This window comes from Eurypyga helias, unplaced genomic scaffold, assembly GCF_000690775.1.
Source record: "Eurypyga helias isolate BGI_N326 unplaced genomic scaffold, ASM69077v1 scaffold13447, whole genome shotgun sequence".
Taxonomy (NCBI): domain Eukaryota; kingdom Metazoa; phylum Chordata; class Aves; order Eurypygiformes; family Eurypygidae; genus Eurypyga; species Eurypyga helias.
Genome location: NW_010259897.1, coordinates 95,074 through 162,847, shown reverse-complemented (window position 1 = coordinate 162,847; position 67,774 = coordinate 95,074). Strand labels below are relative to the sequence as shown.

The 67,774-nt window shown below is 41.0% G+C and overlaps 2 protein-coding genes across 3 annotated transcripts in view; one reads left to right on the top strand and one right to left on the bottom strand.

Moving 5' to 3' along the window:
* The first annotated feature begins 7,168 nt into the window (after positions 1–7,168).
* Positions 7,169–44,319, top strand: USP13 (ubiquitin specific peptidase 13 (isopeptidase T-3)). The gene is made up of 20 exons (XM_010154826.1): positions 7,169–7,267; positions 10,739–10,796; positions 18,749–18,870; positions 19,293–19,435; positions 19,635–19,819; positions 23,946–24,040; positions 26,377–26,564; positions 28,192–28,263; positions 28,535–28,628; positions 33,157–33,282; positions 34,605–34,758; positions 35,531–35,705; positions 37,736–37,824; positions 38,197–38,319; positions 39,172–39,198; positions 39,935–40,078; positions 41,046–41,212; positions 41,723–41,885; positions 43,437–43,521; positions 44,168–44,319. Exons 1-20 carry the CDS (start codon positions 7,169–7,171, stop codon positions 44,259–44,261), a joined length of 2,403 nt encoding a protein of 800 aa, XP_010153128.1. The 3' UTR covers positions 44,262–44,319.
* Positions 44,320–56,142: 11,823 nt separating this feature from the next.
* The window catches only part of PEX5L (peroxisomal biogenesis factor 5-like), a 38,807-nt gene continuing 27,175 nt past the window's right edge, over positions 56,143–67,774 (bottom strand). For both annotated transcript variants that reach the window (XM_010154824.1, XM_010154825.1), the window contains 7 exons: positions 62,421–62,537; positions 61,354–61,497; positions 60,443–60,513; positions 59,065–59,262; positions 57,599–57,764; positions 57,070–57,227; positions 56,143–56,347 (listed from right to left, as the gene is read on the bottom strand). In XM_010154824.1, the coding sequence (XP_010153126.1) occupies positions 56,143–56,347; positions 57,070–57,227; positions 57,599–57,764; positions 59,065–59,262; positions 60,443–60,513; positions 61,354–61,497; positions 62,421–62,537 (1,059 nt within the window). The remainder of the gene's footprint in view (positions 56,348–57,069; positions 57,228–57,598; positions 57,765–59,064; positions 59,263–60,442; positions 60,514–61,353; positions 61,498–62,420; positions 62,538–67,774) is intronic.

Below are 67,774 nucleotides of genomic sequence, written 5' to 3'. Positions count from 1 at the left end.
CGGTGTGAAGCGCTGGCTTGGACACGGCGATTTGCGGTTTCGGGGGGAACTGCCCTGCCTGGTGGGAAATGGGCTGCGGCTGTCCGAGCTCTGCCCGCCGCCCCCGAGCCCTCGTTTTCACTCTCACGCTGGGGTAGCGAAAGGAGAGTAGCTGGCGTGCTTGTTGGCGTACTTTGGCTGGCCTGATGCCGGTCCTGCTGATTCTTTACCGTCTCGTTCTCCTTTTTAAAATCTTCAGCGGCCGCTTAGAAAGTAAGGGCTTAACCCGAAAATCATTGTGAAAGTCCTCCTGAAACACTTTCTCTCCCCGGGTTTCAGTTACATCGCTGGACTTCAGCGAAGCTGTAGTCTTTCCGCGCTAGTTTGCTGTTAAATGACTGTTCGGTGTACAGCAACCTTTCTGTGGCATCGTAGCTCTCTTCCAAAACATCCACAAGCCCCACAGACTGTTCAGTGGCAGATTTGGGGCCCAACTCCTCTTTAACTTTGCTGATAACACTTGGAAGCCTTCATAGATGGTAACAGCTGGTGCTGTGTGAGAAACAGGTGCTTAGAAATTACACTTTTAAATGAAGTTGGAAGTTCAATAGAAGTTGCTTCTCTACACGAAGCTGAGGTTTCCCAGGGGTGAAGGAGTACTCTATATTTGATGTTGAAGTCAGTGGCAGCAATCAAAAGGAAGCTCGGGGTTTACATTACGAAATATTCAGTGGAAGGTACGTTTCAAATGTGTTTTAGTCCTTTATCCCCCTCTCTTTGATAATTCCTTCCAATACAGAAAATCGAAATTGGTTTTAAAGGTGACTCAGCTGTCTGGTGTTCATCATGTCTCGTTGAACAGAGGTTATTTTTACCCACACTCTTCGTATCTCAAGTGTCACCCAGCAGCCCTGACTGTACTGGGAGGCAGTCTGGTGAACACTGCCAAATCAGACTCTGCTGCAGAGGCGCTAAGTGCGTTATGTACTTAAGAAGGTCTTGGGGGTGGGGGGGACTCAATGGACCATGATCATTCCTTCAGATTTCTGCTCGGATGAACACATGGTTGATGTTTCTAGTAACACTTCCGGGCTTCTTCAACATCGTGGTTTATAAAAAGTTTCTGTTAACAAGAGGAAGGGATATTAAATATTGCTATAGATTAAAAAACAACCAATCACCCCCACCCCCAACCAGCCTCAAGTAAAACAGTATGTTTGAACAGAACATAAAACGTTTGAGCAAAGTTTAAATTAACAGAAACTGTGTATAAACGTATCAAAAGGAGTTGGGATCACCATGGTTTCAGTTTCTATTGTTTTCCATGGCTTTTCAGCCCATACCACTCCTCAGTTCAGTTGAGCAAAAGACTTGTCTTGGGTTTTACTTTTTATTCCCATATAATCTAACACGTACATGGATATTGATTCTAGGATGACAATTCTAAAGGACAAATATGTGCGTTCTTGGGCAAACAGTGTCATTTGCAAATTGAAAATGGCAAATCTGTATTTTTACAATCTTTCATTCAGAAGAAAAGTGAATGAGTACAGACAGGTCTTGGCTAAAGTGAGATGCTTTGGTTTAGGTTGGTTTAGTGACTTATTTTCTTAGGTTAGCTCTGTATAACCTAAGCACGCCTCTTCCTATTGAGGTGTCTACCTCTTTTTGAAAGAAGATACACTGTTTGTTTTGTTACAATATTAAAGCAAATGATAAATGTTTAAAACCCCCATGCTCTTGGGTTTATTATCCATGGTAAAATTTCAGATTACTTTTTTTTTTTTTAATGGGGGAACAGTTTTCTTTTGTAAGCTTATCTCACAGTATTTCCTCACATCGTCTCATTTTGCCATTTTGAATATGCTCCTTGTTACAGTTTAACTTCATCATGTATCTATTTGGAGACAACTCAATGCAGGATGTCTTGTTCTGTCAGTTTTCTTCAATACTAGATCTTATTTCAGTAGTTTCCTTTATTAACACCCTAAGACTGTCTTTTAAGCTTTACCTTTTTTTTTTTTTTTAATCTCCAAATAGATTAGGAAATTTTCCTTTTTATGACTTCATTTCTAATTACTTTTATGTCTTCTTGGTGGCTTCTAGAAAAGGTGTGTTTCCCTGATGAGAGCTCCTCCTCCAGTTACCCATTGATTCTCTACAAGGGAATGGGGAAGGGAAGGAAGGCTGCTTACAAAACACAAGCGTGGCCTCTTGTTGAGTATCGCTCCCTCTGGTGACTGGCCTAGCAGCTATAAGGGCCTGCCACTTCCCTGCCACTTCATGGGTGAAATCCTGTACCTCATTTTTCACATGTGATGTGCAGCCCCTCCTGGTGACTGTTTTTTCTTTATCTGTGCCACTGTGGTGGAGGTTTCTGCTGTCCTATTTTGTCTGCTGTGACCTTTCTCTTTCAGTGGATGAATTTTTCTGCTTTCCTTTTGTCACCATTGCTGCCTTCTCACCTTTGGATGTCAGAGGATGGTTGTCTAAAAGGCAAACTTGCACCAGCATTCATACCCCATGTTCCCCTTGAATGCGACTAGATATGTGCCTGGCCTGTAGCACACATTTCTGGGGTTGATTCCCACCCTCTCTTTTCTCCCCACCCAAGGAAGTTAGTGTATTCATTTCACTGGAAACTTGAAAACGAACTTTTTGTTTTTGCTGGAGCCATCTCCATGTGCTGTTGTGTTCGGTTGGTTGGCTGTGGTTTGTTTTGGTTTTTTTTTTTCCCTTGTTTCACTGTAGGTAGTACTGGTGCATGACAGAGACAGCCTTTCTTTTTATTCCTCCTTGTAAATTACTATCTACTCTTCAGAAGGATATTAAGTGTATTCTTTCTAAGCCTGTCCTGAAATAAAATGTCTATCATTTAGTTACACTTCTGCGGGATTCAATGCAATATGTGTATGTTAAGGATGGTCCTGTAATTTTTCCAAATATATTGAATACTGTATTGTAGTTATACAAGAATTTTGTGACCACATCCGGATTAATTATGGACAGACACTCTAAATATAGCCTGTAACAGTTCACTATGGATGTGGGTTTCGTAGAGAAACACTCGCATGGAAACCATGGCAGAACGCACGGAAGGGCCAGTGACCCTCTTGTCATAACTGGCATTTTTTATTCTATATGTGATAGGGTGAACAAACTTTTCATTCTTTATATTTGGGTACGGAGACTTGTGAAGACTCAAGGTGCCATTTTACTCTCTTCTCCAATATCTGTATCAGCAAGTTTTGCTACTGTTCTAGTGGATCTAAAGCAAACACCTGCATAGTAGACATTGTGCCCAAGTCTATAACAGTTTGCCATCTCAGTAGATCACTACAGCAATTGTGTTTGTATAAATCGTTATTGTCTGAGCCACCTCTGGAATTGAAATTGCTAAACCCTAGATGTCCCCAAGGGTTCTAAATGGTTTGTGGGGGTTGGTAATGGGATACAGGCCATTAGTTCAAATCCTGATCAGGTTAGTGGTGTTTGAAAGCTATTAGTGTCCGGTGTGATGAGTGTGTGTGAAGTGAGGTGGTGATCTCTGTTTCCTTATGGACTGGCATTTTTTTTGGCAGACCTCTTATCCACCAGCTTCCTTGCTCTGTGTTTCAAGTCTGAGAGGGAGTAACTGTTGCATTTTAACTATCTTCCACTGTGGATTCCCTGTCCCTTTCCTTCCCCATCTCACCTCTGCAAAACTTAAATTATTACCTAAATAAGTGAGAAGAGCTATATATTTTTTTTTAAATACTTTTTTTCTCCCTGGTGTGGACCTGTGTCTTCCCCTCTATCAATAAAGCACCTGGCATACTGTGACCATCTCATCAGCAAAGAACAGGAAGAAATACAATGAAGAGCTATCACTTTTCCTTCTGCTTAGAGGGTAAGAAGACCAGTCTACTCCTGAGTAGCCTTCTAGGTAGTGATCCAAGCCTGAGCTGCTACAAGCTTCTGCCCAAACCCTGACTTCATATTGGAGTAATAAGGGAAGACAATGTAAAGACAACATTACTTTATCCTAAACTTCACACTACATGCCCACTGAGGCAAGAAAAAGAAAACCAGCTAAAATTTTTGGCTTTGTCTCTTAGGACAAGCTGTAATTTTCTGGTGTAAGATAGTGTCTTCAGTATTTTAAATATATTGCCTTCTTCCAGCATTCATAAACCTTCACACATATCCAAAACTGATGTTGATTACAAAGATTTACATGCCACAGCCGATGTAAAATATCATTCCTTCCAGAACTGGTTGTGGGCTCAGTCGGGTTAAATTCACCAGCACAAAGCCTGTCTTAGATCACATATGAGTGTTCTGTGAGCACCAAACAGGGGCCTAATCCTTTATACAGCCTTCTGCAGCGGTGGCTTTTTCACATGTGCTCCTGTTTTGCTGTGACCTTTTAGACTTTTGAACAGCCTGTCCACTTCTTTCTAAGTTTCATGAGAGAATAGACTGCCTGCGTTCTCCAGGAGAAATGACTGTTTTGTTAGTAACCACAACCAACTTACTCAGTGTCTACATTTAGCTCATATACTGAAAGTGTCAGGTTGTTGTCACAGGCTGCTTATCAGAAATGGTTCAGTGGGCTCTTGGATTCCCTCCAGAAAAAGAAAGAATGGTCTCCAAGAAAACAAAATTGTAAGCAAACCTCCTGAGACCCTAGAGTGACTACTTGATATATTTTTATTTAGCCTGGGTACCTATACAATTCTCTTCTAGAGGTCACATCCATGACTTTCTCACAGAAGGAGATAATGCAAAAGGATTTGGAATACGGGATATAAGAGCAGACAGGAAAGGTATAATGGACCTTAACGTAAATAGGTCTGTGAAAGACTAGTGGAAATTAAAATAAAGGTAATACATTTAAAATACAGTTGTATTATGAATATTTTTTATACCATATTTGGAGTTTTCTTTTAACCACTTTATTACTTTTTGAGCGCAATTGTAGATATTGTCCCTGTTCTCAAGGCTGTGAAAATTTCAAATTCAAAGCAACAGTGTTGGGTTTCTCCTTTTTTTTAATAGAATCTCAGATAGGGATTATGTGGATCAGAAATGAGATGGCTAAATAGTTTACTATTTACTCTGCAGAGGTAATCATTGTGATATCTAGATGCTGAAAGACTGACTTAATGGTGTATGTTAAGTGAGAATGGCAGATAGTCTAAACCCTTGCTTCAGGTTGCATATTGAATCCTGGAATGCTCAGTGCAATTTTTTCTCCTTTAGAGGTAAGTGAAGCAGCAGCTGTACAGTTCATTACATGTTCATCTTTCAGCTAAATCTGAAAAGCTGAAGCTTGTATGTGTTGGTTCACATTAAGAAGAGCAGAAGAGATGGGTGTTTTCTCAAGTCTTGGGGTAAAACATCATTCTCTGGTCTCTCCATGTTCTGCTGACCTCTGTGGAAGTAACAGTATGTATTGGTGTCAGGCAGTTCTTCAGTTCTGGCTTTAGCTGTATTGATACAAATGAGCATGTTTGAAAGAGTAGCATGCAGTTATGGATGAGGGCTGTAGGTAAGCTGGGAGTTTCGATTCCTTCAGGTCCTACAGAAATAGTGCCATCTTTGAAACAGGTTGGGAAGAATGAACTGGGTTTAGAGTGGCACACTGAAGCCTGGTTTTGGCAGTGGTTGGGAGGGGAGTGACGTGTCAGGCCCTACCTAGTCTGTGCCATGCATCACATGAGCATCGACTGCTCAACACTATTAGCCCTTGAGCTTCCTTTTCTGGAAGAGAGTAAGGTGTATTAATCTGGTGCTGGTCAGGAAAGTACTGGAGATCAGCTATGGTCTCAGTCAGACTTGCCTTTTCCACAGGACGGGAGAGAGCCTACCTCGTGCCATGGGTGGCGTGGTGGGATGGGCAGCTTTGTGCTCACTCTGAGGGGGGCCTGGCTGGGCTCAGAGACAGAGCAGAGGTTCCTGCTTGGCAGAGCCTTGGAGAGAGGTCGGTCAGGCAGGAAAGAATGTCTTGCTTTTCTGCACTGAGCGTGTTTCAGGTGTGGCACTATCAGGTGGTACCCTGTCAGAGCAATTCTCTATATATGATTATGTGCATGTATGCACCTAATGTGACTTTTTTCTGGAGATAATTATTTTTATTTAAATTTTTGTTTAATTTCGTTCTTAGGTGCCTAGTTTCATTTATGTTGTTCTTTGAGGAATTTAACGAGATGTTCTGTACTATCCAATAGCACAAACACGTTCACAATAGAAGGAAGGTCGCAGTGCTTCTGAAAGGGTCAATCTTTGTTATGCACCACCTATTCAAAACCATACATGTTAGAGAGGGCTTAAAAAATTGATCCACCACCAGTTAACTAGATGGCTGAAAGTCTTTCTGGCAGTGTGAATGATGTGGGAGAGACCTGGGAGCAGAGTTAAAATGGAACAAGACCCTGATAACAGCCAGCATCAACACCCAACTTTTGGGAGAGCAAAAAGTGATGGGAATCCTGCCAGGTTGTGTTACTGAAATGTCAGTATTTGCAATCCGTACCAGGAATAGATATCTTTGTATTTCCTCTTTAGTGCTCTTGTCTCCAAGCACTCTAATTGCGTGAATAGAGAGAATCCCTGAAAAATACTGAAGAATGTTCAGAAAACACTTGTCGATTTTCTTCTTAGCCAGTTCTAAGAGCAGTAAGATCACTTGAGATCTATTTTTCTCAGACGTGATTGTGATCAGGAGTAGAAGTGTGGCTGAATCCCTGGACCATCAGCTCTGCTGCACTTCTGATTTGGAATGTTGTGCCTGCAATCAAATGGCCAAAAAGAGTTCTATTTCAAACAAGTGTCTGTGCTTCATTATTTCTATGCTTTCTGTATATTTCTGCACCTACAAATCTCTGTGGATTGGGCACTCAAGTGGAATTTTTCAAGACTAACTTCTAGACCTCCAATTTGGACATGGAATAGTCTGTAGTTGTAAAGTAACCCATTTCATGAGTTTCTATAGGCTATTATATGGAAGGTTCTTAGAGGATTGATAATGTAAACACCATAATGTCCTATGAAAGGGATGTTTAAGTGCTTGCCTGATAACAGAAAGGGTCCACAATTCTTTGGGTTTTTCTGTTTGCTGAGTCCTTTCTGTCCTGTTCAGTTCCTTCCGTGCTGTAACTATTTGTGTCATTCCTTTTAGGATTCAGAAGGAGGTCTCTATGTGTGCATGAACACGTTTCTGGGATTTGGAAGGGAACACATTGAAAGGCATTACCGGAAAACAGGACAGTGTGTATATTTGCATCTGAAACGACGTGTGATAGAGGTGAGACTTGTGGCTTCCCAACTAACACCCCGGCAGTTCTTGGGACTCCTGTGCTCGTTTAGGGAATGCATTTCAGACATAAACCAAATCTTGAATGACAGAAAAAAACATATTCAGATTTGGGGCTGGATATCAAATTCTGGTACTTGCATCCCAACCAATCCTGTAGCTCCACTTCTGAGATGAATCAAAAGCCCTAAAGAGTCAGATCTTAAATGTAGCTTGTTGCCTGACTTCCACGGATCTTTTTCACTACACACCTCTGCATATCACATACATATTGTCAGCATATTATGTGCATACAGTAGGTAACTAAATACTTTTCTGAAACCTGCCTTTGAAGTGTAGAATTACTGGGTTTGGCTCAGGTTTGGCTGGAAGCTTCTGAGGTTGGTGTTTTTTTTTTTAATATGAGGCTTCATCTCAGGGTGACAGGACTTCTTTTCATCCAAGGATTTGTGTACAGTTGGATCATGAGCCTTAATCCTGACCTGGCCTGGGATCTAAAGCTTAGCTTAAATTATTGCTGGATTCTAGAGCCACGCACTGCCCTCATTCAGCCTTACACTCCCCTACACAGGGTTGTAGACATACGAACTTCATGTTCATTGTTCTTCCATAATATCATTGCATATCAACAGCAACTTACAATCTGTGCTTCATAACAGCTGTTTGTGTGTGATTTGTCTGGCATCTTTAAAGGGCTGTTAATGACTTCTGACCTGAGCTATCTGGAAGGCACTGGGTTTTCTTATAGCTCACTCTCCTGTAAGCTCAGTCTCTTCTGGCAAGTTAGAGGGCCTAAAATAGCTGCTTGGAGCAGGATAGAATACTTCATGTTTCTCATTCTACAGCAATGGTTGATGAAGGTCCCGAGTTATGTAAAGTGCCCTCACCACTTATTTTATTTCCAGTAGCTGACTGTCATATTTTATCAGAATTATAGTGAGGTGAGTTGCATGTCTCCTAGGCTGAGATTGTTAGTGAGGTTTGTTATGCTTTAGAATTGTCTTTCCTTGTAAGGATGATAGCAACATCTTCCTTCACACTGTTAACTGTTGAGTTTTTGGAGAGCCTAGTCTTGTTTTAGCAACAGTTCTTCTGAGTGGATTTAACACTCCTGAAAGATGATATCTAGGACTAGAGACAGGTGGGCAGAAATCCTGTCAGCTTTCCTTTTATATAACTTTCTTCCAGCATGTGACCTGGGAATTTTCAATATTGAGGTAAACTGGGATTAAAATGAGGCCTCAAAAATTCCTTTAATCGATAAAGGTTAGGCTGAAGAACTCCAAAAGGGAGAAACAAATATACCGACTGGTGTTGGCGTTGCGAACCCCTTCAATTGAACTTGTGCAGTGGTTCCTATTTTTCTCCTGGTGAATCATGGTGTAGCAGCAGGTCTGGCATCTACTTTTGGAGGTGGTGACGCACTGCTCACGTGGTAGGAAGCAGTGTTGGACTATACAATACAGGTGAAGATTGTGCCATCTACCATGGTCAGAGGTAGGATTCCTCATACATTAGCTGTGGATTCTGTTTACCATGACTGTTGGTTTCTTACATGCTATCTGTGTTTTCCTTTGAGTGATGTGAAACATCAGGCCTTCACTGGAAGTTTTATGAAGTGTCTGGCACATTCTGCATTGTGGTTTTGGTTTTTTAAGCCAAGCTTTTGATGGTGTGGTATACAGTAAAGCCAAAGGCATTGGATGTGCTATCTTAGGATTCTTCTAGTGAGGCTGCTGTTCTTGCCTGTGATTCCCCTGGCATCATTCTTGCAGAATGTGCTGCACTGCTGCAGAAATCCCTGTTTGCTTCCAAAGGTGTTTGGAATAAATATCACCTATGTATCTTGTCACAATTCAATTAGAAAATAAGGGTAGAGCTAGAATATCTGCCAGTGGTAGAGCAGCACAGGAAGCAGCTGCTGGGTCATCAGAAATGTGTGCAAGCGCAAGTTATGGAGCACCCCGGTAAAATTCTTTGCTAGGTCATGAAGATTGATTTTTTTTTTTCTTCCTTTTTCCCAGAATTCCACTCTTCAGAATTTTTAAATCAGCCCCTTTCCTGTAGTGTATGACTTGTGTACAACTGCCTGGGTAGTGTTCAGCCCCAGGCTGAATAGTTTGGTGATATAACGATACCCCAGCCCTGTTGAAAACACTGGGCAGAGAAGAACGAAGCTTCCTACAGTGGTGGGTTCCTGGATATTTTAAATGCTGGAATTGCAACCCTGACTGCCATTCCCTAGGGCTCATATATGGATAGTAGGTTCTGTTGTTACGTTCAGCCAAGGAGTAAGTGTTAATTGGCATCTGCTCTTTCTAAGAATGGAAACTTTCCTATGATGTATAGGACCTCACTGATGATTCAAGCAAACTGCTTTGGCCAAAGCTTTATTTACATGGTGAAGGGAACCACCCAAAATATGTGACCCTTTCACCTACGAAGGAGCAGAGGCAAACATGAACTTTCCCTAGGCTGACAGGTTCTTGGCTGCTTTCAGTCCACCTGTTGTATCCCAATATTATTTTAAAAAAAAGTTGCCTACCAACCTTGCAAGTTACACTAACATTATAGGCTACCTAATGCATCACGTTGGCATCATAGCCAGAAGCTTATTTGATTCCATTTGATTTGATTGAATCGTGCCTGTTAATAAACAGGTTAAGAAGCAAGTGCATTGACTTATATTCCCTCAGCTAAGAGCATTTTCCCTAGTACTTGGAGCTATGTTGAACTGGGAGAGTAGTGCTTGAAACTGAATGTCACTTGGAAGTTACTATTCTCTGCTGTGGAGCTTAAGTTAAAAAGTAAAATAAAATCCCCCAATAACAATTGCTTGATTCTGGACAGGTTTCCTCCATACTTTCTAATATTAAGAAAGCATAGTGGTAACTTGGATTGATCTTAATGGAAGCAGGCATGGATCCTGACAGAAGGGGCATTTTTATCTGGATAGAAGGAAGCGAGTTGAACTAAGAGATCACACAGCAAAGTGGTCAGGCTGGAATTGGTTATGAAGTAAATTAGTTATGAAGGATTGAATTTTTTAGGCAAATAGTCTTTTCTTCCCCTCTCTAATTCAGCTTTAGTCATTAGGAAACACTGTAGGGGATCTAGACGTGAGAGGTCTGAGTGATGCTAGATATCCCTGTCTTGTTGGCAGAACAGTGGTCACCCATGGTGACCTTGAGACATGCTCTATTTATCTGCTAACAGAGCAAAGTATGAAGGATAAAGGTGGTGGCTGTCTCACTCCATGAGGGTGGTAAGCAACCATGAGTTGAGTCCCATTGTCAGCGGTGAACGAAGGGGATTTACATCCTTGCTCAGCAAGGAATGCGATTTAATAGGAGCATGAACAGATAGATGTGTGTCAGAAATGGTGATGGTATAGGGCTATTGCTGATTTACTGTTGTCTCGCCTGTTGGATTTTTAATTGTTTATTTCTCTCTTTCCAGAAGGTACCAGGGGCATCGGGTGGAGCTTTACCAAAAAGGAGGAATGCAAAGCTATTTTTAGGTATTATGAACAGCTGCTTTCACATAGTACTTTTCTGACCCTGTCTGCATGGTTTGGGTTCTGTCCACCATTGTGTCTGGCTTTGGGGCTCCTTGTGGGTTTTCTTTTTCTGTTGAGTTATTTTTTAACTTTTGTTTCTAGTTTTAAAGTTGGTCCAGACAAATAAGTAATTCTTAACAATTTTGGTGCATATTGACAGATGTGTATATGTTGTATACATGAAGCATTTTAATCTAAAGTAGGGCTCAACTATTCTCAAAAACCCTAGGGTTTGATAGAGCATTTTTTGACTAATTCTGTCCCTTCTGTCTCTCTGGGATGTCCACAAAACACACTTTTATTAAAATGTTTATCTATACTTAATGTTTAGATATAACATGGCCTCAGCGTGGCACTGTTCTGCTCAGCCGCTGGTTATAGGAAGGGCTGTTATCATTTCAAAGTTGTTGCACAGGTAAATGTTCTTAACTGATGCTGTGGTCTCTCCTGTAACGAATGCAACAGTACATATATCACGAGCATCTCTTACCAATTCTTATTCTGTTACGTCCACAGTTACATCCTCTTGCTTCATGGGAAGCAGTTGTCTTAGCATGTCCATTTCATCCATTTTCCATTGATTCAGGTTACCCAGAAAACTTGAGGGCTTCATAAATATGGATGAGGGGAATGTGATGCAAAGTCTATATTCTCCTTCCTCCCACCACTTGTGGTACTTCTCCGATTCATTTATTATTTATTCTCTATGTATTGATAGTGAATAGTGAATTTTTCTTCTGGTAATGAAGAGGTTAAATGTTTTCTTTACAATTGCCAGCTCTTATGGCTAAAGGGAAACAATAGCATGGCCTCTTTTGGAATTGCTTTGATCTGTGGAATGTGTCCATAAGAGGCCTTTGCAGATTGTAATTGATTAAATTGTTGTTGTTAATGTCTAGAGTAAGTTTTGCAAGGAGGGCTTAGAGAGAAAAAAAGTCTTAAGATCAGTCAAAAAGAAATGAAACTTTTTTGTAGGAGGAGACTGTTAAGTCAGAGATGCTGGTCTAAATGCCATTTACTGTCAGTTTACATGGAATGTAATGTTTTTCACTTGATGCTTTTAAAGTAACTGGTTCAGAAACAAAGCTGGCTACAATGCAGCAATGGTTGTACAGTGGTAGTAATGTGAGTGTAAACAAGAAGTATGAAAGCACCGTCAGATTTTATTCTTGCTCATCTGGTGCACACAGTTTGAGGCTCCTGTCACTGTGGTATGCCAGCACACAGTGTACGTGGCATAGTGTCTCTGATGTGCCATGTCGGAGTCCTCAAATTCCGTCCTTGCACATGAGCATTTTGTTCCCACTGAGCAGCTCTGGTGAAGCAGTTCCAAGTGTCCCAGTCCCAGTGAGCTTCTGCAGGTGGTGCAGTTTCACTGGGCTGGATTTAGCACATGGAACTCTCACCATTTAATCCAGCACTTCTGGAATCTAAAGCACTTTAAAAAATGTATCTCATCTGGTCTGTTCTACTGCCGTCCTCTTTGCAACCCCTATGGGCTGGGAGTAAAATGGTATCAACACTTTGCTCTGATCCTTGAGACAGTACTTCCATGCACCCAAATGCTTTGGATACACTTCTTTGACTAAGCAGATTTTATTATTTTTTTGGCCATGCTTAAAGAAAATAACAAAGAATTACTCCTGTCCTTGTTCATATGAAATGAAAATAGGAAGTGAAATGAAATAGGAAATGAAAATACAGAGAGGTCAGCTGATTTCATCACTTTGCATGTGTTGGCAGCAGATATGGTTAGCAAAATTTGGCATTTTATTGCTTAATCCGATAGATTCTTCATTGGTTCAAAGCTGGTGGACTTCTCAACAAGGTGGTTTACTTCTGTCTTTCTCATTGTGACCTTGGGCATCTATTGTAGAGCTTTGCACCAAACGGGCTATTATCAGTCCATATATGTAGCCTGCCAGTTAGGGCTTACCCTGTCAGACAAGCATAGACAATGTCCAGTGGGTAACTCTTACATCACTGTGTTTCTAGATGTCTTTGAATAATCCCATGAAGGCCCGGGGATTTAAGCTTTGTGTACAAAGTCAATCCAGTTCGGGCATTTGTTAACATTACTTCTTACAATCCTCTTTGATGTAAAGCTATTAAAGTTACTAAACCCTTTTCAATCTCCTTAGTATTAGGAAAACAGCTTTTTGATGTTCACTGGTTACTTTCTAGAACTGCAGCTATCCGTCAAACGCAGTAGAAACACAGACTGGTTGGGTCATTTCCCTAAACTTTAAAAGATCCATAGCAAAGTGTGTGCACCGGTGCATTATGTTTTGAGCTCATTTTGTTTTTATTTCGGAGAAGGCTGGAGGGTGTTGGCTGTGAGTGTTCTATGTAATCAGGAAGCTTAATAACATTGTGCATGGAAGTGTATGAACTGCCTGTAATCTAGCTCGTTGAGGTGTGGCTATGGGAACTTCAGCTCGGACTGTGCAAGCGTGATTTGGGTGATATTTAAAGCCGACTGTCTGCATCACAATGCATGGAGTAGTATCCTCACTGCATTGTTACCTTGGCTAGCAAGTTTTAAGATGCTTTGTGCTTGTTAGTGTGTGGTTATCACACAAAGAGGATTTAGATCCAGTCTGTAAACTGGAAAGACATTAATTGGTGGGACAAGGTGATAGCTCGCCATGACTTCACAAGGCTCTGAGATAAGAAACAGCTGAACTGTTGTCTTCAACAACAGTATGGTAAATGTGATACCACTTTTGGAAAAAAAAAGACATGATGGGATGAGGAAAAGTATCACTAAATTTAATTGTCATATTAGCCCATCTGGGAGAAAAAGAATGGATCAGAATTGATAGAAAGTTGTATATATATGACAGAACAGAAAAGAACCATTGTGGATTTTCCAAAGTGAAGTAGTAGTTCTGGTTCTGCCAGAATACTCTGGGACTGTGTGTAGTAGTGCCCCTACATATTCAGTGACTATGTGAATAAGAGCAATTTGATTAACAGGATGTGCTATGATCTTCCTTACAAGAGTCTGGCCAAAACAGGTAGTAGAGTAAGAGGGAAGATCCTTTTATTGAAGGGGTTAGAGGCCCAGTTCTTACAGTAGAAAGTTACCAGCAGCGTCCCCCTGGGCCTGTTACTCCCAGGAGTTATCAGCAGAGTCCTTAATAATGTTCTAATTATAAAAAATTAATGCGATCGTAAATGGTCTGGAAACGGACTGAAAAATAAGAAAATAGAGTGTGCTGGTTGATTTAGTATTATCTAAGGTATTAAATCTAAAATTGATTTTTAATGTCTTGATAAGTAACTAAGCAATAGATGAAGTAAATGTTGAAAAATGCAAAGAAAACAAAAGTGCTTTAACCGTGTGTACACAGTGATGTGGTCTATATTGGCTATCTCCGTTCAGAGGTAGTACTGAGAGTGCGAATGTTCTCTGAAAATGTCAGCTCAGTTGTCAGATAGCTATCTGGAAGCTAGGAGGTATACACTGAGGGAGGAATCGTCACATTTTTGCCTTGTTCTGGTACCCTCTTCCCAGGCATCTGTTGGTCCCTGCCAGAGCCTGGACTCTAGGCTAAACAGAGCCGGCAGGGTGCCTGTCATAAGACTTATCCATGGGTAGATGTCCTCTTCCAGATCAGTTACCATAGCAGTATCTGCCGGTGCAGCAAGTTGTGAGCTCTGTTTTGAGCAAAGTCAGGGCTAACTTAGACCATCAATTAAAAGTGTTTTGAAGTACTTGGATGAACAGCTTTGTCAGCAGATTGGTGAGGGGTGTAATTGCTGGTGAGAGGAGTGTCAGTGAGGAGCAGTATCCATGACACGCAGCTGGCCTCAGAGAAGGCCTCGGAAAGGAAGAAGAAAGCCTCCACTTAGAGAGTCTGGGAGAACGTGTAAACTTGCTGAGCTTTTCCTGGATGGCACCTGCCTGCCTGAAGCAGCGAATGCACTTACGGGTACCGTTTCCAAGCGTAAAGACCATTCATAAGAGGGACCATACTGGATCTGACCACAGCTCCATTTAGCTCTCCTAGATCTCATAGCAGCCGGTAGCAGAATGCTGGTCAGTAAGGATGTTTGTTTGCTAAGCTTCTGAGGAGGACTTTGACCATGACTGGTTCAAGTGATTTAAGTTTATATTTATGTAAGTAAGCACATACAGAGTATATGTCTATGAATGGAAATGTTGTGATTCAGGAGGATATGAGTGTTTCCTGGCAATATTTTAAAATTTTAGACCAGTTAAGTTGTTCATGCTCCCCAGCCATAGTAGTGGAACTGATTAGACCATGAGTCTATCTGTTGTGTTCTGGCTTTGCCATCTAAGATTGAGTTGATTATAGAATGGTGAGCAGATGCCTCACACTAATTGAATCTTAATAGTTTGCTGGTTTAGGTAGAAATTAGGCTAGATTAACAAAGCCTAATACTGCTAGCAAAATAGTTAAGAATTTGAATTATGATGGTTTAGCTTGGTTTAACTCATGACTGTGCCAGAGACCTAAGGTTGAGGTCTATATTTAGCAGTAAGAAGAGCATACTAACACTTTGGAGGTGTAGCAAGCAATTTGAATGTTATTTTACAAGTAGAGAATGATCAAAGTTTCCTAGTAGAAAGTTTTGTTTTTCCTTTTGCCATGAAGGAGAACATTGTGACTGTAAAGTGACTCTTTGTGTTTTTTTTTAATTATTCTTTTTTTTATAGGTTATTTGATGAGGCCAGTGTTTTGGACGTTCCTGAAGACAAATGAACTGAACAGCTTATAGTTGGCAAAGTGCGGCTGCTGCAATTACTATTATTTAGAGGCTTCAGGAAGAAATTATTTGATTTAAAGGTGTAGTCCTGCACTTCTGAGTCAATACAAACTTGCTGATTACTTTCAGTGAGAGCAGGATCAAGCCCAGAATCCTAAGATTTCTTTCTAGTGTTTCAGAATTAGTGATAGGCTCACTAGTCAACATCCTCATGCAATTTAAATGTTTGTATTCCCTTTCATACGCACACAGGCACGTCCATATGCACAGGAAATCCTGTTTGGGGGTCCTGCCTAGAGACTCCTTATGTCACTATTATTAGTGTAGTCAGTTGGTAACTTGTCTAAACCTGATCTGGGCACATTGACTCCTCTGCTTCCCCTCTGGTGGGTTGGTTTACAGTACTCTGGCTTCCACTTCAGCTGCTGTTTTCAGTCAGTTCAGCAGCAATGCATTTCTCACCGTCACTAAAGTGATGCCTGTGAGCTGGAGAAATTTACTCTGCTGACTGCTTGCCCAAAATAACAACATCAGTTGAGCCTCTGTTTTAATGTGTGTTATTTTGCTTTGCCCGTCATCCCGGCCTCCCAACACAACACTTATGTCCTACGGACACTTTGTGTTAGTGTTTAATTGGGGCCTCTGAGGAGGCACCATAAAGCTGTTAGTCCACTAGAAGTGGAACACTGTCACGTGGACATTCACCACCAAGTTGTCAGCTCTTTATAAAGATAACCAACTGGTTGTCTGTATTATGGCTCAGTCTTAGAACTGAGCAAACCCTTATTTTGCCCAGACATTCTTCAACTCGCAGTGCACTTTGGAAGAACATCCTTCTCAAAGAAACAGCTTTGTATGAAGTATAGTGCTTGAAAGTTTGTATTTTTCTGTGCTTTGGTGTTAATTTTTCATTAAATATGCTCCACTTTCATTTGTTTTCTGCCTGCTCCTCTTGCTATAGTTACTCTTGTTCCTCTCTCAAGTTCCACTTTAGTTTTAAAATATGAGTTTGAAACTGCCTGCAGACTGCACAGGATGCCCAGTGGCTACAGGGTCAGCCTCTGCCCCATTTACTGTGGGCTCCATTGTCTTCTGAAGTCGTCTGGTTTTATTATATCTATGCGTATGCTATCTTAGCCATGTTGACCCTTGCACAGGCATAGAAGATGTAATGCAGGTAGAATTTCTTGCTGAACTGGGCAAGTATGGCTCTCAGTGCATACAACACGATTTTAAAACATGAGTAGTAATAATTTGGGGGTTTTCAAGTAGACATCATTAAGGGGCCAGTCAGCAAAAAGGGATTAGTTTATATGGTCATCTGCTGTACCGAGGGATTTCAGTCAGTGACCTTAGAAGTCCTTTCCATTCCTGTCCTGGATCTGAACCCTGCAAAACTGTCTTTTGAGTGATAATTGCCAAAAAGCACTGACAGTCCTTATAATTCTTATTCTGAGGGAGTAGGTAAAAAGGTACTTTTCTCCCCTACCCATTACACACAAAAGACCGATGCTCCTAAGTGTGTGAAGTCCTTAGATGGCAATGGGTAATTGCTAATAGGATACTCGGTCTTTCATCCTTGGATCACTGGTTCAAACGCAGGTCAGCAGTGAAGTCGGGACTGTTGTTGTCTGGCTTGAGATGAGCTGAAGTGTGTGTCTGAATTTTGAACCCAGGCAACCGTATCATTGCTGTTTCTATATAACAGATTGTAAATACTATAAACCTGATGTTGGTATCATAAGGAAATGAAGATACCAGCAGATCTATACATGGCTACAGATAACCCGCGGCTGGTGTGAGCTGGCCTCAGGTTCCCTCTGGTGGCTGAGTGACATGTGTGATGGCAAGCCCTGGAAGGCGCATTTGCTGCTTTTAAACCTGTCTAAACACACACGGAGTTTTTGTCGTCTCTGAGGAACCTCTGTCATATTTAGGAGATGGTCAGTACTTTGGGTTTTGCTGTGCTGGCCACGGTCGAATTTCTGGGCATTATGTGTAATTCTCTGTGACACATGCCGCATGTATCATCAGCTTGGACATACTCAGTTTCTTTGCTTCACAGAGCAAGAGCGCTAAGTGTTGCAGACTCCATCTGCTGCGATTCACTCCTTTATCAAAACACAGGATTGTAATACAAGCTGGGAAAAAGGCCTGAGTAAAGCGAGGTTGCTGGTTATCTATCTGATGCTGCAGTAAGGGAAGGGGTCAATATAAAAATAGTGTGATTGAGGGAGTTTAGTAATGAACAAATACTTTTCTCTACAGATGTCATGCTTTCAGTATAAACAAAAGTTCTTGCATTTTGGGTCTGTATTCAGCCATGAGAAAGGGATTTTGTTGGTTGCTGCTGAGAAAGGTCATGCTGCTGGAAATCACTGACGGGGGTTGTTGTCAACCCTCAGGACTGAGTGGTGCAGCAGGTGAGCCAAGAATTGAATGGAAGCTGATTGTTTTCTTCTCAAGAGGTGGTTCTTTCAGGTCAAGTTGAAATATCTTTTGACACTTTTTTTATCACTTAGGATGTTCAGGTTGTTACTGCACACTGGGTGAATAAAGCTTAGTTTTCTGAATCTGGCTTCTGTCATATTTACCTCTCTCAAATATACATTTGAGATTTCAGGCATTCCCAGAGTGTGGTGGTTGCTGCCAATGCTCATTTAGTATTGAGTGACTTGTTAAGCATATGCATTACTTGGACTGAAAATAAGAACCAGCTGTAGCTACTGTTAATGCATCTTCTTTCCTGGTTAAACCTTTTTCTGTCTGTGTTTGTCTCGTACACTGGAATATAGTAGATGTTCTCCAGCATCTCCAGATGGGAGAAGGATCCAGAAGATCCCATCCTTGCTCAGGCTGTTCTTGCAATGGAATCTTGTGAAATGTGTGACATAACATGCACATGTTTGGCCATAACTTTTTAAGGTGTCCTGGAAAGAACTGAGCAAGATCTTAGCTCAGTCTTGTCACTGTAGGATAATTGTATTTGTGATGAAGCTAGAGCTATAGACACTAGCCATTTGGTTACTTATATACCCTCCTGGCTTCTGTCTGGGTCTGCTTATTTCTGGACAGGCTGATGCCAGGCAAGCAATGCTTCGCAGTGGTACCCTTGCCATAATTTAGGAACCTTGATCTTGGGACAATCTCCTAATATTCCCCATCTTGTTTTCCAGATCTAGAGACAAATGGTGATGTCAACAGTGATGACTTTGAGTATGAAGATGAAGCAAAACTTGTTATATTTCCCGATCACTATGAAATCTCGTTACCCAATATAGAAGAGTTACCAGCATTGGTCAGTGAGCATGTGCAAGTGGTGATAGAAATTGTCTCCTGCTTATGTTTTTATCATGATGATGCTTTGTTTTCTTATGTGTGCTGTGTGTTTTTACATAAAGCTCATTCTTAACGAGCTATAGTAGTCACTCATTTTTAAAAGGCTGCTTTGTCCTTGTTTCTTGGGTTTCCTTTTACCTCCTGTATTCCTTCCTTTATCATGATGCCAGCTTGTCCCAGGGAAGCTCACATAGTACATGTTGTACTTACTTTCCTGATAAAATAATAACAACTGCAATCTGGAAGAATACATGCATATTTTAGTATATAAATAGTCTTGCTGATACCCAGTTCTGCATGTGGTTAGCAATGGGCTGGATGCCAAGTTCTGCCCAGTCACTGCATTGTGTTTTGATTGACTGCCATACGTTTGTCTTCTAGGTGACGATAGCTTGTGATGCACTCCTCAGCGCAAAATCGCCCTACAGGAAGCCGGACCCTGACTCCTGGGAAGAAGAGCTACAGGCATCTAAACATGCCAAAGCACTTGTACAGTTAGACAATGGTGTTAGAATTCCCCCTAGGTGAGGGTGCTAGGGTTTGTTCATTGTAGGCTCTCTAGTACAGTCCAGAGTAACTGGGCGAAAGCCAGCAGCTCAGCCAGCAATTCTCTTAGCTGACTGGGCTGGGGGTGTGTGGTTGGTTACACTTACCATAATTGGAAATACAGGACTGTTTCCTGCCTTACTTATTTCTGTCATTTCGTCCTGGTTTTGCTTGCAGTGGTTGGAAATGCTCAAAATGTGACCTGCGGGAGAATCTCTGGCTAAACCTGACGGATGGTTCGGTACTGTGTGGGAAGTGGTTCTTCGATGGCAGTGGGGGGAACGGACATGCAGTGGAGCACTACAAGGAGACGGGCTACCCCCTGGCAGTGAAGTTGGGAACCATCACTCCTGATGGAGCAGGTCAGCCACCTGACAGGTTCTGAGATGGGGGATCTTTTGTGCATGAGGCTCTCAGTGTGTATCTATTAAATGTTTTAGACTGAGAGGGAAAGAAAACCCTGTGAGTCTGATTCTTGATCAAGGTTGAGGGGAATAATACACCCTCTGTTTGGAGAAAGCCATTTTTATCTGCTCTTCTTCTGTTTTATATTTAGTTTTTTGGGCTTTGTCTAACAGTAGATTGTAAGAGAAGATTGGTATTATTTTGCAGCCCAATCAGAGAAGCAGTAATTTTCAGTTTTACTACATGTGCTAGGGCAAATGGTTCAATCTTATGTAACATAGAAACAATAACGGTAATTATTGTTAAAGTCAGAAAAGTCCATTGTTATCAGCATGTGTGGTGTTTATCATACTGGAAACAGTGCTGGTTTTCCTTATTGCATTGGTAGTGTTTTGTTTAGTCTAATGAACGCTCATCTTCATGGGGCTGCTGTGACGCTCATCTGTAAAACGCCTGATGATCCTGAGAGGGAGAAAAAGCTATAGATGTATCCTTGTTTGCATATTCTCAGTGTGATGTTCTGCGGTGTTGCTGTGGAGAGGATTATGGTGTGTTAGGATTAGATGGAGTGAAAATGTGAGGAGCTGAAAAAGTCATAAGCAAACAGATCCATTGCTGCAGCTGTACAGAGAAATAAAAAACAGAAGAACACATAGCATGATATATTTCGGTTTTAGTGCTTATGACAATATGGATGAAAAATAGCTGTTTAGAGCAGCTCCTCTTTTGAACACACATCAGTTAGGAGTTTTTCATCTTTTAAGTCCTATTCAGTGTCAGGGGAAGGAGAGTGTACTCAGATTCACCAGCTGTGCCACAGAAATGAAATTAATTCTTTTCTCTCCCAGATGCAATATTGTTTCCTTGCATGAGCCTAGTCTTGGGTGATTTCTATCCAAATGTCTGAGTTATTGAAGGTGTTTAAGATTTGCCCAGCTGTAGGTTTCAACTGCATCTACAAAATAAACTGAATATTCTTAAGTGGCTTTTTAAATTTATTTTTTGTCCCCCCTACCCTGAATGAGGAGCAGTAGCTGTTCTCCACAGACCTTTGTTCTTCTGGATGACATTTGCTCGGTTTCCCATAGCAAAGACTTCCCAAACCCTCCTCTTTTCTTTTCAGTAATTGTTCTCTCTCTGATCTATATTGCAGTGGTAATCATAACCTCTTGATAGGGCTGGATGACAGATGAGCTTCAGGAAAGAAGTGGCTGTGACGCAATGTCTGTCTGGTTCTGTTGCCCTGGGCTGGAGGTGAAGAGGTGATGGTGGAGAAGTAATAAGCATTAGTCCTTCTGCTGGCATAACTTCTTTTTCACCCCAGTAAGAAGGAGAAAGAGGTGGTACCAGCATTCCACTTATACTTACCCTACATGTACGTGGAGGAAGCTCCTTGTCTTTTGTTGAGAAATCTGTGCTGTATGCATTATGAAAGATTTCTGGGGCATGAGCCCTATTTTGTAGTTTTCTGAAAAAACCGGATCTCGGATCAGGGCAGAAATTGAACCAAACTGTCTTCTACTCTTGGATGCATGGTAGACTCTCTACCAGGTGCATGAGAGAGTCTGGAAAGTTCCTTGCTTCAACAGGTTGACTACTACTCTGCAGACTGTGTTACCTGCTACCTCTCTCGACAATGCCATTAGATGTCATTTCAAGTCATCGTGAGGTTTTGTGTTTGAAACTGGTTTGAGGAATGGAATGGGGGTTTGTGTCACCATTGTTACATTGTCCTGTTGTAACAGGAGCTCCCTGTTAGGGAGGAGTGATGTCTACACAGCCAAGACAGGTAGTCTTGAGCTATGGAAGAAAAGGAAGTACAGGTAGCACTGTCATTTTTCTTTTCTTACCGTAATATGAATAATAATGATTATTCTCTGTTTAATCATATTCTGTGTTGTCTGCCTCAGATTTTTCTTGGGTTTTCTGTGGTTTTTTTCTCCCTTCTTCCTCTTTCTCACGGTAATGATACCAGCTTTTTTGTGTCACGTTTGCTGACTTGTCGACATTCCTTATCTACCAGAGTCTCTGTGGCAACACTACAGACTTGTGCTTGGGGGCTCTCATCATCTTTCTTTGTTTTGCTGCTCCTTGATTTTTTTTTTTTTAAATAAGTGAATTCTGTCTCTCTCCCATGAATTTAAGTTGGCTACCCTGCAGAAAGTACTAAAGTATATGACACAGGAGCTAGGCTTGAGCAAAGATTGATGTGTTTTGTGTTCCATTTTTTCACCTCTGGATCAGAAGTCACAGATGGCTGCTCTCTCTTCAGTTGCCAGAGCCGAGGAAAAACAAAATCAAAGCTTTCATATTGACAGTAGTCACCCAAGATCGGTTGATGTGTAACCTCATTCCATGAAGTGTTTGAACTTTACAGGATCTTTTGGCTGTGCTGTGACCTCACCAGAAGACTATGGGAATGTTGTGATCCCTTGTGTGTGGATGAACACTGATGTCTTCTGGGCATGCTTGCTACCACGGAGTGGAATTCCAGCAGATGGTCAGCTACAGCCACGTGCATGCTGGAGAGGTCTTTAGGACCAAAGTTAATAGAGGGTCTGATGGCTAATCAGCAGCTGGCAGCACGACGTAAAAGCACAATTCCCTGATTTGAGAGAGTTAATGTTTTTCATAGGGCTGGTGAATTTTAGAAGTTGTGTTATGTCTTTGAGATCTTGGCTATCCTTCAACCCATCATTTCAGTGTGCGCTTGGTACTAGCAGACTTCAAGGAGACTCTGGTTTACTAAAGCCTTGCATAGGTGATGGACTGAGTCAGAGTCAGGGTCTGTGGTTGCCAGGAGAGGGCAGGGTAAGGACTCTTCAGAAGTGGTCTTTGTGCTGTGGACAGCCTTCGTCTGGGTTCCTGCTCTTTTCTCCTGAGTTTGTTTAACCTTTCTCCTGGCTAAGATTTCTCTGTCAGCCTAGATCTGGTCACACAGTGCAAGGTCACTGTGAGAAACTGCTGGGCATGAAGGAAACTTGGCTGAGCGAAGTGCAGGTGGACTGGCAGAGGGATTTGGGATTTTGTATGAGTAGAGACCAAAGTAGGGAAGTAGTTGTTCACTACAGAGGAACAGGCTAGGTAAGAGAAAAGATGTAAGGCCTGTTCAAGTCTTACTAGTGCATGTCTTGTCACTAACACCCTTTTATGATGCTTGCAGCTTTACTGTTATTTGCTGAAGTAGGTGAAACCTGTTCTGGACTCAGCTTTGTTACAGGACTTGCTTGGTAAACCCTAAAAATGAGGAGGTTTTCTCTTTCAACCATTTTGTCCTTCTGAAACTTGGTTTCATAATGAAAATATCATCACTAGACATATTGCTTCCCTCCATAGTTGGAACTTTACCCTGTCAAAAGGTTTATGTGCTTTTACTTACTCTGTAAGGACCTATCATAGATACAGAACTGATATCTTGATCTCCTATGCAATAAAGACACCTTAGTCAGAGGACTTGCCTTCCTTCCTAACCACAAGGTTAATCTTCCAAGTCCAATCCCATGGTGTCCAAACCAATAAAAACCTCTATTTCTAATAAAGAATTTCTCAGTTCTCCCTGTATTTCTGGGGGGAAAAGGCATAAGTGGATTCCTTAAACTGTATTAGAAATTAGAATACCATTGGCAGTCAGTTGGCCCCATATACTCACAGTTTGAATGTGGCTGCCTGTATCTAGTAGCACCACAAAAATTCAGAATCTCTTGTTGCCATATTCAAAATGTGGGCTGGCCACATATCTGAGAATTTTGCATGCCTCATTCCTTGTTTTCCTTATGAATTTCTTATTGGGGGGGGAATATAAATCACTATAAATATTCTTACATTTTAATAGTGTGATGGTATATAATTTCTTGTGAGGAGAGTAGTTAAGGTGATTGTGTTGAGAACATTTAAGATTGTTCCTGATCTATGTGAATGTCTGCATTTTTCTGCTGGTCATAACCCAACTTGGAGAGTATAAATAAAGCATCTTGTATAGGCAGTCCTGTACCAAGAATGCAGTGTTGGTAAACACAGAGAAGGGATAACATTTAATAACTACAGGGATAACTACAGCTCATTTGTTTCTCTCTGCTTTTGTAGATGTCTATTCCTTTGATGAAGAGGAGCCTGTTTTAGATCCGCATATAGCAAAACATTTGGCACACTTTGGAATTGATATGCTGCAGATGCAAGTGGTAGGAAATCCATCTTTTATTTTGTTTGTTGTTTACTTGTTTGTTTAGTTGGGAAAGGGAGAGAAACAGGAGAAGAGTGATACTTGTAGCTTATATTTGTGTGATTCCTTCAGACCGTTATGGTAGTATTTAGTTTTGGACAGCCAGCCAGTTCATGTTTTTAATTTCTGAGGTATGAGATGAGTGAATCATGACTCTCAAGTCTGAAAATTGCTGTTGGAGAGAGTTCCTTTGTAGTCTTCGGTTTACATGTTTCACTTCTCACATGTTATGTACCTTTTTCCTTCAAGACAAAAAACCTCATTCAATTAGAGAAGAATATCTAGAATAATTAGAGTGAGGGAAGGAAAGCCTATTGTATGTGTAAACAGAAGCAAATCTTAAGCAAAAATAAGCTAAGCAATGGATAAGTAAAAAAGCAGTTGAAAGGTTCTTTATGCAAAGTTATAAATTTTAGCTCGCCTCATGTTAATAAATATGTTCTAAAATTAAAAAATATATTATCTCAAGTCTAGGAAACAGCATGGTCTGTGATGTGGTACACTAGAAAGTGGCTGGGGCAAACTGAGTCCTGTTCCTGAACTCGTTTCTGGTCTGTAATAGTAGAGAGGCACTTCTAATAACTTGTGTCTTAGTGGATATTAATTCCAATTCTGTTTAAATTATTTAAGAAGTTTGCATGGAATATAGTTATAAAGGCAGGTGTCGTTTTGGCTGATTTTGTTGGTTGGTTTGTTTGAGTTTTGTGTTTTTTTGGTTTTTTTTTTTTTTTTTCTCTGAAGCACAAGGCCTAGTATTGCGCACTACCTGAGAACTGGAACATGAAACCTGTTAAAAATCATCACAGAACTGCAGAATGGTTGGGGTTGGATATGACCTTAAAGACCATCTAGTTCCAACCCCCCTGCCATGGGCTGGGACACCTTCCACTAGACCAGGTTGCTCAAAGCCTCGTCCAGCCTGGCCTTGAACACTTCCAGGCATGGAGCATCCAACAGCTTCTCTGGGCAACCTGTTCCTGTGCCTCACCACCCTCTCTAGGAAGAATTTTTTTCCTGATATCTAAATCTACCCACTTTCAGTTTAAACCCATTACCCCTTGTTCTATCACTACAGGCCCTTGCAAAAAGTCCTCCCCCAGCTTCCTTGTAGCCCCTTCAGGCACTGGAAGGTGCTATAAGGTCTCCCTGAAGCTTTCTCTTCTCCAGGCTGAACAAGCCCAACTCAGCCCATCCCCATAGCAGAGATGCTCCAGCCCTAGGAGCATCTTCGTGGCCTCCTCTGGACTCACTTCAACCAGTCAATATTCTCCTTATGTTGAGGGCTTCAGAGCTGGATGCAGAACTCCAGGTCAGGTCTCCCCAGAGCGGAGCAGGGAGGGAGAATCCCCTCCCTCGACATGCTGGCCACGTTTCTCTGGAAACAGCCCAGGATACGGTTGGCTTTCTGGGCTGCCAGCGCACACTGCCGGCTCATGTCCAGCTTTTCATCCACCAGTACCCCTAACTCCTCCTCCTCAGGGCTGCTGAATGAGCAAACCTGATACTGGTTTAGTGTATTTCATTGTCCAGGTGGAGATAGAACTAATCACTCTAAAATTATAGAGAATAGTTAAACTGCAGTTTCAAAAGCCCTCATAGTACTAATAATATTTTTGGTATACTAATATCCTTGCCAATATCATGAATAAAAAGGCTCTCTTATCGAGTGGTCTTTCTGGAAAACCTGTTAACTTAGTCTTGGCTGTTTCACTGGTGTTGTCTCTGGTCTCCAGACCAGAAGTGGTGGAGTAGTGCTTGGCAGTAAATGGTACTGTAGTGACCTGTACCTACGAGCTGTGAACCAGACATGTACCTACAAGCTGAAAGCTGAGCCATAAAGGGGAGAATCTACAGCATCACAAATTTTGGCTTTTCCCATTTGAAAGAAGAGTTACTGGATCTGCAGCTTTTTCATCTGGTTTATTTGCTTGGACCAGCCTCTACAGGAGCTGTTACATTCCTGGCTGTTACAAATGGAATATCAAACCTGAAAAAATGTAGTGTTTTGATACTGAGGCTTGAGGTCACAGCCCTGAGAAGTGATGCTCCAGCTGGGGTTCAAGTCACAACGAGGAACACTCAAAGAGCCAGTTGTCCATGGTAAAGAGCTAAGACATATATTGGAAGAGCAAGCTTCTAACCTTCTGACCCTGATCTCCCCTAGATGCAGGATTTACCTCTTTGCCCATTGGTTTGGCTCTTCTTTTCTAGAGTACAGATCACAAGGTTGGTGGTGATAGCAGTGGCATAATTGTTGCAGAAGTTAAACAGATTAAAATATCTTGTTGCTTTCAGACAGAGAACGGGCTGAGACATAATGATATAAAACCAAGAGTCTCTGAATGGGAAGTGATTCAGGAAGCTGGCGTGAAACTTAAGCCCATGTATGGCCCAGGATACACAGGCATGAAGAACCTGGGAAATAGCTGCTACCTCAGTGCTGTCATGCAAGCCATTTTCAGCATCCCAGAGTTCCAGCGAGCGTAAGTAGCTTCAAAGCAGTTCTCGTCTCTAGCTGCTTCATGCATCCATCTCGTGTTTTTCTAAGAAAAATGGTATTTTAATTTTTGTCTCACCTGCAAACAGATCTTTTTCAGTCAGTTCTGTGGCCACTTAAAGCATTTGATGACTCTGTTGTTCTGTTCTGGAAAAGGCTGAAGCACAAAATCCAATCTGCCTTTGAAATCAGAACTTAATCACAGATTCAGTGGTGAGAAATCATGTGCCACCTTGTAAACTTGATCACTCTGTCTGCTTTTTATGTACGTACGTACATGCCTCTTGTTCTCTCTGTATCATCAGTATCACATTAGGTTTTTTGTACTGGCACATGCCTTGGGATTGCTGCAGGAATTATTCTATTGCTCCAGTGTCATTTGGGTGAAAAACTGGACTGGCATAAGCATGTCAATATTGACCCGTGCTAGTGAAAAGCAACACACTTTTTGCATGCAGGTATGGCTAAGAGGGAAACTGTCAGAGGCATTTTTTTTAATTGAAGTTCTTATTAAGAAAAATCTCATCTCATGAAAAGGGCAGTGTGAGCATATTCCTCCACTGCATAATTAGGAGAGTAAAAGGACAAAAGCACAACAGAAGAAGGTGAAATATTCCTGACTGATCAAAACTGAACACATCACTCCAAGGAGTGAAACGTTTTTATGAAGGACAGTCTGTGGTTTGCAATAAAATTCAGCATACTCTTTCATTCCACAGCAGTAGTAGTGTGTGTGCTGGAAGTAAGACTTCTAGATTTGGGAAAGCCTCCCAAGTTTTCCTGTAGCAATTGCCTTCTGGAGAAGAAGAGGGAGAAAACTTGTGTGTGTTTATTGTTAGCCGTATGGAGTACAGTCTGCAGCTTCATTAAGTGGCAGCTTTTCTACCTCCGTTTTTGAAAAATGTCAAAATGGACTTTACTGAGGGAGGTTGTTTTCCACAGCATGGAGCTTGGAGTTACTTGGAGCACTTTGGATCAACAAAGTAGCGGAGAACTTTGTTGGAAGAGGGAGGAGGCAGAGAATAGATGTATTCTTTCAGTGTGGCCATAGCTACCTAGCCTTTTTATATCTTATGCTCAAGGGAATCAGTGCTCAGGTAGTGTGCTGCTAACCCTTCACAGCAAACTAACTAGAACAGTGTATACAATGTTTATTAGTCAGGAGTGAGCCTTTGTTTCTCTGAAGAAACTTAATAGATACATTCTTTTTACATGTTTTGGTCCTGATACAAACTGGCAATGTTGGTTAGAAGTAGAAGCTGCGGTGGTTCTCAAGCCAGCTGTGTGCTTTTGAGCACCACCATCCTGCAGCTATTTCAAGATGAAGAAATAGAATGTGAATTCCAGATGAACAACAGCACCATATCCTTTATAGCTGGAAGCTTCTAAGCAACACTTAAGCGTCCATTTCCTAATTTCTTTACTTTTATTTTTCCATGATAGAAGCACTCACCAGGGACAGATTAAGTCCTTGTTACAGTGCAAAATTTGACTTGTTAGCACGGGGGAAGCCTGCTGATCTATAACTTCTGAGGGCTGAGGATCTGTTAGGGCATTCTTGAGTAAATCTAACTGCAATATTTGAATGTTCCTGCTTTGCTCTTGCTGCCCAGGTATGTGGGAAACCTTCCACGAATATTTGACTACTCTCCTCTTGATCCAACGCAAGATTTCAACACTCAGATGTAAGTGATGCTTCTCAATGATTTACTTGGCAAGCTAAATAGAATCTAAATAATTTAATGGCAAGGCAAAAGAAAACTTCTGCATGGGCTTGCAAGTGAGGTGTGGCACAAGGTAGAATGGGAAGATTTGCCCACTTAATTGCAGGTAATGATGTTCCATCAAGGGGTCAAAGACCGTAAACTACTTTTTGCTTGGAATAAAAATCTCTCTTTTTCTTTTTTCTGTTTTTCTCACATGTTTGTTTTCACCCTGCCACTTTCTTCCCTACAGGACTAAATTGGGACACGGCCTCCTTTCAGGCCAGTACTCTAAGCCACCCATGAAATCTGAGCTTATTGAGCAGGTGATGAAAGAAGAACACAAGGTATTTGACTGAGTTTGTGCAGCCTGGTAACTAGGTAAAAGTGATATCCTGAGAAAAGGCAACAGGTGCTGGGCATGGCATTGAAGAACACGTGTGGATCCAGCATGGGATGCTTAGCAAGGTGGAATGTGCAGGATTCTAGTCAGGAATATATTAGTCAGGGGCTATTTGTGCAAAGCATTAGAGCAACCATTGGTTTGCTCTAATACAAGTATTCTGCTGCTGCAGTGATGAGTGAAAGCATGTCATGTTTATCTTCTCTGAGGAACAAAAATAAAGTTATCTATAGAGTCCTGAGTATTTGGAAACAAACTTCCAAGCCCTCTTTAAATTTCAGAAAGAAGGATAAGGAGCTAAAGAGTTGTTTCCAGGAAGTGTCTGACAACATTCCACCTGATTTCAGGAGAAACTGTTTAGGTAATGCCGGACTGTAGTGCTGGAGACTTTCACTTAGATGAGTGAGGGGCTGTGCAGAGCCATGTCCACTGAGACTTTATTAATGTGTTTTGTGGTACAGAAACCATGCAGAAGCATGTCTGTGCCAGTGGGATCTGTCCTGGAAACACAGTAGTTTATGTGGTTTTGGATATAAACTGAAACTCTAATTGCTGGACGACCTGGGGGGAGCAATGACTATATCATGATTTATAATTATTCACAATAGAAAAACCTTGTAATCAGCTTTCTCGGAATAGGCAATTTCAGAACAAAGATATTCTTGGGGTAAGTGCTGTGTAGCTAACTTGCTAGGCACAAAGGAGAGAGGGAGTGGAGAATGAAATAACCTTTTTCCCCATGTTTCTATAATACAGAATTTTATTTCTGTATCGTAGTGAATGTTACCAGTGGGAGATTGTCCTTTTATTTTTACTGTAATTTGCAGCAATTTGGAGTAAAACAGATACTTGGCTCACAATACCTAGTGAATGTCTAGCTTTGAGAACCCCAGTATTGTTGGTTCTGTAATCTTCATATTGCCTTTGTGGTGTTCTTCTGCAACAGCAAAGTTGCATGTTTTTCTTACACTGCAAAAATCAATAAGGCATGTGTTGACATTATAACATCCACAGACTGGTGTCTTTATCCGCCTGTACTTTTTCCTCATCCAGCAATGGATGCATTCGCTCTCAGAGTCATCAGAAACCTCTTCATATTCTTTGTCCTGTCGTCTGTCAAGCTTAGCAGGAAGGATAAATTTTGACAAAGACATGACTGATCGTTTTGTACTAAAAAGGTCCACGGGCACTACCTGCTTCAGTGGTTTGTCTTTTTACCTGTTCTTGCTTACTTTTGTTAAGAGGAAAAGCTGTCAGTAGATTACTAGTGAGATGGAAAAGTTCCTTCTTTTTTAGTTACTTGGTTTAAGTTTCAGCCTTTGGAGAGTGAGAAGTTTAGTTCAGATTTTGCTTTTCTGCTCAAACCAATGCTTTTGGATATGCCTTTGTTTTTTCCAATTAACAGTTGTCTTCAAAATGTTAGTTACTGGGAGAATGTTATCTACCCAAGAGAATCTGTTGGTTTAGGTTTGGTTTGCGATTCAAACTATCTACCTTGAAGCCTCTTGTTTAGAGTGATGCTGGGAAAACTAGACCTAGAATATATTTGTGTCCCTGCCAGCCTCTGTTACTGTGATCCCAACCAGCATGTGGAGTGAAACCACAGACCCTCACAGATGGGGTATTTAGACATGAAAGGTCAACTGATAACCAATACTGAAAATACTACCTGTAGAAAAGAGCTGTCTTTGTGGAGAAAGAATGTGTGATACTAAGCTGTAGTTTTGCACACAGTAATAGTCGTGCATGCTTCTGCCACAGAAGCATGGTGATAGTTTCCATGGAAATAGGTATTTTCCGCTACCTTCATCTAACAGGTATTGATATAAGAATTTCTCCTCCTGAATGCAGAATGCCTAGGAGATTTTGGATAAAGATAGAACATCTGGTATAGAGTCATTTGCATGATCTGAAAGTCCTGTGTCTCCTGAGTAATTGCTATGTACTGTAGCTATTCATTTTTTTGGAGCAACGAATGAATCCTGCTTGTTTCCTTTATTTAAAGTTTAAAACTTATGAACACATCACTGTGTCTAAGGAATAGTGGAATAGATTTCAACAGACTCCTTGCATTATATTATGTATACTGACAGACCTGCTTCCTTGAACACAGGATATAAATGAAGGACTATGTGCTGGCAGTTCAGGGATTTGAACCCTTTGAATAAAGCTCCTCCATGTTTAGCTGAGTAGTCACTACTAGCAATGAGATATTAAGAACTTTTTAATGACAGATGGTATAAAACTCTGTCAGGCAGTAGTAGCCATCTACTGGCATTTCACAATACTGGTGGTGCTCCTAAGTTCAGTTCAGTCAAGCTGTAGTTACATGCATCAGGTGCCTTTCTTATCAAGCAATTCATAGCATGTATTAGGATCTGAAATAACTTTTACTGCTTTTGTCCTTTGTTGTATTGAAGATTTATTTAGGAAAAAAAATCAAGTAAAGATGAGAAAGTCCAGTCCCTCATCCTAGGCATACAAATCTGTTTTGTTGGTTTGGGGGTACTTTTTTGTTTGGTCTTCCCCCATGATAATACCAGTATACATACACAGAGTATTTTGTCATCCAGAGGGTTGTACTGACATTTATAGTAAATATAATTGCATAGGTTTGTAGGCCTTCATTATTTTCAAGTGCTTCTGCTTGTGTCTATAAAATCAATAATTCATTTTACTTTTTCTCTTATCCTTTTTTTTTTTTTTTTTTCCCCTCCTATATGCACAGAAGTTCTCTAGCTTTCTGGGTCTTTGGAATTCATCCAAAGTTTTTGGGAGTAGGTGCCTGTAAAAGCATTCATGAGAGATCTGCAGTGGTCCAGCACAGTCTATATATAGCTAAACTGTTTTGCAACTGTTGATGGGGTATTCTGTAAATATTCGTGGTACTGTGAAGCTAAATTTTTCACCATAGCAGCAGTTTCCTTGGACCCACTTGAACATTTAAAGCAGGCTGAAAGCCTAAAGGGTCACTAGTTAGGACTTGATTTTCTGTTTAGAGCTTTGCCATTTCTTCTGTTATTTTTCTTGTCCTTGAGGTAGAAAGAGTTCAGAGGGCAAGATCTGATCCTTTCCTGTAGACTGTCACACATGGCATGCTTATCTTCTCCCTGCTCAAATGGCTGAGCAAAAAGATAGAAACGAGCCTTCATTCCAAACTCATTGCATTCTACATCAGGGCAAGCATGCCACCCTGGTGTATTCTTGCTTCTGACAGAGAAAGAAGCCTGGTATGTAGTAGCTTGAGCTGTTTTATGCATTTCTCTTCCCAGTCCTACCTTTGATGAAAGGCAGCTGAGGACACTGAAGTGACACATAACCCAAGATTCAGAAATCCCTGGACTATCTCTTTGTTCAAGCAAATGAGAGTCTCAACTCTGTCTCTTTACAAGAGCCTTTAAAGAGCATCTTAGCCTAATGTAGTTGCTGGTGTACTGCCAGAAATTGAAAAGCATTAGAAATGAGAGTCTGGTTCTGATTTCAGTGTGTCTAGGAATACCTTACCCTGGTGAAACCAGGAATAAAATATTGCTCTTTCAGTGTGTGTTTTATGTGCCTTCCATTTCATGCTGCTTTTTCTGTTTTTATATTGGTGTGATAGTACAGCTCGAAGGAAAGAATGAGATTGAGTATTTAACAGCCTCTGACATATCCTAAAGGCTACACTTTTGCTTGGATTGTCTTGAAAATTATTTGGTCTCATGGAGGATGATGGAAAATCAGAATAAAAGATTCTGACCCTTTCAAATTTCTTATTTAAAAGGGATAATAGCTAGTGTTGTCTTGAGGATGCAATTTGGGTTGGTTGGGAAGGCTTCTTAAAGTGGTATAGAGGGTGAGAAAGTCATAACTAGGACTCTCTTGGAAGCTAGGGATTTTCTGGTTTTGGGGTAGTTTCTTGCAGATGTAACTGAATTGCTAAAGGCAGTACGTTATGGTCCTTCAATGTGACCAACAACTGCAAATTGCAAATTCATGTCTGTTCTTAACAACCCACGTGGGAGTGCATGCTGCACACATTAGTTCTCTGGAGAGATCTCTGGAAAGGTTTTGTCCTGATTAATACTGCTAGCTGATACACCAAAGTGCTTCAGTGCCCACATACTTTTAGGTAGAACAAGGGGCCTGAAAGGTATGTCAAATGTTAGAAAACACTGTAGGCTTTTAGCCTTTCTGAAAACTATTGACCTTTGGCAAACCTTCCGTAACCTCTTCTAACTTGCAAAAACCATAGAAAAATCAGATAAAGTGAAGACTATAGGAACTATGTCATAAAACATATTCTAAAACCCCCAGATCATGTTTCAGGACTCTTTCCTTTTTTATTAAAATGTAAAACCAGATGAAACTGAAACTATATTCTCCAGTGGCAGAAATGGGGCATAGGTAGGGCCAGTGGAGTGACTTTGGGATACTTGCTTCAGGAATTAATAAAAATACTTCTTTAAAACATTTCTCTTTCTTTTATTTAGCCTCAACACAATGGAATATCTCCTCAAATGTTTAAGGCTTTTATAAGTAAAGTCCACCCAGAATTTTCCTCTAATAGACAACAAGACGCACAGGAATTTTTCCTACATCTTATAAATCTAGTAGAGGTGAGAAAATCTGAATTATTACTTCTTTTCCCTGGTTATATTAGACAGCAAAGGCAGAGCTGTTATGAATGGCTCACTTTTTTATTATATGCTTTTTAGCCTTGGATATGTAGAAAATGGCACTACTTTAAATGTATTTTATTTCAGAAACTTTTGTTTCTTTAAGTCTCCTTTCTCTTTACTTAAGACTCTTGCATGACCACACACAGAGCCAGTGCTGCTGCTGATAACTGCAAGAGCTGTAGAGTGGTGAAGCATCACTGCACAGGCTCTAAGATTTATAAACATATGTGACTGTCCTTTTAAATTGCTGTTCGTCTTGTGATTGCATGCTATCCTTTTGTTTACCGTATTGAAGTCTGTCCTAGAATGTTAATGAATTGGGTATTATCATCACTATTATTATTATTATTCCCAATTATATCATCATTGGGAGCAAATTAATTACCATGTCCAGTTCTTTTACAAACCCCAGCTGTATGTCACTGAATCATCGCAGTAGGAAGGACTCCCCTGTTGAAAGCAAAGTGGCTATTTGTCAGTTGAGTGTTTCTGTATATAATGTTAGTCGCACTCAGCTCCAGCTCAACGCTGTGTGTAAAAGAATCAGTACTGTGAATTTTAATGCTGTCTTTCTGGAAAGAAAATTTACAAATACATGCAGTTTTGATTTAAAACATTTCTTTTATTTTCCATCCTTCCTCTCTCTTGTTCCCATTTTCCCCAAGAAACGATGGTGTTTATGAATGTGTTACAGTCTAGATGAAGTTATTTACATTTGCATGCATAATGTTCCACATCCCAAAACACATGTACTGATTATAGGCTGGTTAGAAGACATTTTTGCTTTTTACCTCATAATAGACGTTAATGTGAACAATAACGAGGACGTATATTATTTGTATGACATTCCCATCTGGATAGAGAGATACAAGTTGCTTGTTCTGTTTCAGTGCAGATTCGGAATGGTAGGAGCAATTCTATTTGCTGAGAGGATGCCTCATGTTATTTACCTGAGCTTTCTGTCTTTATTGTAACCTGCCACCTTCCTACCTCCTTCTGCTCACCTTGACTCAGTCAGGTTCATTAGGTACATCCTCTGCAAGCTGTTATGTGTAGAAAGGTCCTGCTGTGTATGTGGACACTGGGGACTTCAGTGGGATACTCTGAGGGTGCAAGAGTTCTGCATGCAGTAAGATGCAGCCAGGTCTGAGTGCACAATTGGTGCCCCCGTGCTTGCTGTAAAACAACCAGCAGCCTTTGGCTTCTCTGGTAATTTTCACGATTGTCACTTAAATGATTGGATCCAATATTCCTTTCAGAGGAACCCTGTAGGTTCAGAAAACCCTAGCGATGTTTTCCGGTTCCTGGTGGAAGAGCGCACACAATGCTGCCAGTCCAGAAAGGTCCGCTACACGGCAAGGGTGGACTATATCATGCAGTTACCTGTTGCCATGGAGGCAGCAACAAACAAAGGTAAAGAAAGAAACTGGTCCATTGACTGACTGACTATCTCAACCATGAGGGAATGCAGTTTTCACTGCATTCCCATGGTTCAAGGCCATGTGGCGAATCAAACCAATGAACTGATCAAGGGCAAATTACTTGACTTAGTTTTCTTTAAAGGAGATTTTAAACACACAGCAGATTGTGGCTTTGCTGTCCCTGCTTATATTTTTAGGGAAGAAGGATTCTACCTGGATACTCTTGGCAAGTTTTCAGACAGATTTCTTCTTACACGTGGGACCAGCATTAAGTGTCACCACTCAGCAATATAGCACCAAGAGTGGTAACAGTTCGTATGATAAAGATGTCAGAGATATATGGTTTAACCTTACCCTGGATTTGACCCATTGATGTGCCACACCAGTTGTAGTACAATTTATTTACCCTTGGTTTTTGTGTGTGTGCCCAAAGATCTCCATTAGGATTGCATTTCCTTTGTCCTGGACAATGAACCAGTATATAAAAACATTTTAGTTTTAAAACAGAAACTGAACATACTAGTTAATGAATATCTTGTAAAAATAAACAGATACTTACAAAAAATAAAGAAAGAGGAGATGTGGTAAGTGTAGCTCCTGACCGCAGTGCAGACAAAAGGATTTGCTGTTTAGTTAGAGCCATGTAAAAGTTCTATTGCTATGTAGGTTTTGGCATTGCTAAAACTTGCGGAAGAATGACTGGTGAGGGACATCATAACCACAACAATGTTCATTTAACTTTTAGTGTCATGTCTATTTCTCAGATGAATTAATTGCCTATGAATTGAAGAGGCGAGAAGCAGAAGCTGCAAGGAGACCTCCACCAGAGCTTGTCCGTGCCAAGATCCCATTTAGTGCATGTCTGCAGGCCTTCTCCGAACCAAGCAATGTAGAGGATTTCTGGAGCAGTGCCCTTCAAGCAAAATCTGCAGGAGTTAAGTAAGTGTGTCTCTAGCTGCTTATTAAAAAACTATATGGTCGTGCTCTGTGCTTATCTTGCTACCTGGACATGATGCGGAGAGAAGGACACAAAGGCTTAGTGGACTTTGGCGTTGTATTCGTGCTGGGGCTCAGGAATGTAATGTGCAGGTCAGGCCTGAGGAGAGTTGTAATGAGCAGTTGAGCAGAAATTGTCCTCAACTGTCACACCCAAGAGGTGATGCTGTCTGGTTGTTAAGAGTTTGAACTTTAGATACTTGCAGCTTAGTTGTCTGCGTACATTTTAAAAGCAGATCCTGTATATCAACTAGTGGTCGGAGATACAGTCTGGATCCCTGTGCTTGGCTTCTTGGTGTCTTCATTTACTAAAAATACTGAAGGGCATTGTGTGGCAACTAAACAGAGTGAAGTAAGGGAAGGTTGTGTTTCTTGTGAGAAAGTTCTTCTGCTGGGTGGAAATTTTTGCACTTGTGAAGTGCTGTGCTGAAAACTGTGTTTTTCTTATGTTGTTACATTTTCTGTTACTTACTGTTTGTTTGGATTCCGACCCATCATCTTTGTGCTACAATGTTTCGTTTCATCTGTTAAGTTTGCTGTCACTTACATGGAGCCATGAGGCAAGGTGAACATAGAAAAGAAGGAACCTGTCTTGTGTGTTTATAGTCAGGTAGATAAAAGAACCAAGAACATTTTGGGCTTAAAAAGGCATTAAGAAGAACTAGGACGGCAGGTAGAGATCAGTGCAATTTTCAGGGGCAGTATTTCTTGCTGAGAACAAGAGTTAATCTCTTACACAGTTCCATTTCTATGTCAGCAGTAAGGAGTGGTTGAAAACTGGGCTCTGGAACTGGCTGTGGCTAGGTACCTTCTATTTTTAGATCGCTTAACATATCAATGACTCATTGCTGTGTTAGGTTCAGTTTTGCTGACATTGTACTGAAAACTGGGAGATGAGTGCACCTAGTGGAGAAAACTGCAGCAGAAATCGAAAGGTTTTTTGTATTAACAGTGAACATGTTAGAAGAACATTCTAGTCTTTAAATAGATCCAGGGTTAATTTGTAATTTAGCTGTTCTTCATCCCCATGGTCTTTAAAAGCATTGAAGGGTGAAGAATAGTTTGCTGTTTAAAATTCAGAAGTTTGGTGCTGCAGATGAAGTTACTAAAATTGCAAGGTGGCGCTAATAAGAATTTAGAGAGTGGTTATTTATAGAATGTTAGGAAGGCCTTAGATTTATGATGCATTTGCTGTATTTTACCCAGAGTTAGGTGAACTAGAAGAAAGGATGGTATGTGTCAATGGAGGATAAAGGGAAGGATGCAGGAGATTAAATGTGGGAAAAATGGGAGCATAGAGAAGGAGAATGGCGGTACGTATAACATTACATTGTGTTCAAGATTAAACCTCTTCATTTCACTAAGTGACCAAATATCAGGGATCCCCTTAAACTCAAGAGTCATCCTCTATTTTGATAAAGATCATAGTAGCTCAGTAAGAATATCATGTAGGTTTTTTTATATAGCATTTGCATGTGAGAAACTAAACAGGTTTCTTATCTTTGCATAATGAAATGCTTTATAGGTGAACTGATACCTCATGGACCGTGCTACTGTTAATAGAGAGGGAGTGAAAAAATACAGATTTAATTGGTACTCCATTCTGTCCAAGTTGTGTTTTAAGCCCATGCCCTGAAGTTCTTGCCAATATGTCATTTCCTGACATTCAACTTGAGAACAACTTGAGTAAGCAAGTTTAATATTACTTGTAGTTGCTTTCTACAATCTCCTTACAGGCTGAATTGTCTGCAAGGGTTTGGGCTGACAGTCAGGATATGAATGCATATAAAGCTACTGCCATGCTTCTCCACTGTGCTTGAAAACTTCTTGTGAGATTTGTTTATAAAATCCATCACTATTCACCTCGCTCAGGGCTAAAGTTACTCATCTCAGTGTGCATGAGGTACTGACATCTATGCTGTCTGTGATTTTGTTGCCTTGTTTCACTGAATGGTACTTCTTGTGCTTCCCAGGACATCTCGTTTTGCTTCATTTCCTGAGTACTTAGTGGTGCAGATAAAGAAATTCACCTTTGGCCTTGATTGGATACCTAAAAAGCTTGGTATGTGCCTTTTATGTCTACCTTGTTCTCATTCTATCCAAGATAATCTATAAGTTGTATGTGCTGTGGTCTCTAATGAGGACCTGGCTTGAGTCTCAAATTTATACTGTGAAGATCCTAACTGAATCTTCTTTTCTGACAAATTAAACCAATTCATGGGGTACGTAGACTTAAAATACAATGTTATGTGGTCTGACCTCCTAGTTAAATTGTGCTTTAGTGTTCCGAATTTCTCAAACAACCGTTTTCAGGAGCAGAATCTCAGCTGTATTTGTGTCTTGAGTAGCAGAGTCCCCTCTCTGAAGGGATAGATTGCACCACGAGGTCATTTTGCTGGATTCATCAGCTCAGCCTGTTTCTCTGCTTTTGTAGATGTTTCTATAGACATGCCAGATTTCTTAGATATTAACCATCTTCGGGCCAGGGGCCTCCAACCAGGAGAAGAGGAACTTCCAGACATTGCTCCTCCCATTATCATTCCTCATGACCCAAAAGGTATTTACTGACTACTTCTCTCTTGACTCTCTCCTGTATTCCCCGTTCCCTTTAGCACACACTGATTCTTATTAAGTTTTGCCTTTTGGAGCTATGAACAACAAAGCAGCTCTGTGCTTCTGTGACTGAAGACTGTTTCTTTTACCCTAAAGTTCAGAAACAAGAATATGAGAATATCCTGCTTCCTCATTCCCAGGGTTTCTCTGGATGATGAAGTGATTTATAGCAAGTAAAATCATGTTTTTACAGTGTGACCTCAGACCCAGGTTGTTGCAATTTCCTCAAGCTGACTGAAGTTTGGGTGCCTTGTTTGCATGGATATTTATAATAGTGGTGGTGTAATAGCAAGCTGTATGCACATGAAAGGAAGCTAGCACCTGAAATTGTGTGTCAGAGCAAAGGCTGTGGCAAAATTCGGTTCCCTAAAGGTTTTATTTTTGTTCCTTATCTGAAGGTTTCTTTCTGAGGCCTATTCTTTTTTTATCCTCTTGCTCAATGGACTGACCTATTTTTAGTTTAAGTGCATGGGTGATGGTACCTTGTTGATAGCAAAATAGGTTCTTGCTGATGTTGCTTTAGGTCAGCCATCAGCTACATTTCCTCCTGGTTTATCGTACCAGTGATGCTTTGCTCTGAGTTGAGTTGGGGAAATTGCTGGGCAGAACTCTCGCTGGTCTGTTTCATGGCAAAAACATCAGGGGTGTAAGGATGAACATGCCCTGCCTGTATGAGGTCAAATGTTTCTATACCTTTGAAAACATGGAATTATTTTTTTCCATATGGATCTACTTAGCCTTTAGTTAAGTCCTTTTCCTTATTTTTTCTTTTTTTTTTTTCTATCTCAATTTTCAGATCGTATGTCGAACCATTTTGTGGAGTGTATGTATCTCATTTTTGAGACCGGTATTTCAGCTGCTTGATGAATTGTCATGTTTTTGCTCAGCTAATGGCTTCTGCATCCTCATAAAGATGCATGGAGTACTGCCCTGCATGCTTCTAAACAGCAGCTGATTTTTGTACTTGTTCAGCATTTACGTGCATGTGTGCAGGACTGTAGGAGCATCAGCGTAGCCAGAATATGAGCTGCTCCTCTATCTGCTGTTCATCAGCAGGATATGCCGTTCTGGGGGCCACAGCTGCTTGATCCTGGTTCCCTGTGGACTCCGACCCCAGTGGAAGCTGTCAGGCCCTGTCATTCAGAGACGGAGTTCAACTGGAGACTGCCAGATCCCACAGCCGTGGTTTCTCTCACCTTCAAGATCGTGTTTTTGAGAAGTGATTGCTTTTGGCTGCCACGTCTAGCTAAGCTCAGCACCTGACTTCTTCACCCCTTGAAATCCAGCAGTGAATTTTTTTTTAATAAGTGAAGTCCTGTAGGAATTCACCAAGGTTTAAGGATCTATGTAGATTACTGCAACAAAAGATTACCAGTAATCCATAACAAATACTATAATGCTTTGTACAAGGCCGTTTCCTAACGGGTGTGGGTTTACTGCAGTACTAAAACAAATACAAGAGATATGACTTGTAATATGTGACACCGTGAATAACAGTAAGAAATCCTACACAGTGGGTGAAATTAGGCTTTCATGTTTTAGAAGGTCCTTTCTTGTAGCTCTAGATGTTGATGAGTCTTCAGTTATGCAACTCGCCGAGATGGGTTTTCCTTTGGAAGCGTGTCGGAAAGCTGTGTACTATACAGGCAATCTGGGTGCTGAAGTTGCTTTCAACTGGATCATCGCACACATGGAAGAACCAGGTCAGTGATTGGAAGATGCAAGTTAAACTCAGCTCCTGGTTGTGTATATTGGCAGTCAGTAGATTTTGTAGTGTGTGACAGGGAAACAATGCCCCCCTTCCCCACCCCAGGGAACCTGGAGGTGTGTGTGAATTTTCCTTAGCTGCTCCTGGGATATGTAGATCTTGACCATTATGTGGCATCCTCTGCCTAGAAGAAGATGACAAACCTAAGGTACACCAGAATTACACTCTCCTGTCCTCACTGATGGTGTGGGCCACCTCTTGTTTTCCACCCTTTGGCTAGGTCCGTGCTGCTAAGGGGGAAGCTGACTTGTGATGAAGTGTAAGTACAAACAGTCTTGTGGTCCGGGTGCTTTTCTTGCATATCAGCCTTCTCTAGCTCAGTCTGGAGCATTCATGCTGTACCTAGAACTTGGGCTGTGTACTGATAAACAGGGCTGCTAGATGTTCTCCACTTCCTATGTTTCATCCATGCAAAGTTTGGAGCCCTGATTCAGCACTGAGTATACCTGAGCACTCCCTTGCCAGGAACTTCAGATTTGGTTGAGTTTACACTTCACTGTGGGCTTTTTGCTTTTATAAATGGGGAATGAGTTTCACTTGGGCATAACTGACATATTTCAACTCTGGAGCCAGTTCATTTTACATCTATACATGTTTTGGCTGGGTTGTCTACTCTTCTGGTACCGTCCTTGCTTCCATACCAGTCTCGGTTACTTCCCTGCAGTTGTTTCATTTCTGTCATGTGCCAAGCTGTTCCAGCCTGCTCAGTGTGAGTTTGTCCACCTAGATATTTTGTACTGTGCACATTCATCTTGTTTTTAAGGCTTTCCGCACATCTAAGTCCCAAAGTTGATTTCAGGACTGCTTTTGAGGTCCTGTTTGTTGTTTGTTTGCGTGTTGTTGACTTTCCAATTCAGTGGGGCAAAAGAACAAAATTATGAATGTTTCTTTGTTCATTCCAGATTTTGCTGAGCCACTGGTCATACCTGCATTTGGAGAAGTTGCTTCCAGTGGAGCAGCTGCATTTGGAGCTGTTGGGCTAGACAACCAACCTCCTGAAGAGATGGTTGCAATTATAATTTCCATGGGCTTCCAAAGGAATCTAGCAATTCAAGCACTGAAGGCAACAGTGAGTGCCATGAGTTATTGGTAGCACTTGGGTTTAGTTTCATATTCTGCGCTTAGTACACGTGCATGCTCAGATGCCTTTGAACCGTGCGTATAAAAATCCAGCTGGTGGAGATGCACATGGATTACTGTTCTGGCAAAGCGTGGGCTGCCTGACTTGTCTGCGTTAGAGTGGGGAAACTGGTTTTTGCATTTCCCATGAATGTTAAAATGTGGAGGAAGGTGAGGAAAACTGACCATCTGTTGAGCACCAAACTGGATGCCTAAAGACTGTGCATCTTTGAGATGAGAACCTGGGGGCTATGGGGATTAATTGTGGGAGGATTCCGTTTCCATCTGTCAAGGTTCCGCAGAGTGCACGTTGAATTCTGTTTTCCATGTAGGTAGGGTATGTCTTGTAGAAGTTTGGAGGGCTGTTGAACATGATCCTTACTCTGTTCAAAGACTGAGGAGTGGTAGCACGATGCTAGAGAATCCATTAAAGGCTGCTCTGTTCTTGTTTGCCTCACAGAACAGTAATTTGGAACGTGCGTTGGAATGGATCTTCAGCCGCCCTGAACTTGAGGAAGAAAGTGAGCCTGCTTTGGACATGATGAATATGACAAACAATGCTAATGCCAATATCCTTACAGAGACAGGGTCGGAAGGACCCAGGATCAAGGATGGGTCTGGAAGTAAGTTCTCTTGGAACTGGCTGTCTTGTTGTTGCATAACACCTACACCATTCATAGACCTTCTTTATATTTTGAAAGTAGTTGTTGTGGTATTTTGGACATGATCCAGGCAATTTACTTCCAATCTTGCTTCTGGGGCTGAGTGCAGCCCTGTGGGGCTGCTAAGTTCTGTGGACTGTGTTTTCTCAGAAAACTCCCTGGAATCAATGAATAACCAGAGTCCAAGTTTCTTGTTGCCACAGCATATGTCTCTCCTGGCCTAGCTTTACTTTTTGTTTTGTTGCTGTAAGATAAAAAGGCAAAGAAAAGGTAGAATGTTTAAATCTTCAGAGGCCGAGCAACCTAAAGATAATACTGCTGTTACGGACCACTTGAGTTTGTGCCCTCCTGTGGTCTGATGGGATCCCTCCAGCCAAGTTCCTTACTGTAAATACAGCAGGCGTAGCTGCCATCCTGCATGTACTGGGATCCTGTCATGCTACTGGCAAATAAACCACAAGGTGGGGCTAACGTGCAGCAGCCAAAGGTGGGGAGTAGGCAAAGAACCTATTTTAAGTGTAAAAGCGGTAGAGTACAAAAAGCTCAGTGGTGTTTCTAACCTGAGGATACCACATAACGTTTATGAAGGGTCTTTAGTGATCAGTTCTAACAACTGTAGTATGTTACAAACTTGTACCTCTGATTTTGACTGTAGTGGTCTTCTAAAAAGAAAAAAAAACCAAAAAAAACCCCCTTTTTTTTTTTCCCCTGTGGAATTATAAAAGAACGTTAATTTCTTTGTTTCTGATGTTATAAAGACCAATCTTAAGTCTCTTGGAGACATGGGAAACATTGTTTGTCTTTAGATTTTAAATAAAAAAATTGGAGTAATTATTTTTTGTGGTACTTAGCCTTTATAGACTGAGACCATTTACTGAGTGCCTGAAATCCTGATAACCAACATGATACTGTAAAATGGCTCCAGAAAGCCCTCTCCACCAAAATCCAGGCCCCTGTCCTTATGCAATATCCTGAAAGAAGGTACCCTTTCACTTTTGATGGTAATCTGGGTGAATGGCATGAATGGGTGGGGAGCAAGAACCAATGCTGAGTTCTCCAGAGACTCTAAGCACAAAAATTGTCCTCAAAGGAAAAGGTGTCTTTCCTGTCCTCTCTTTCATGGGCTGCTGAAATTTAAACTTCTGGGTTTTTTGCTTTATTTATAGGGGATCTGTGATTACACTTACAGCCAATTTATGTACACAACGAACCTCACATCTGGCACTTTCTGCCATCCTCTCTGTGAACTAGGAATGAATCTGGGGCTATGATCACAGCTTTATGTGCACAGATCTATGTGGGTTTGATTTGGATTGATGTTTGATAGTGAATCTGACCAGTAGTTAAAGGGAGAATATGCTGCAGTCTTAACGGCAGCTGTGCTTGGGGATGCACAGTCTGAGTTAGGAACGCTTAGCTGCTTCTCCACTAAGAGAAAGCAAGCTTCCCCTGGAGTCATACTGCAGTGTTAGCAACAAAAGACTTACGTTGCCATTCATATTTCTTAAACAGGATACGAGCTGTTTGGGTTCATCAGCCATATGGGAACATCCACAATGAGTGGCCACTATGTTTGTCATCTCAAAAAAGAAGGAAGGTGAGTGGAATTGGGAGAGACACACAAGGATGAGCAAATGTTTTCGTTGAAACATGCATCTGTAGAGGGTGGTGTGTGTATTCATGGCAGACAAAACATGCGTGTCATCACCATGTATACATTTCCCACCAAAGAAATGAAGATTGTGACCAACTGCAGATGTGATTGAGTCAGTTTGATTCTGCTGGGGTCTGTGCTGAAATGTATCATGGGCTCTCCTGTGCTTGCTGTTCCAAACCTCTGTTCATCTGGGGGCATCAGTTCTGTATCCCTCTTTGTTTACCTGAGCTTCCCCAAACTTTTTTCATTCCCCACCAATAGAAACCCATCAAACTATGGGCTGATACTAGTATTGCCAGTACTGCAGTGCTGATCTTGGCTGTGATGTTGCTTTGTGCCTATTATTTGGCCTTGGGAATGCCTGATTTTCCTTCAGTTTAATTGTGACTTCATTCCTCTGCATGTCCCTCTTCAGTTCCTGACTCTGCCAGTAAACCCGCTTTGGCTGTTTCTCTGGTCTTTTGTTCTTGTTGCAGTGCCTAATTTTAGATTTTAAGCTCTTTAAAGTTTGGATCTGAGAAGTCCATGATAAACTTGTGATGGTTTTTATATTCATGGGATGTAATTGATCTTGTTTTCATTTCAGATGGGTGATCTACAATGACCTTAGAGTCTGTGCCTCAGAACGACCTCCCAAAGACCTGGGCTACATTTATTTTTACCACAGGATACCAAGTTAGGCCTCAAATTTATTACCTGGCCTTAAGAAGCCATAAGCCTTTTTAACCTGCCCCAAAAAGTATACAATAAGAAAGAAAATCTGAAACAAACAGAAGACCCTTAACCCTTGGACTGCCAGAAAGCAAAGGAAAACATATTTATAGTTTATTTAAAATCAGTCGTTTGATGCTGCCTTAAGTGTTAAAGGGAAAATTTCTATTGGGTGATGTATAGTACATTGTTTTAAATTTATACACCTTAAAGGATACCCTAGGACTGTGCAGATTACTGCTGGAGTTTGCAGCTAGTATATGGAGAAAACAGAAATCTCAGAGTAGAGCAGAAGTAGCCTGTTTGAGCCGCAGCTCCTGCCTGTTCTGTCCGTGCATCCGCTGAAGACCAGGAAGAAATATTTGTGTCTTCGGTAACGGGGAGCCAGTGTTTTCAGCCAGAGTCCAGACCACGCAGAGAAATCCTGTCACATACAACGCTGGAGGGAGGGGTGTGTGAGTGTTCTTCAAAGCAGAATGTCTGATTTGTGACATGACCTTGGGTACTGTGAGACAAATCAACTAAAGCAATACCTGTTGGAATTCAGTTTGAGAGTATTTTGGTTTGCTTTTCTGATGCATAAAACTAAGAAACTAGCTGAGATGGAAGCAATCTCCTGTCACGGTCCTGGACATTTTCTACCAAAGACAAACAGTAGATTTTATTTTTGCAGACACAGGTTTCCTCATCTTCTTGTGAATGTTTGCTTTGCAAATTCTTCCAACAGATTCAGGACTACAGATGGCTAAAAGAAGGAGACTTTAAAATTAAATGTGTGCCCTCGGGAAAGGCAAGGCTATTATTTTAATTTTATTTTCTTATGAATAAGGTAAAGAAGGAGTTAATGTCCCATTATGTTTATTTCAGGGAAATTTGCATTTAGACCACTCACATTCCAGCTGAAATCAGCTCCCTGACTCACAGTGCAATTCTGCTTTCTGCCAAAGATTGCTTAAATACTTACTTCCATCCATGAGGGGGGGAATTTGCTTAGTAAAACTGCTGATTTACTGATTTGCCCCCTCTCCTCCCACCCTTTAAAGAAACCAAAACAACCCCCCCCCCAAAAAAAAATCCAAAACAACCAAAAGCAAAAACCAACAGCAACAAAAACCAAACAACAAAAAACCCACCTTGAGATGATGTTTCAGCTTTCTTAAAACTTGCAAACACACCAATAATCTGATCTCTTCAACAGGCACCTTCTAAAAGGGGATTGTATCTCTGGCAGGGATGAAAGGGAGTGTAGGTAGGGGCTGGCCTTTCCTGGCCTGGTTTTTTTTAGGTGTAATTTTGGTTTGTGTCACAGACAAGAATATATATGTGGGTTTTAAATTGTATTTGAAAACACTAATTCTAGAAAAAATACAGTAGTGAGTGTGAAACTGTTCATGATTCCAAAAGAAACCCAAAAGTTTGCTGTGTTGGCCACTGCTTAGAGACTGTTGCTGCAGTTGCCTCATAATCTTACTGAGCCCTCGGAATAAATTGGAACAGTCAAAAAAAAAAAAAAAAGAAAAAGAAAAAAATCCTCCTTCCAGAGCGCAAGAGAGGCAGGGAGGTGTAATTACATTTTCTCTGCAGCCAGTGCCTGCAAGTTTAATAGCAAAATTCAAGCAGCTACACACTACAGAAGAGAACCCAAATTAAAAATCTGGTTAGGAGTAGGGCATTTTATTTTTTCTAATATTTGGGGAAAGCCAGTTCTTCGCTGCTCACGTAGCCTCATGCAGAGCCAAAAAGAACTGTTGATTTTTTTTTTTCTTTGAATCAGTTTTTGATCTTAAAAGATTATCAGAGAAATTCTAGTGCGATCATTCTGTAGACTGTAATGGTGCCTAATTGCTGGGAAAGCTCTCTGCACTTGGAGCTCTTGCTGGCACGGAAGAACGGTGTCCTAGCGCACTGCTGAGTGGCTCCTGTGAGTTTCAGCTGCCTTATAATTATTGAGCCACCAGTTCTGGACAAAATAAAAGCTGCCAGCAATTTTTTTCCCTTCTCCCAGGTTTTGAGTAGTTGTGTATTTCACCAGAATGCCAGATTTGAAAATGGGATCAGCAAATAATGCAGTGATACATCTTCTGTTTCAAGTGAAGGAACAAAAATTCTGTGTATCTGTTGGTGCTTTTTTATTCTGGCAGTAGAAAAAGGACAAAAGGCTTCTGTTTTTTGAGTTGTGGCTTTTTTTTTTTTTCATTTACTGTATTTTATTTCTTTTAATCCCCATTTATATTCCAAGGAAGCTCAACACAACAGCTTCCCTCCTGCTTCATGAACTTAAAGGGCTGTTTATAAACTAACAAGATCTAGCGGCCATTACCTTTTTATTTAGAAGCCTTGGGTAAATAAAGGCCCACAGAGCTGTTCCCATGTTCATTATTAAACTCAAATCATGGCTGGTCCCATAGGATTAAGGATGGAGCTTGGGCTCCTGCAAACCATGTGTCTGGTGCATCCTAAAACCGGGATGGCTGTGGGATTGACTGATCTCAGTTAATAGAAGGCAGGCTTAGAGAGCTGGCAGAGCATAGACTGGGAATGGTAGCTGAAAGGAGAGCGCATTTGCTGGTTGTGATAGCTGAACTGTAGCAGCTCGGCTGCTGAGATTCTCTGCAGTTTGTCACCCTTGTGTACTGCCTGCCTAATCTACCAAGGAGGTCAGAAGTGCAGGGGGAAGGCTTGTGGAACACCTAAATTTAGCACTTGAAAATATGTTACAGTTCTTTACGTGTTTGAGGAATAATCTCCCAAGGTAGTGGCTCTCCTCCTTTTTCAAAAGGCCCCTTAAGTCATCTCACTTTTGCGATGGGATGTGTCTGAAGAACAGGAGGAATCTGGAGGAGCAGCATGTAAACTCCCAACTCTTCAGCCTAATGTGGGGGAGAGAAGTTTTTGGGGTTGTGTTTTCCACTTCAGCGTGCAGAAGCCACAATCAAACAGACCGTACTGAATGGGTGACTGAATTTATCAGTTTGCCCAGCGCTTAATGGTGCTGGGCCAGGCCTCAGTGCACAACCTGGGCAGTGGCTGATGGGGGAATTCCACGTGTCTGGGCACTGTAATAGCTGCTGGGGGCTTAGGTGTGCGAGAGCTTCTTGACAACAAAGGATGGAGGAAGAAAAAAAAATCACTGTGAGCTGTTTGAGACAATCTAACCTGAGAATTATGGCAAGCCAGGACTTGGCAGCAAATAATGCTCTTATTTCTCAGGCTGATTTTTAGTTTTTTTGTATAATACATTTAGGCTAGGGAAGTGGAAGGAAGAAAAACTCAACAAATTTTCCTTGTTTTCCCTTCTCATTCCGAGCAGCATGCTGGATCCAGTAGACCCCTCATCTCCAGTCTCTAAAACTCATGTAGACACAAACTCCCATTTAATCTTCCTAGCTAAAATATAATTAGGATAAAAAATTAATTTATTCAAAGCTGTGGTTTAAAACAAAGCCTAGATGTTTCTGGACTACTATCACTTGTACTTCTGCTGGGTTCAGTGGCATTACTTCTGACTTACTGTGGTGTAACTGGAACCAGAATCAGTCCATTTGCTTTGATTCAGGCATCCTGCACTGGGTCGTAGTACACGGATGGAACCAGAGCTCGTTAGATTGTTCTAGAATCATCTCCAATCCATTCCTTTTGTTCTCCATCCTGGCAGCAACCATCTTTATCTTCTGCATCAAAAGACTATGCAAAATATGTAGCTGGACATCACTTTTTCTTCTTTTCCCATCGCCCTTCCTACCGTAGTGGCTGAAATCAGTTTCTGGTTTCTGTTCACTCTTCAGTGGTTTTACTCTTGTATCCTGGAAGTGTCTGTACTGGTTTACTGTGCACCATTCAGAGTTGTTTGCTTGAAGCACTGTTAACGTTTCGGAGAGTATTTGTCTGAGATGAGAAACGTGGTGAATGACATGGTTGCAGCTGTTTTAAATTAAAAAGAAATATTCTCACATCTTGTGACTGTGTGGATTCTTGCTTCTTTCTTTCTTCCCTGTCTGAACTGAAGAGGAATAGACTGAGTATGTTTTGTTGCTCCTGCTTTTCTTACTCTTTGTGGTCATGTTTGGTGTTTTACTTAAAAAACCTGTATAGGGAACAGAGGTTTGTGAGAGTCTTGATTTCTTGTGACTTGTCTATGGATGGGGGGGGAAAATATTCCCTAAGCCCTGAGTGGACATAAAACATGGCAAAAATGCAAAATAAGATGTAAATTAAGATTGTTGTTGTTGTTGTTGTTTGGTTTTAACTTTTAAGCCAGTCGATGTTCTTTGAACACAGCTATTCACAGTGTGCATGTGGAAGAGAGTTGTCATTTCACCCCCAAATTCCTGCGGTTCAGTCATAGTTTTACCTCGTTCTGTGACTTCTCCTAGTCATGTAGAAATGTGACCTGCTGTTCAGTGAAGGAAAAGTCTTTTTTCCTACGTGTAAGGGCTTTACGTAGCGGTGTGACCACTGAGACTATTGGGTAGATCCAAGAACAGGGCAAAAAACGGTGTGAGGGATGGCAACCATTTCATCATGGAACCAGCACTGGAGGAGAGGTAAGAGGGAAGCCTACCAGGCTGTAAGTCAAGTATCCTGACATGGAAGTAGAGGCCACATGGAATGTTAAATTATAAGAAAGGTGAAGATGGTTCAGCTCCTGAAGTCCAAATGTAATCTGATCTGTTTTGGTTTCTTTTCTACCACAGATGTCCCTTGTGCCCACGACAAGTCACGCCATACTGTGTTCACACCAGGTGTAGCAACTGGAAGAGGTGGGAGAACATGGCTCCCTGTGCAAGATGAAAGAGCCCCGTCCAGACTCCATGTAAGAATTTCCTCTACAGGAAGTTGCTTGAATACCGATTTCACTCACTGAAAATTGACTTTGTTTTTGCGGAAAGACTGTGTTCTAATATTACTGCTTCTGTTTTAATACTGAGGTGTGCAGTTGCATGGTCTTCAGGAAAAATTCTGACCTACTTTTTTCCCTTTTTCTTCCTACGGAGTGTATGTACAAGACCCTTTGGGCCAGACCTCAGCTGGTGTAAACGCCAGCTGTGAGTATAATCGATCAACACAGTGAGATAAAAATAAATTATAAAAACAACACTACCTTGAAGGAAAGATTAATATCTGAAAAGTTTTTGTTAATGAAAAAAGCTTCTTCTGGGCTTAATTTTTAGGCAGAGAAGTGGGTTCTCACTGTAAACAATAGGATAGAAGGTCTCATTAAAATAAATCCTTTATTTCACTTGGAGAAGTAGATCTCTCCGATCAAGTACATGTAGTCAAGACCATTTACAAATCGAACAGAGATATTGAAATATTTGAAGCCACAGACAAAGTTTATTTTTAAAACATATTTAAAAATTGCACAGTTATAAATACAGGTAAATAAATACAATTTAATATGTGGAAAAGAACCCAAGGAAGGCATGCTTCCATTACAGTACAAAAATACTACATTAAATGTGGTGCTCTGCAAAGAGTATTCCATGACCTTAATAAATGTAACACATCCAATATGCACATCATTCTTTTCTGAGGAAATAGGTTATTTTAAAGAGCAGTGCAAGGAACCATCAGATTAAAGCGTCAGTAGACTACAGGTCTTTGTTGAGTATCATACACAGCTGATAATGCACTAAGTATGCAGAGGCAAAGTTACCTGTAGTAGGAAACTAATCTTTTACTCCGTATGTACTTACAGACTCAGATTCTCAATCTGGGTCCATAGGAACTTTTGTAACGGAATGTAAACATTCAGGTGTAGGGCTGAACTCCCACCTCCGCACCCACCGCCCCCCTCACTGCTAAGCCTTGCACCTGCACTTAACTCTGGGCACGCAAGGTTAAGTGAGCAGTGTAAGTCTTTGCAGCGGCAGGGCTCTTCAGAGGGCCCAGGCGAAAGTATCTGCCAACCCTAAAGTCGCTTCTTTCTTGTATGTTGGCTTAAAAATAAAGCCAAAAAAAGGGATGCAATATTGTAAAGGTTTTCAGACAGTTTACAGCATATAGAAGAAGCTGCACAGAATGCCTCTCAAAACTATATAGTTTTGTTTCACTTTAGATATGTTATACTCTGATATATAAAATATATTTATAAATGTTTTGATTTTTCTGAATTTACAATAGATTACTGATATTAAAAAGGCTACTTAAATTAAAGTTTTAGCCAGTATCAATGGCATTCTGCAAAGATGGAAGGGGAAAAAGATCAAAGCACATTACGTCTTGACCATGCAAGCTTGCTCAGTGGGCTGTCACACGTGCAAGCATTTGTAAAGTTACAGCTTGGCTTAGGAAACATTAGATTCCTTTTCTTTCCCATGCTTGATACCTACTGCTTTGTGGGCTGAGGCTCCGAAACCTTCTGTGGATTGTGTGACATGCTCCTGTTCCATTCTGCCTAGGTCTGTTCTAGGTCAGTGACCTCTTCACGCATGGCACTCCTTTCTCTCATTTATTTCACCACTCCAAAACAGTAGAGCTCTAATGAAGGAATGTGATTGCTAGCTGAGATGAGGCTCGAATAGTAGATCATACTGAATTGCATACCCACCATGTGTTTTCACAGCGTGCAGTGCATTTTTGTCTATGAATTTTGTCCGTGAGTACTCGGTATTTTACAAACATTTATTACATAAATTCACTGTACAGACTGCTAACCTGACAACACCGCTGACCGGAAATCTGAGTTTTTCAACTGTGCAGGTTGTTCATGCAAAGTGACTAGTATGTCTCATTTTGCAGGTGCACGTTTGGGCAAAAGAGGTCTACAACCAACGTATGTTTCGCTCCGGTTCTGGCTCCAACACGCAGTGAGTTGGGCCTCAGGCTTTGCCCCTGTGGCTGCAAGTAATGTTACCACTTTGTTTCTGTCGCGGTGCCTTTTGTGTTACGGATGGACGCTCATAGGGTCACCTGGCTGACCTGTTGGTATTGTCAGGGTCCTCTTTTTCACCTGACAGGCAGGCTTTCTAAACTGGTTCGTTAGCTCTTCATACTTAACTTGGCGTTCGGAGCTTTCAGCTGAGTGAGAAGTCTGCAGCTGCGATCAGCGGGTGCAGCAGATACTCGGATCCTGTGAAGTTTTACGTCTACGCATTTCAAACAGAACAGTCAGGCACTAAGCTGCTGCCTTCAGAGCTGGTGGGCAGGTTTGAAAAGCCCGGCTGTGGTACGTAAGCATAGACTGAGGCAAGGGTTGTGTCACTGGTTCTGGGAATCTTTTTCCCTGGTTTGGTGCTATCTGGTTTAGACTAGAGAAGAGAATGTGAAAAGCCACCCCAGCTTCACTGTGAAAGCTGCGCACGTTTAGCTTTTTAATTCTTAGGGGGATATTAAACCATGTCTGCAAAAGCTGTTACTACAGATGTCTGTCATTAATTAAACTCTTGAAGCAGACATGAAATCCTGAACCCAAAGTGATTTCTAAGGACGGAATTTTACAAAGGCTCTGTGTTTGGTCTAACCTGTTCCAAATGATATGAATAATGCAGTTTTGAGCTTGGCAGGAGCCAAGTACTTAAGATATCCCATAGAAGATACCAGTGAATAGGTTACAGACAGCCTAGTGTGGGCCTTCTTCACGCAGCCGGTAAACGTGCTCGGGCAGCGTTACCGCGTGCTCTGTGTTAACGTGTCAGTGTGGTTGTCAGTGCAGTTGCATGCAATATTGTCATGTGAGGTTCGGTGTCGTTTGAACCTTCCTCTCAATATTTTTACAAGTGCTCTGATGTATCAGATCTTGAGAAAATACCATTAGATACAGATATGTCTCTGTTTACCTGAAGATGAGATCACTTCTTCTAACTGACATAAAGCAGTCTACTGCAGCCAGGTTTCTGGAGTCTTACAGTTTCAAGAGCTCAGCAAGGACTGAGTCTACTGCCTTCCTCCATAAATAATCACACTGATCTCAGTGTCTGTTCAGCGTGTGCAGTGGTACCAGGGGCCAGCCCCTGTCTGGTAACTGAATACGTGCACATGAGCTGGTCCTGCAAAGCGCTGAGCGCTCCTGACCACAGACTTTTTTTTTTGCGTGATGGATCAGACCTATGGGTCACACATATTTATAAGGTTTTGCAGAGGAAAGCATTTTTTTAATGGAATGAAATATAAAATAGAAGAAAGACTCAAAAACTTGGAATGAATTACCTGGCAGTGATAAATCACCCCTGGAGACAGAGGGGAGTAACAAGGGGAAACAGGGGTGGGAGATGATGATAAACCATTGCAGCACCCTAATTTGACATCACCCTATAGGTGCTATGCAGTTGTACTCCTGATATATATCTGAGTCTCCGGCTGAAATTGCTAGTCTCTGGTGAAACCGCTTCCTAACAGACCGGAGCAACCTTGTGTTGGTGTGTTTCCTTTCAATTCATACAAGTGCTGCCCGCAAGCCTGCAGTGCACGGGACAGCAGCACTGCCCTGCTCTCGTGTAGTGCCTTCACGTGCAATGCTGTTACTTGCCCATCTTCCTTCCCAGCACACCTGGGCAAGTCAGGAGGTTTTGCCTTGGTCGACCTTACAGGGAGCACTGGGAACAGGACCCAGATGTCCTGTCTCTCACTCTCAGGCTCAATCTGCTAGTGTTCAGCGGCCGCCTTGTTTATCCTACCTCACGCCTGGTTAGAAGTGCAGTAGATGCATTTCCTCCTCAGGGTGTTAATATGCTGTAGCGTCCTCGTGTTTTTCCTCTTGCTGTTTCAGGCAAATATACCAACTTGCCACTGAATATTTAAGAAGCACTGTGAGGAGGTCAGAGCTGTATCTAATCCTGTTTCCTGCGCTGGCAGTGGGGGCTGAAGGAGGATGACAAAGGCCAGGGTGTTGAAGAAGTCCCCAGAAGTACCACGAGCTGCTGAGCCTGACCTGTTAGCACGGTGAGCTCAGCAGCCACCCTCCCACACAGACTGGGCCAGAACTGGTGTCTAGCATGAGGAGATGTGCCACCATCCCCTTTAAGTCTGTCCGCTTCCGTCTTTCCCTCACGTGGTGTCCTGGTCAGCAGTACGTGGTTAAGTGGCCACGGGCTAGCTAAGCTGGGAGAGAAAGGATGGGATCATCTCCACGAGTGTGCACGTCTCTTTGCAGGGGCTTCGTAGCCTGCGTCCCGTACTACAGAACTGCAGTGGTTGTGACAGCCTGGGGGCCTGACCCCTCGGGAGGCAGCATTCAGCCCCAGTGGTTTGTTTCCAGGTTTGCACAGAACACTTTCCTTGTACCAGTCGCGGAGGCCTGGACGTGTGTCAGCAGAGGAATGCGGGTTTGAGCAGTGCATCCCGGGATAAATCAAAAGCTACCTGCTTTGTTCTTTCTGGGAGTGCTAGGAGTTGCGTTAGGTTTTCCTAACAGAATTGCTGCGTTATTCGTCCACATGCTAGAGGAGGAGAGGGTTAGCTTGCTGCTATCAGTATCAAATGCCCCATGGCATTCTCACTCAGGAAAAAACCCTTAACTGCTTGATTTCTCAATCTGAAATGTATAAACATAAGGCTCCCGAACAACTGATTCCTCTGGCTAAGCACTGGTTATCCTGCCCCACAGTACGGAGGATATTCCAGAAGAACGTGCGTGACGGCAGGGCATCAGGCAGTATCTGAGTGCATATGCCTTCGCTTTACAGCCTCTTCTCAAAGCTGCCTCCCTGCTCCCTTGTCACTTCCCAGATTCGATTGCACTGCACCTTCTGCTCTGCCTTATCAATAACGAGCTGTCATCACGCATCGCTGTCAAAGCAAAGGGCAAACTGTTGTCAGCAGATATGCATACAGCAGCCCACTTAGCTAAAACGACATTCCCAGGCAGTCCTTGATAACCAGTCCTCAGAGAAAGACGCAGGAATCGGTTATGAAACACTTAATTGAGAAATTTGAATATATATAAAAACAATGGATTAATAAAGCACTATTAAAAGATTTCCCGTAGCTGTTGCAGCATCTGTATTCCATGGGAGAGAGTGAGGGGCAGGCTTTTTATTTTTTTGATGAGAATTTATTATTTTTATTTAAGAAACTGTAGTTGGTGATTAGCTACAGTGGTTGCACTGTCTCAGATGGAATTTTCCTTTAAGGGTTGCTCACAATAACAGACAGCTGCAAGAAACTTTAGGTTTGTATTGGTGAAACTGTTCAATTCCCACAGAGCTGCTTTCTCTGATCTGTGTGGTTGGATTTTTTTTTTTTTTATCCAGCTGATTGAGATGGATTTTTTTTTTAATGCTGTTTATAGGAAATGTGCTGTTTGCCTTACTTTAACATATTCCAATAGCTACCCTGCATGTTAAATTCCTGACCACAGATCAACAGAGTAGCCACCTAATTACACTTTTTATCTTTCACTATTCAGGAAAAATGTTAAAAATATCAGCAACTGAAAATTGCCTCCTTAAAAATTTCTATTCCTGTCTGACTGACACTCTCACCTTGAGCTGAGTGTGTTTGACTGTAGCTGAATCAATGCATTCATCTTGTGGCAGTGTACTGCCCCCAGGACTGTTCCCCATTCATCCAATCAGGGCAAATTAAGATGCTGTGTATGGATATACATTTTTCAGCAGCCACAAATACTGATGTGACCTAAGGATCTTTTAGATCTCATGGAGGACGCTGAGATTTTGCTGCTGCTTGCCCTAACAGCAGGATCAAATCTTAGTCTAAACCCTACGAGCGTTATATGGACCAGTTTTTTCAGGGAAAATTTCTTCTTGAGCATGGCTTGCAGGCATTGACTTCTATAAAGGATTTTTCCTTATTTGCAATAAAGATCTGTGGCTTATGTTCTGAAATGACATAATTCACATACAACATGTATGTGCATGCACATGCGTGTATGTGTGTAGTACCTGATGGATGCATAATAGAATCATCTTTCTAACAGATATAACAGTTTATGCTGTATTTGCATTTTTTTAAATATAAGAATATTGAAAACCCTCTCATCACGTTTCGGGAAATGATATTTGGTCCTCTATGCCAACAAGGCTATCCCGCACATTCCGTTGTTAGTGACTAAAATAAAAGCATAGCAGTATTTTACAAAAAGAACGATTAAAGTGCGTAAGTACATAGATAGGTGCAGATCCTGCTGTGAGCTCCTTTGCAGCAGACATGCTCTGTCTGAGATCAAGGATACCCAGTTTAAACAACAACAATTCTAGTGCAAATTACTGCTTCTGCTGGCAACACTTGGCCTTCCCGTATGTATTTGACCTAGTTCGTAGACCTCCATGCACAGAGTTCCTCTCAATCTTGCACACGGTTTACAACTCTGCAAGCCTGCAGAATTGGGCCCAAATTAATCGAGGTACCTTTGGAAGCCAAAATGTTCTTGACTGCCAACTAATAAATACATTCAAACCCAAATACACCCATTGAACATGCATCTATTTTCAGAGCTGTGGTAAAAATGGACCTTGAGAAGACGTTTCGATGAAGATAGGGAATCCACGTTGTGGGGCAAAGAGATGTCGACATGGTGCGATGAGCTGCTAAGCAGGATCCTCGGATGCATTGCTTGCCATTCTCGTGTGCAATAACAGTTATCTAGGGTTATTCTTAATATATTTTTCTTTGTAGAGCTGTGTATATAGAGAGAGATATAGCTTGCATGGGATGAGGATTCTTCAGGAATGGCTACTTCGTCAGGCCTGTGTCCGTTTAGCCGCAGCTCATTTCAGTTCTTTGAGTTTGAATTTATTTACAATGTTTTGTGCTTTTGAACTTTTCCTTTTGAATAATGTCCGAGAGAATTCCCCTACTGATCTACAGCCGTGAAAACGTGGTCTTTTTGAGATGAGTAATAAAAAGAGTTTTCTGTTTCCTAATACAACTTAATCGATTTGTGGATACTTATTACGGCTCTAGGTTGAAAGCTCTTAACAGAATGTCTAGATCACCCACATTGGCAGCTTGAAATAGTTCTGGCTGGTCCATCATGGACAGAGCAATTCGAAGTGCTGCCCAAATATTGCCTGACAGAGCAGGATGGGGTACCTGTTGTTGATTCCTGCTCTTTCTTTGCAAACTGAGAGCAGTGAGAAAATTGCTGACAGCCTCTCTGTGGGGAAGAAGGGAAAAACAATATAATCTGCTTAACAACTAGAGTAAAACTTTTTGAAGTTCTATGCTAGACTCAAGTGTATTATTTTACAGTGCAGTTCATCAGTCTCTTTGTATTCTTGCTTGGTTTCTTTTAAATAAGTGGACGTGGCTTGTAGTAATGCCGAGCTGAGTCTATTCATACATCTGGGGATATTGTCTTCAATGCTGTGTCCCCTTCATCTTAAGCTGGCTGCTGGGACCCTGGAATATCACCCTTGATTCCTGAAGGGTGTACGGAAAGTGGTTTTGAGGGCATTACCTGCTTGAAGCAGTGTCACTGAAATTTCCCTTCTGAAGATAGGCTTTTTTATTTTCATTCAGAAAAGCTCTCAGGCACAGGACTAAGTTTAAGTGTGAGAACAATCCCACTGATTGTAATAATAGTACTTGCACTTCCAGCTACAAAAAAATGCTTGAGTAGCTTGCTGAATGAGGGATTTATATTATTTTAACACAAATTAAGTATATCTGTTACATAGAATTTGTGGCTCTAAGAAAAGTATTGTTACCTTGCTAGTCCTTTGTAAAAAATAAATACAAAATTTTACAATAACTACGATCATTTAGCTATATTCTGATTTTTTTTTTTTCCTCCTTAGATAACTCCAGTTAGAAAATGAATTTTTACTTGGTAGTTATGATCCCCGACTTGTTTGTTTACACATTTTTGTAACTTACCTGTATGCGCCTAGGTTGATGCAACTTATCCCTAAATTGTATCTGGACCTGATGAAGCCAGGTTGTATTTCTAGAGCACGTGTGTAGGCTTCGACAGCTTCTTCGCTTCTATCCCCGTTGGCCAAGGTTGCTCCAAGACGGTTCCATAATGTGTAGTCCTGGTGAGAAAACATGTTTTCTACCATAGGTGTCAAAAAGGACATAATAGCTCATTTTTGCTTGCAACACTAGAAGTACTTCAGTAAATAACAGCATCATAACTTCTCTTAATTGACATGGAATGTGAGGTTCTGACTCATGATTATAGGCAACTTTATATAACTAGTACAATTAATGAGCACACAGCTAGAAATTGGACATGTATAAATCTGCTTCTAAATGGGACTGTCTTGTAATTAACATTTCTATTTCAGGTATTAAAATTTTAATGACTGAAGTGACATATCATTAATATTAGACTGATCAAAAGGGGAGAAAAAAAATGGCCTGTAAAGCCAAATTCTTAAAAATGTAAAAGCGTAAGATGTACCTCTGGTCGAACAGTTAAAGCAGCACTAAATGCATCTATTGCTCTGTTAAATTCTCCATTCAAGTGGAAAAGAACTCCGAGTCCCGTCTGCAAGTCAGGATCTATCATATCACCATTCTGGTGAGCAGCCTCCAGGTACAAATCCTTTACTTCTTCGAGTAATGAGCTAGACAAGGGTGAAAAATAACTTAACGTTTCATCTTACAGCTCTGAGCAAATACTGCAATATTGATTGCACATCCAGAAATTAAAATCCTTATCTTTGATTTATCAAAAGTGAGGTGATCCTAAAATTTGAAAATAAGCTTCTTTGACTCCATCATGGCAAAGATTTACTTCCAGGTGCTGTTGTAAACACAAGTCTGGAATAAAAAGTTCACCTGTATAATGAAGTCCACGTGCAGCTATGAACCCAACAGAGATAACATAAAGGCTTATTAAAGCTATTAAAATGAGATGTGTATCTCGGACGTAAGAGAGTTCTTTATTGGCAAAACCAGTAGTCATTCTTAAGAGAAACGCATCAAGTGACTAGCCAAGACCCCTGAAAAAGGATGCCAGAATTTAAGACTTCTGCACCCACTGTAGGTTTCATAACACCTTTGCAATGACACCAGCAGATGTCAGTGGGATGAAGCCACAGTAAAATAACACACTTGGCAATTAAGCAGAACTTGCATATTTTATATTTGCTTACACTGAATGATCTTGCCAAGCCAGGGCTTGGAAGTGATAAGAGTAAAACATAAGGCCAGACTTAGATACCTAAACCCTAGTGTTTCAGGTATGTAAGCCATGTTTATGCCTTTAAGGACACGCATCTCCCAGATCAGAGATATTTATAGGTGTCATGAAGAAGGGCTGTCAACTCATGAGTTTTTTGTCATTTACAACGGCTCCAGCTCCCACTGCAGTGTGCTAGGCTGATGCCAGAGAAACTGGCCACCCTAGCTCTTTGGATAGAACCAGAATGGCTGTTTAACGAGCAGAAGCTACCTCCCAGTATTCTCAGTGACCTGAAGCCATGTCCCATTGCAAAATGGCTATCATTCCTGGATTCTAGTGGCTTGGTTGGGATACAGGAAATATGGTGAACGGTAGGAAGAAAACACATGTAAAGCAAGATACAGGCCTGGTATGGATTTGGAAGCAGCTGAAGAATGAGGATGTGGGAATACAGTGGCAGCAGGCAGGGTCAGTGGAAAGTGATGGGAGTTGAGGGGAAGCATCTCTTCTGAATTGTTTAGGTTTGTGGTTTTTTATTTTTTTTTTTCCTTAACTTCCAGGAACGGCATAAGATGTAGCCTTCAGTGGCTAAACCAAATGCCCTGTGTTGGCTTCCCTCTCCTGCCCCTAGAGACAGTGAGTCTTCCATCACAGGAAACAGGCTGGACTGTCACAGAGGAAGGGTGCACAGCATGCACCATCATTTCTAGTGCTGTCATTAACATTTACACTGCGTTTACCTTTCTTCTGATGTCTTAGACGTTCTCCTGGTAAGTGCTGGGGACCCTTTTTTGCTTTTCACTATATACTTGTATTTTGGATTTTGCTTTATCCAGTTTCTTAAAGCTTGATAGGCTTCTTGTTGATGGCCAGTGTTAGTATAACTTACAGCCAGGGCCATCAGAGCTTTTAGGTTGTTTGGCTGTAGTTCCAAGCACCTAGGCAGAAAATAAAAATATATTGAGGTGGGTTTTTTATATAGCCACACACAGTTCTTGAATCCTGCCCAAATAATATGTGTAAAAAATCACTCACCCAAGTAAGATCTACCCAATAATACTTTTAAAGAACAAACTGGCTTTGCTGTGCTGAGTGCAATGTGCTTATGTATATGTGCATACGTGCACGCACGTTGCTGTGCACGGGCACATATGTACATGGATGTATGCACACAAGTTTTGTTTTCATCCCTGTGGTTATGAGTAGATGTAGGTAGATTCATTTTTCTAGTATCTGTCTAGCAAACAAAGAAGCTTTATGTAAATTCATGTGAACAGTTTAATATGGTTTGCAGCTATACAAGAAAGTATTTTGAAGACACAATTTCTTCCATCCTTATGAAGCCTCTCAGTCATCGTGAATTCTGATTGTCTTTCGTAAAGCTGGAGCCATTCAAGTCAAGTCGTCTTTCTGTGGTTAAACACCATTAACTGAGAACAGAATCTAGTCTATTTTGTGAACATCACTGTTGCTTGTTGCAAAACTGTGGGGATGGGCAAGCCCTGAATCAGGCAACCCCTTGGGTTTCTCTCCAGGTAAGCTGATAAGTTATATATAATCAAGCTGGAGTATCCTTAGGTGAAATGACTCAATGGGTAACTTGATGGAGAGGGTACTTGCTTCAAACAGAAACATGAAAACCCACTACAGAAAGATAATAATAATGCTGACATTTTTGAAGTGACATTTTACATACAAGCATACTGTGATCTTCACATCTCTGTTAACCTCAGTTTAATATTCAGCAGCCGAAAGAAGCTCATTCCAATTAAGAAAACCACTTAATTAAAGAACAGATCACAGAAATTATGACAAGTGGCTAGAATATTAAAAAGGCACTTTATTTGCATTATGCCTAATTCATGTTTATCAGGCCATGTAACTTTTCTTTCGTAAAACTACTTAAATTTCTCGATTAAATATTGCACTTATTTAATCAAACAGCAATATTATTACTAGTCATCCCTCTGAAGCCGCTGGGAAGATGTCTATATCTATGTCAATGCTTTACTTAGTTAAGTAGATGTTCCATGTTACAAGGTAGGTATGATAGATACACCTGGGCCTCAATTACTCAGTACTCATCAGACCCCTCAGTTAGCAATTATCTTCATCTACCTTTGGAGGGCGACAATGGCTGCCTGCTCATTTTCATTCTCTGCCTGTGTTATACCCAGGAGCTGCCAGGCCTGCAAAAATAATCATCATTGTGTTATTCTGTTATATATACCCAACTGTAAGCAGAGTTACAATTAATAATCACTGTTAAGCAGCTGGGTGAATAAGAATAGCAGATCTGTCCAGCACTAACTACAGATTTTCCTATGGCGTGCATCCCAACAGTACAAGTCAGTGCAGTTCTGAATATCTTTGGGCCTGATGATAGTTATAATCAGTAAATGCAAAGGCATTCTATCACTGTACGATTACATGCTGATTTCTTGAATTACTGTATATTTTAGATGTGGCTAGAAATTTATGGAAAATGGTGAAGAACAATTATCAAGTTTTACAGGCTTAAGAGATTCTAGAGGGCCTGGGGATTCTCTCTGCTTTTCAAAACGCTGCTGCTTAATTTATTGTAGCAATAGATTTAAAGAGATCTAGATGCTTGCACTGTAAATATTTTTCATGTTTCAGAGAAAACAGACTTTAAATATACACACTGAAAACATCAGTAATGCAGAAATTGCTGTAACTTTTAAAAAATTGTCAACATTCATCTTGCGTCAAAAATGTTGATCTTTTCAACAGCAGTGTTTAAAAGTTAGTTTGAAGACATCGGGAAAAGAAGTGAAGGCTTGAAAGGTAGTCTCTTTTGAATGCTATAATTTCAAGAATACATTCTCATTTTATGAAGACCTCACCTTCATCTATTTCAAAGCACACACTATTCCAAAACCACCGTTAGTGTTCAATGTTTCAGTCAGCCGTGACTCGCTAAGGTTTGAGCCCCGAAAGCATTCCCTCACTGCACTCTAAAGGAAGTCACTTTATCTTTTATCAGTAAAAGGCACATGAGTGACTACCTCTGCATCATTGGGTTCTTGTAGAATAGCAGCCTCCAGGTACAAGATTGTAACTGGCAGGTCACCTTCTTTCATTTTTTTCAGTCCTTCCTCAAAAGCACCGGGCCAGTCTTTGAAGGGATTCTCAGTATGGAAATAATAACCCTGGGGAAGAGAGATAACGGGTCCATGATGAAGCATTGTAGCAAGGAATGGCAACTCTATAAAATTAAATGACTCGCTATTTTCCAGATGGATATAAACATCCTTTGTTCTATGAAAACGGCGTGAGCTCCCCCATGAAATTTCAATGACAAGAAGAGTAAAAAAATCAGCATCACTGGATTTTATGTTTCTGCTCTCTTTATTTTCACTTTAGGTCTAAAGTTATACTCATTGGTACTTAAGTTGGGTTCTCCTGCTCCCATCAGAGAGAACGGCAACAACTCACACTGACTGCAATAACATCAGAAGCATGAGCCCAGTATGTCCAATTCTGATGGTAAAGGGCACACATCAAGGAGTTGAGTCCCTGCAGTGCCTGTAATCTGATGTCTGTTCAGTTCAAACGCTGAAATCTTCATTAACCTTCAAGATACAGAGCAGTGTTGCAAGTACTTCAGTTTTTTAGTATTTAATTAAATTTTGACTTTCTTTTCCTGCCACTGCAGTGTTAAAGGATGTATGGCAATATCAGCTGCAGAACATAAATCAAATTAAAACATACAGTGGAGAGAATGAAAGAGAGACAGAATCTCTATAATTTCTGTCCTCAAGGGTGTTTGAATGTGCCAGTCCAGATGTTTTTATTTGGTGCTTTCCTCAAGTTCCTGTCTGCTGAAGTGCCCATAATCCATTTTCCTTTGGGGTCCTTGCAGCTGAATTTAGGCACAGTGCAAGTCTAAGTGTATTCTCACCCTGGCGAGGTGTTTTAGGTCTACCCTGCTCACAGACAGTCTGGGAGGATGAGCTCTTTTGGGTAAAACTAGCTTCCATGTCCCAAGTGTTTGCTTGGCTTCCCGTGAACAGCTGAGGCTCATCTCAGAGTTTCACAGGAAGGATGTACTGCATTAACAAGATTGTGTTACCTTCTCAATGGTTGAGATGGTGACTTGCCCTGGTGCTTCTTGGTTCTCTGAAATCCAGTTTCTGCGAGCCATTTCTTCCCATTCTGCTTGCATTTTATCCCAAAACTCTGTATCTGACTAGAATAAAAAGAGGAAAAAAAGAGAAGAAAGTGAACAACAGAAAGTTTAAATAAAACTGTAAGCTATTAATTTCTTTCCACCAGGGTCTGAGCCTGGCATTTCTGCTGAGCACTATTAATTCTATTAATAATCATACTGACTGAAATGCTACAGCACAAATTTGGAATTCCATGTAATTAAATTTCATCTCTTGTATTGGAATACATTTTGTCAACAGAAAACTCTTTATCTCAGAGGCAGCGTATGTTCTCCTTGAAGCAGGATTTGCAGCAGCTTACCCTGAGTCTTCTTGATGCTAGCAGCAAATAGTCACACAACGTTTGAACAAAATGAATGCTGCTAGTCCCTGGCCAAAAATTAAAAAAAAAGAAAGAAAACCAGGAAAAAATCAACTAAGCAAGAAAGCCAAAGAAAAACAATAGATAAAACAGTTTAAAAGAAAAAAGATCCCACTTTGGTATATTCAGCATCATTTGCAACCATGTAAAGGGGCAGTGGCAAAGCTTGGACAGAGGGTGTTTACACAAGAGAATTAATACAGATGGGGCTTTTTGACATAGGGGAAAAATCCTAATATTGCATCATATGCTGTGCTGGTGAGAGGAATCTGTAATAGATTATAAAATCGTACAGTAAGATTAACATTCAGCTGAAAGACGAGGGGAAAATGCATATGTGAGAGGAAGAGAAACGATGAAAAGGCTTTTCAGCAAAGGCAAGGCACGTTGCCTGTCTAGAAATCTAACAGGCATTTCCCTTTGGCTTTTACTGCAGCGTGTGCCCCTGATAGCCAGCACTTCCTTCCAGGAGACTCAGAATTGTCTGAATTGTGCAATTATTGGATCTGTGAAGGTGGAAAGACTTTCACTGGGAAACCAACGTGAATCATTTGCTCCTGGAGAGGAGATCCCACTCCTTGCAATAGAATCGAACAGAACATGACAACTCTGTTACAGAACAACTTCCAAGGTTTCAAAATTTGCTTTCATTCCAAACTTCATGGCAATACAGTCTCTTAAATAGTTGTGAGATTGTGCTGAAATGTCCGGCTAGGGTTTGAAAGGGCCAGGATAATGAATCAGATCACTCCCTCTTTTACTCTTATCAGCCATGACCAGAGGCACTTGAATCCCTTAAACTATCCTGTTCAAGAGATGGCTCTGTAAATGTTTTGCATTCCCTGCAAATCTGTTCTGCATTGAAGAAAAATATCACTTCACCATGGTTTTACTAGCCGTAATTTTGAGATTCAGGATGAAGTAAGGGAGTGAAAATTTCCCCTTCCTAAACACTAATATTAAGACTACTCAAAAGTAATTAGTAATGCCTTTTAAACCACATTCATTTATAGAACCAATTATATATAGATACATAGATGTATATGAGTTTATATTGGAATTTTTGCTTACGTTTTTCTCACAAAAATCCCGTATGAATCAATGGTTTGGAAATAAATGACATTTCTACAGATCGTAAGCAAGCATATAAGTGGTTTTGGGTCTCAAGTTCAAATTCTGCTGCTTAATTACATATTTTTAATTCACGCGGTGGTTCACTGTGTGCATACTCCACTCAAAAAGCTGATGAATTACTGTGCATTTAAGTAGCCATGTTTAACGTGTGTATAGTGAGTGGAGGAAAGATCTAATAGGGAGAAGACCTGCTTTCACTATGAAGTCTTCCAACTCTTTGCATGCTACTGGTTGGGGACCAGCACCCAAGTGTTATTTTGCAACTATAAGCCAAGATTTGCTTGTTTGGGCCAAATGGGCTCAAGTCCCAGCTAGAGCTTTCCAAGTACATCCAGTTTGCGAGCGGGTTTCGGAAACTGGTACAGCAAAGCTGCCCTGAACAACTGGGTCGTGCAGAGTCATGGCACCTGATAAAATGCTGTAATGTTGCCATGACAAAATGTGAAGAGCAGAGCAGTTTCACATCCTTGAGAAAGAGGACCATAAATACAACGCAGTCTTTGTTACAAATATAACGCAGTCTATTTCAGTTGTCTTCAGCCATTTTTTCACTAACTTCAGTGGCAGGAGGGTTAAATTGATATTGTTTCTGAAAATCTGGCTTTAGATCAAAGTCCTAGATCTAATTTAAACTCTGCGTGCTATGTGACTGGTGCCAATTACTTCATTTCAATGTGTTTGCTACCTTAATGCTGGGGAATTACTTGGAACTTAGGAAAAGTTTTCAGACCAGCTGAACACATTTGACATGTTCTCAGATCATCTGCAGCAGTTAAGTGGAATGACAAGCAGGGAAAATGTTTGTACATCTGACTCCTTCCAAGCAGAATATTCTGCATTTTGTCAAAGAGCTTATTTTTACTCTTATTTGTTTAATGCTTCAGCATATTTTTAAAAACTGGGAGGCAAACTATTTCCAGGCTCTTTACTTCCTACAATGCAGGGAAGGGGAGTGGGGTGTACTTTCTGAATGTAACTGGCTAGTTTCTAGATTTACCTATTTTCAAAACTTCTAAGTGTAGAACTTGTCCTGTCCTGTACTGACAAAAATTATTTTGCACTCTTCCTTCTTGACCAGTGCATAAGAAAGAAAGGTTCTGTGGTGGTTCTTTTCTTGAATTACCGCACCAACATAGTCTTCAGTGTGAAAGACATGGTAAGTTAAACTTCCGTGCTAGTACCTAAGATTTCCTTAGCTCTCTCTTCTCAGAACAAAATTTGAAGTATGCTTTTTCAGTAAAGTTTAGAGATAAAAGACATTTATCAAGGCCAAGATTCTCATTGTGGTTTGAGAGTACCAAGTAAAACGCATCTGAGTGACTCAAGCTCCTGGATCCCAGTTTCAAATGTGGCTTAAGCAGTCTTAGGCACATCCAAGAGGGATGTCAAAATCATGGGACAGGAATACCACAGGTACAGAAAGGATTCTAACCGCTAACTCGTGGGAGCCACAAAACTGATGATTCTGAACTGTTTTCTTAGGCTAGAATAAATTAATCCCATTATCTTCCTACTATTGTCACATAACTTACCTGTAATATGTTATGATGCTTCATAACTGTATATTTTACAGCTCATGTGACATGGTGGTGTAAATAAAATGATGCTGAGAGAACAGCTCCAGATTTCTTTTGCGTAAGCCCACAAAACAGTGTGGCATCTGCAGTTTAATCTCTACATCAAAGAAATATCAAAATTGCCCTTTTTCCATCTCTGAGACATTTCTCAGTTGAAAGGTTTTGCACTTTTTGGTTTCATGTTTATTTATTCTAGCTCATTACAAATAGGTTAGTGGATGATAAAACAATCGTTTTAACAGAATATAGGTACAGGATGTATCTGAACCCCCATGCTGGCACTTTTAAAAAATTCAAAAATACCAGGTTTTGGTAAAATGCATCTAATTATTAAATTACATTAAAACATATTTGGCATGGCCCTTGGAAATCACAAAGACTCTAGGCTTTTGGTGCTTCCCTCACGTGCATAGCAAAGGGAAGAGGCAAAAATCAAATCCAGTTTCCAGAAAGACAGAAAAAGTAGCCAAGTCCACAAGCACCTTATCACTGCAAGGGAATCTCTGCCCTCTCTAGTAAAAAAGCTAATTTACTTACCTTTTTATTCTTAAGAGATTCCCGAATGGCATAGACATCTTTAAACCTTCTTAAGAAAGAATTACCTCACAGATTTTCATTAATCTCAACGTTTGACATCTTAAAACCATTCCCAAAGCTCTCAAGTGAATCCTGGGTGGAGGATAAAGTTTGGTGTCTTCATTTATTGAATTGTTAATTAATTCCTTTCAAACTAGGCCGCAAAGAAGCTGAGATCTGCTTCCTTTTCTTGATCAGTCTTCTGGCTAATCTTACCACTTGGAGCATTCCCAGTTGCAGAACATTGCAGAAACAGCCAAAGCCGAAAGATGAATTTTTGAACTGTATCTGTTCTCTGCTTAAGAAAACACTAATCTTTCTGAGATGGGCTGCAATTTATTTCAATCTCTCTAGCTTTCTTACCACTTCATTTTAGCTAGGATGAAAATTCTACTCTTTTCATATGCAAATGGAAATAACTGCTCTATAAGGTCTTGAAGAATCCTTTCCTTTATGTTGTAACTACCTGGTCCAAGTTTCTATTTTAAGCAGAAAGAATAACTTAAGACTGCCAGCTACACAGTTAGGGAAACGTTTCATTAGATTCTTTTTAAAATCTGTTTTTGAGACTACATTGAAGCATTTGAACAACTTGTCTTTGTTGCCTCAGAATGACCTCTTAATGTGTAGGGCCTTTCTCACAATAGATTCTCCTCATTGCTTTACTCTGTAAAGTAATTCAATAACGCCTCTGAATCTGTAGTTGGCCTCAGCTCATTTTTCTTTCTGCTGAATGTCTGGGAACTCGCCATCACGCGTGGTTTCTGGCAATTGCAAGAGTACTGACATCATTTGCTTAACCACTAACCTTAATGCAGGGATGTTCATCATCAGATTCCCTGTGTCGCAATCACAGTTTACAGCACATGTCACACCTTAAGAGCCAGCCTGCAACGCAATTAGGAGCATCTAGAGCATTTTAAGCAGTGGCAATCTGAAAAAAAGTCTCTCCTTTCCTGCCAGGAGCAAATGTGTATGATGTGTGACATCAAAAAATGTATTGTGCATCATCAGCAGTTGTTTATAAAGAACCTATTTGAGCAGGAAAAACAATGTACTCAGAAAATACAAGAAAAATGTATTCAGCCTATATTTTGTAAAACAGCTCACTTACTGATTGTGTCCATTTAGCCTTGTTCGCTGAGACAAGAATTTTTTGGTGTGCAGTGAGATTCTAAGAAGCCATGGTAAAAACCATACAGTCTTACCTTACCATGTCACCAAGAGCCCCTACAAGTCAAGGTTCTTAAATAAGAAACTCTGTTTCTAGCTAGAAGCCAGCATGTGATTTCAGCCTAGTTTTCTTTGTAATCAACCAGCATTAATGTAGAATAGTTCATCTGCCAATAGTGGCATTACAGTGCTATAAAACTTGAGTTAGAGGACTATTAAAATGGAGACACTAAAACTTAAATTTAAACCCCAAATATCCCTGAACTGTTCTAGAAGTTTGGAGACTAATGAGGCTGCAGTTCAGGCTAAAAATAATCAGTTCTGAGGAATCGGTTTCACAGCCTCAGCCTCTCCACCCTAAAAACTCATTTCAGTGGCTGTTATGTAATCCTGCCTGAACTTTTGTCCTTAGTGGGATGCAGCTGCCTTGGCTCTC

Excerpts from the sequence above, each read along its gene's own strand:
- USP13 (XM_010154826.1), top strand. The coding sequence starts at position 7,169 with ATGAACACGTTTCTGGGATTTGGAAGGGAACACATTGAAAGGCATTAC. Across the intron at positions 33,283-34,604 it reads ATCTTATAAATCTAGTAGAG|AGGAACCCTGTAGGTTCAGA; the intron begins GTGAGAAAATCT and ends TATTCCTTTCAG. Across the intron at positions 37,825-38,196 it reads TTGGATACCTAAAAAGCTTG|ATGTTTCTATAGACATGCCA; the intron begins GTATGTGCCTTT and ends CTGCTTTTGTAG.